The sequence below is a fragment of the Nicotiana tabacum genome, chromosome 4 (genome assembly GCF_000715075.1).
Source record: "Nicotiana tabacum cultivar K326 chromosome 4, ASM71507v2, whole genome shotgun sequence".
Classification (NCBI taxonomy): Eukaryota; Viridiplantae; Streptophyta; class Magnoliopsida; order Solanales; family Solanaceae; genus Nicotiana; species Nicotiana tabacum.
In genome coordinates, this window is record NC_134083.1 from 141,459,159 (window position 1) to 141,531,247 (window position 72,089).

Consider the following 72,089-nt stretch of genomic DNA (forward strand, 5'->3'; position numbering starts at 1 on the left):
GCTCTGCACGAAAATGTGCAGAAGTGTAGTATGAGTACACCACAGTCGGTACCCAGTAAGTATCAAGATTAACTTCAGTGAAGTAGTGACGATGTACATTCAAGACACTCACTAGTCTAATAACCTGTGTAATATAGTATACAAAAATAATAGAAAAACAAATAAAAATAATGGCAACACTAATCAACCAATAATATACACAGCAGGGCAACAAGAACACCATTAATATTGCTCAACAAATAATAAGTACAAGTATACCCAATTAATCAAGTCCTTCAAATATAAATCTTTCGCCTATATGCTTCTCAAATAATAATCTTCGGGATATAATGCTTTCCAATAAATATATTTCGGATATACCCCCTTCAAATAAATATCTTTCAAATATAATCCTTTCAAATAAATCTCTTTCAAATATAATTCCTTCAAATAAATATCTTTCAAATATAATTCTTTCAAATATAATTCCTTCAAATAAATATTTTTCGAATAAAAGTCACCATGTGACACCTTATTTCAAAATCATAAAATATGGGCCTCAGCCCACTTTCATATTTCCACGTCACCTCATGCCAATTTCTCTATCACAACCGCACGGACAACTCACGTGTCAATATCATCATCATTTAACCATGACACTTCGTACCCACATTTCATATCACAACCGCACGGACAATTCACGTGCCAATATCATCATTATTTACTCACGGCACCTCGTGAACATATTTTATTTCATAATCCGCCTGGCAATAATCATATGCACCCAATTTCAACATAGATCAGACTATTATCAAGTTTACCGAAATAACAAGACAAATTGCACAAGATATAAAAATAAACATAAGAAAAATCACAACATCACTTAAAAATTACTAACGCAATAACTACACATCATCACATATCATCCCCTGATAATAACCACCCTTATCTCTCCTATAGCCACCCTTATCACTCCTATAATAGCCTCCCTTATCCCTCCGCCCTGACAATATCAATAGCCACTCTTATCGCTGATATAGCCACCCGTATCACTCCGTATAATAGCCACCCTTATCACTCCGCCCAAAAAATATTCCAACACACATAACCACAGTGAAATGCCACCCTTATACCCACATAATATCAACATTGAAATGCCACCCTTATATCCTCATAATAATAACTCAAATCACACAATAATTTACACGAAATGTTATCACGACAACACAACACAATCAATTCCTATCACAATTTGCCCAACAACCACAACCAATGATGTAGTAAAATCAATAAATTTCTCAAAAATAACCCCAAGGCTCCAACAGAGATAGAAAATACTCAATACAGGGCAACGCCTTCATTCATCCAAATTCTTGATAATTATATTAACGCCTCAGTTTAAGTTTAGTTCATTAATTATTTGCATGTGGAAAATCCATAACATAATTATTTTAGAAAATATCAAATTAACAAACTCACGGAATTTACATAAATATTCAAGTAATAATTACATCAAATTGTCATATAAAAATAAATTCAACAAACGATGATTTAGGCATGGCAAATAGACGATTTAATAAATGCCAATAATTATCCAATTTACTACACAATAATGCGTAAGACTTTAACCCAGTAAAATTTGCACATATAAGCTCGAGTACGTACTCGTCACCTTGCGTACACGGTGTTTCACATTTCACAAATGGCACATAAGACTCGATGCCTAAGGGGTAATTTTTTTCACTGAAGGTTAAGCAAGATACTTACTTTTTTGAAGTTAGGCCAATATTTTAAAATTGCCTTCTTGCTTGAATTGACCTCCGAACAGCTCAAATCTATCCAAATTAATTTAATTCAGTCAATACTAATTATAGGAAGTAATTAAATATGAAAATACTAATTTTCCAACAAAATCCAAAATTTAACTCAAAAATCACTCGCGGGGCCCATAACTTGAAATCCGACGAAACTCACAGAATCCGACAACCCATTCAATTACGAGTTCACCCATACCAATTTTATCAAATTCCGATAACAACTTGACCTCCAAATCTAAAATTTCCGTTCTTGAAAAGTTTTGCAAAAATCTTGATTTCTTCCATTTAAATCCAAAATAAATGATACATATAACCATAGATTTAGGAAATATAATTACTTTTGGATATTGGACACTTACCCAAGTCAAAGTCGTGAAGAAATCGTCAAAATCGCCCAAGAACCGTACTCCAAAAATTCAAAACGAAATAAAGGAAATTGTCACGACCCAAAATCTGACTAGTCGTGATGGAACCTAACCCAACCAGTTAAGTAAGCCAATTACCAAATATCCCATTCCAATAATTATTATTAAAGTAATTTAAGTAAATAACGGTCTTAATTTTATACAATCCCCAAGAACTGGTAGTACAAATCATGAGTTTCTAAGAATAAAGTATACAAAGCGAAAATAAAATAAATACATAGTCTGTTTGAATAATACATAAACAGAGCTTTTATAAATCTAAGGCTACCCTGAACAAGAGGCAGCTATAACAGGAACGCAGGTACATCTTCAAATCCCGCAACCATCGATCACAGCAAAAACAACAGCTAACATCTACACGCAATGAGCAGAAGTGTAGTATCAGTACAACCGACCACATGTACTGAGTAAGTAACAAACCTAGACGTAGGTTGAAAGTAGTGACGAGCTTCTACCAAGGGCGGGTCCAAAATCAATAGTCAACAACAGTCCATAACAACAAAAAGAAAATAATACCAGAACTAACTCAGAGATAAAATGCTTAGCCAAATAATGATTTCAAAAAAAATAGTTCTTCCTTTCAAATCTATTAGTGAAAACTCTAATCTTTTGCCGGAGTTGCCAAAAATATGAATAGTTTGAAAACAATAAATTCCTACCAAAATCTTGGCAATAATAAATAAGATGTTTTATTTTCCTTCCGGATAACCCGTGTAAAAACAAATGCATCACTATGCCCATCTGTCAAAAATGTGTGAAAAAACATGAATGATGTGATGTTGTACAACATGAAAAAAAATACATCTCTATGCCTGTATGTCATGTGTGCATGCCAATGCGATACAACTCAGTGATAAAATCATAAACAGCCTCTCGGGCAGAACATCACTCATATACAGCCCCTCGGGCAAACCTCATAGTAACTCATGCCACTCAGGCATACCTCACAATCACTCTTGCCACTCGGGCATACCTCACAATCACTCTTGCCACTCGGGCATACCTCACAATAACTCTTGCCTCCCAGTAACTCAACACTCGGCACTCGGCACTCGCACTCAGTAGGTACCTGCGCTCACTGGGGGTGCGTACAGACTCCGGAGGGGCTCCTATAGCCCAAGCGCTATAATCTGCACGGACAACTTAATCTGGACGGACAACTCACGTGCTATAATATCATATCAGAATCCGCACGGACAACTCACATGCCATAATAAGCCAATAAGGCCTACTGCAGGCGGGCAGCCCCGATCCATATAATAGTAATAATATATATAAAGCCAACATGGCCTGTTGTGGCGTGCAGCCCGATCCCAAAATATCCTCACAATCAGGCCCTCGGCCTCCCTCAGTCATCAATCTCTCCAGTCTCTCTCTCATGGGCTCACAATGTCATGAGAATAGCCTAAAAATGATGATATGATGCATCAATAAATAACAACAGAGACTGAGATATGATATGCAATGAAATGAATATGATTGAGTATGAATTTTTAATTTAAACAAATAATTCATAGCAATATGACCTGTGTGGGTCCCAATAATACTTGCAAATAGCCTCAACATAATTTTTAATATACTTTTCAGCTCAATTTCTTTAACTCATAAAATACATGAAAAATGCCAAGATCAGTTAACTACTAAATTCCATAGAAACAATTATGTCATAATTTCTATAGTGCACGCCCGTCATCTAGCATGTGCGTCACCTCCCAACAATTCACGAAATACATATATTCAGGGTTCATACCCTCAACTCCAAGATTAGAAGAGTTACTTACCTCGAACAAGCCAAATCCAATGTCGAAAAAGCTAAGCAATGCTCCAGAAATTCCATTCTGCGCGTATAACTTCCAAACGGGTTGAATCTAGTCACAATAATTTGACTCAGTCCACACAATTTATAAGAATTAATTCCATAAAATCCAAAATTACGCCCCAAAAATTATCCGTGGGGCCCACATCTCGAAATCCGATGAAACTTACAAATTATGACAATCCATCAAATTACAAGTTCAACCACACTAATTTCACTCAAATCCGACTCCAAATCGGTATTCAAACTTGAAAAATTCTCTTTGTGACATTATAGAAATTTTCTTCTATTTCTCTTGAAGATTCAATAATCTTATACAAAAAAATAAAATTAATTTATGGAATATAATCACAAGGGAGTTAAGAACACTTACCCCAAGTTGTGTGGAAAATTTTCTCTCCAAAATCGCCCAACCCGAGCTCCAAAATCTGAAAATGGGTGAAAATGTTGAACCCTCGAATTTTAAGGTTTTGCCCAGTCGATATCTTCATCTGCGGACAAGGGGTCGCACCTGCGACCCTCGCTTCTACGGACAGATGGGCACATTTGCGAGCCAGGCCGTTTCTGCGGAGATCCAAGTGAAGATGCGACTTCGCACCTGCGGATAAAATTCCGCACTTGCGCTGCCCGACTTCCTCACCCTTTTCCGCTTCTGCGCCAACCCTTCGCATATGCGGTCTCGCAGATGCGGCCAAATTCTTCGCACCTGCGAGCACTGCCCAGTTTCACACTTGGCCGCTTCTGCGATTGATTTCGCGCACATGCGGCTTTACACCAGCGATGAAAAGCTTCGCAGGTGCGATCACACTAGTAGGCAGCAGTTCCAGAAATGTTTCAAGCTGAATTTGATCCATTAACCATCCGAAACTCACCCGAGCCACTCGAGACCCCGTTCAAATACACCAACAAGTCCTAAAATACTCCACGGACCTACTCGAGGCCTCAAATCACATCAAACAACCTCAAAGATACGAACTACACACGGATTCAAGCCTAATATATTTTGAAATTTCGAAATTCTACAACGACGCCGAAACCTATCAAATCACATCCAATTGATCTCAAATTTTGCACACAAGTAATATTTCACATTACGAACCTATTCAAATTTTTAGAATCTGATTCCGACCCCGATATCAAAAAGTCAACCCCCCGGTCAAACTTCCCAAAAATTTAACTTTTGGCATTTCAAGCCAAATTCCACTACGTACTTCCAAATAATTTTTCGGACACGCTCCTAAGTTCAAAATCACCATATGGAGCTATTGGAATCATCAAAACTCCATTTCGGGGTCGTTTACACATAAGTTGACATCCGGTCACTATTTTAATTTAAGCTTTAAACCTTGGAACTAAATGTTCCAATTCATTCCAAAACCTCACCGGACCCGAACCAATTACCCCAGCAAGTCACACAATAACTGTAAAGTACAATTTGAGCAGTAAATGGGGAAGCGGGGTTGTAATACTCAAAATGACCGGTCGGGTCGTTATATTCTCCCCCACTTAAACATACGTTCGTCCTCAAACGTGCCAAGAGTTGTTTCCAAGCCATCAAATCACTATTCCATCTTATCACACACGTACCCGGGGGTGAACCCATGTCACCCTATTCCACATAGGCTTGACTACACAATACAACTGAAAATCATTAATTTAACCTTAGCCCATAAACCTTGGAGTTTAATTTTCATCCTTTAGAATTTCTTTCAAGACACAAATCTTACATTTACACACCGTATAAGTTCGAACAAGTTGCATCGAGCTATAACTATAACCACAGATCTAATCAACCAACATATTACACAACTCACATGCTCGTAGCACCATTCCTGCTCGCAGTGACTACTCCAAAACCAACCACATACTAGTATTAAACCCATATCGAACCAAACCTCATCCTAAAACCTTCGTACACAGTTGATAATAAAAGAAACACGCAGAATCTCGTAACCCTTTATCAGACCAACAAGTCATGGAGATCTCTCACCCCAACCGGAACCATAATCACTTCCTGAGCCGACTTTCAATATTATACTCCCGAATATACCGAAATTAAACCTGATAGTACCCATTCCAGGTTCATTGACCTTATATTACTAAACATAACTGTTCCGCAGACATACCACACCAATATAACTCGGAGCCACAACCCGTGCCATCCGTGCACCAATACGCAACATTCAAATGTACCCAGTCATGGAAAATGACTCAAATGAGAGAACTGCCCCGCCAGATTAACAAGTACCGCCACAACGAAACGCTGAAAATTCATCATACATCGTAAAACCATCACCCGATTCAAACACGAGGTTCATATTATATACCTCGAGCCACCCTGCTCCAAATTAATAACTACGGAGAGGCAAATGACAAAAATACCACACAAAACCTGAAAGGACATAACCATTACACTATCGATCATACAATACCCAAATACTCATCACACTCAAATTCCGCTATAAAGCTCAAATAGAACCGCACCATCTGTGCACATAACCAATGAATCACAACTCCTCATAGTATAAAGGAGTAACTCACAGATCATTTGAGAACACGAATAAGTTCAACATCAACCGAATGACACATCCCTCAATAATAGCAGTATGGAGCCAACCATTCCGGCTCGGTATAGAATACACATCTTAATTGGGCCTACTTATGGACTCCCAAATCAACTCGGGTTACCCACAAATATATATAAATCCCTCCGAAAATCCATAATGACTGAATCATAACACATTTTATCATCTGGCTAGCTCCGGCCACAACTTCACAATCTACAACCATGATGCTCCTGGGAACTCCCAATCTCCAAATCCATAGAACACGAGAATCACCATATTTGATTCTATCCCCACCGCCCGAATGCCTAACACCTATCTCATACACGATCATCCCACGAGAAATACTTTAAAAGTTCTTCCGTGCCACTTGACAAAATTTGAATATCAGCAGTCTATCAATACAAATTTATACATCCGTAAGTCAAAATACAATGCGCCTTCTGAAGTCCTCCCCTTTCTCATACAACACCAAGTAATAATAGTATTCATCTAGTTATTTGAAACCGTCCATGTTGTCCAACATTCGTTACCTTCTCTTCAAGACTGTACTGCCAACTTTTACATAAAAATCTAGCTTTCGTATAATACATAACATCTATCTTGCCATCATGTGAAAAGCACAAGAATTTTATTATCAACTTTGAGACACCAATAATTTACATACCATTTTAGTTAGAAACCTTTCTCTTGCTTCTTTCCAGGAGGAAATCACAATACACAACACGTTCTCCACACGGTAGAAACCATCAAGAATACTTGGGAATCCATTTGCACATAATCAAGCCCTTAAAACTAAATTCCTCTAACTCAACCAAGCCACGCAAGTAGCCAAGTCTAGGTGTATTGCCACAAGCACCTGTAGAAAACCCTCATATCATATGCACCCAAGGAACCGATCATATCCATTACCATACTGATCTAACCTACTACCCAGTTGTCCTATTTTCTCTTAGTCCCTTCCGAATTTGTCTTCAGATTGATACTTCTTCTTGGTAAAATACCATGATCTTTAACCACAACTCACCCTACAAACCTTAGCATAGAACCACAATGCCCTACGGCCCATAAGCAACTGTATTCTTCTTAAGCACCTTCAAAAATACCACAACTATAATACTCACTCTGAGAATACCTTATGTGAATTTGAAATTGTTCTTCTTACCTTCTTTATACAAAAAAATGTAGAATCCATAGTCATATAGAATTTTCGCAAGTCCAGGCACCATCAAACGCAAATCTCGGATTTTATCCATACACAAGTCCGGAAACATTCTCAATTGCTATATATAATTCTCAAACCCACTGGAATTTTCTCGGGAGTCACCCACTTTGCTCACATCTAATTGCACCGCCCAAATAGGCCAAAAGACACGTGCCCCATTAGCACCACAACACTCAAAGAAGCAACTCTACTTTAACACCACATATCAAATTCATACTCCATGCGCACTACATCATTCACCAATAACAACTCACTCATCCCACGATTTTTCATATACTCATCCGTGCAATATAATCCGTAACCAGGAAGTTATCCTTATTCGAGTCATTTTCGAACTCCACCTTTGCAAGTCATCACTGATTCCCAAGTATACTTTAGACCCAAACAAAATTTGACACATACCCATAAATTGATTTGTCTATAGCAGGCTCCCCCACTTGGCTCAAAGCCATAGATTAAAATACTCCATAATTCACAATACCCATACCCTATTACTGTCATAATACCGTAGTCAGTGCCACAAAATTCTTCTCAAGCTCATACAACACCAACCACAAAAAAAAACCAAATCATCCACTAAGCCCGCAATCATTCCCTTGACACTTAAGTCGACTTTCTCAACCAGATTCAAATTCAAATCTCCACACATATGCCCCACTGGCAAAAAAGAAACCCTCCACTCATATTACAAGGAACACACCTACGTAGATTACTCTCCAAGAGATAACCCACCTCCCTAGCCTCAAATTGGTATCTTGTTATATCTTTTTGCAGCCACAATTTCTACGCAATCACTAAATCTTTCTGAGTCCAAACTCGTTAAACAGACCTGAGAGTTCAATTTGTCCCACAATTTAAACATGTGAAAGATCTTTCAAATCATTCACACTCGAGACTGTACATCACATCAAATAAAAAAATCAAGCACCCAATGGCCTTCCCTTTACATTTAAAGGAAACACTCCTCGTTATGTTCAAATCGTCCTAACATATCCCGCGGTCACATCATACCCATCATACCGCCATTTCACCACTCATCGAACCACAAATTCCACTGTAGGGTCATCACCGGACATATAAGTCCAATTGTATAAGTTACAACTAAAGCTACCGAGCTTATGCTGCGATCTAAACCTGGCCTCAAGTCCCCCAGACTTGCCCATCACCTAAACATAGAATACTCATCTCGAACTTCGTTCATGGAATCATAAGCCGGCGATGCACAGCTGATACTGAGCGCTCATGTGCGCATACGAATACGTGGAAGGAATTCAAAGAGTTTGTCTCAAGCTGAATCAATCTCACACGATAAGGAAAGAAAGATGGGAAGTATATGTCCTAAATGTCCTGTAGCCTCTCGAAGATAAGTATGGACGTCATCATACCGATCCGCAAGATTCTACTAGACACTTGCTCATGATTTGTAGAACCTATGAACCTAGAGCTCTGACACCACCTTGTCACGACCCAAAATATGACTAGTCGTGATGGCACCTAATCCAACCCGTTAGGTAAGCCAATTACAAAATATCCCATTCCAATAATGATTATTAAAGTAATTTAACTAAATAATGGTCTTAATCTTATACAATCCCCAAGAACTGGTAGTAAAAATCATGAGCTTCTAAGAATAGAGTATACAAAGCGGAAATGAAATACATACATAGTCTGTTTGAATAATACATAAACAGAGCTTTTATAAATCTAAAGCTACCCTGAACAAGAGGAAGCTACAACATGAATGCAGGTACATCTTCAAATCCCGCAACCATCGATCACAGCAAAAACAATAGCTAACATCTATACGCAATGTGCAAAAGTGTAGTATCAGTACAACCGACCCCATGTACTGAGTAAGTAACAAACCTAGCCGTAGGTTGAAAGTAGTGACGAGCTTCTACCAAAGGCGGGTCCAAAACCAATAGTCCACAACAGTCCATAACAACAATAAACAAATAATACCAGAAGTAACTCAGAGATAAAATGCTCATCCAAATCATGATTTCAAAAATAATAGTTCTTCCTTTCAAATCCATTAGTGAAAACTCAAATCTTTTGCCGGAGTTTCCAAAAATATGAATAGTTTGAAAACAATAAATTCCTCCCAAAATCTTGTCAATAATAAATAAGATGTTTCATTTTTCTTCCAGATAACCCGTGTAAAAACAAATACATCACTATGCCCATCTGTCAAAAATGTGTGAAAAATCATGAATGATGTGATGCTGTACAACATGAGGAAAAATACATCTCTATGCTTGTATGTCATATGTGCATGCCAATGCGATGCAACTTAGTGATAAAATGATAAACAGCCCCTTGAGCAAAACATCACTCATATACAGCCCCTCGGGCAAACCTCACAGTCACTCATGCCACTCGGGCATACCTCACAATCACTCTTGCCACTCGGGCATACCTCACAATCACTCTTGCCACTCGGGCGTACCTCACAATCACTCTTGCCAGTCGGGCATACCTCACCATCACTTATGCCTCCCAGTCACTCAGCACTCGGCACTCACACTCAGTAGGTACCTGCACTCACTGGGGGTGTGTACAGACTCCGGAGGGGCTCCTACAACCCAAGCGCTATAATCTGCACGGATAACTCACGTGCTATAATATCATATCAGAATCTGCACGGACAACTCATGTGCCATAATAAGCCAATAAGGCCTGTTGCAGGCGGGCAGCCCCGATCCATATAATAGTAATAATATATATAAAGCCAACATGGCCTGCTGCGGCGTGCAGCCCGATCCCAAAATATCCTCACAATCAGGCCCTCGGCCTCCCTCAGTCATCAATCTCTCCAGTCTCTCTCTCATGGGCTCACAATGTCATGAGAATAGCTCAAAAATGATGATATGATGCATCAATAAATAATAACAAAGACTGATATATGCTATGCAATAAAATGAATATGACTGAGTATGAATTTTCAATTTAAACAAATAGTTCACAGCAATATGACCTCTGTGGGTCCTAATAATACTGGCACATAGCCTCAACATGATTTTTAATATGCTTTTCAGCTCAATTTCTTTAACTCATAAAATGCATGAAAAATGCCAAGATCATTTAACTACTAAATTCCACAGAAACAATTATGTCATAATTTCTATAGTGCACGCCCACACGCCCGTCACCTAGCATGTGCGTCACCTCCCAACAATTCACGAAATACATATATTCAGGGTTCATACCCTCAACTCCAAGATTAGAAGAGTTACTTACCTCGAACATGCCAAATCCAATGTCGAGCAAGCTAAGCAATGCTCCATAAATTCCATTCTGCGCGTATAACTTCCAAACGGCTTGAATCTAGTCATAATAATTTGACTCAGTCCACACAATTTATAAGAATTAATTCCATAAAATCCGAAATTACGCCCCAAAAATTACCTGTGGGGACCATGTCTCGAAATCCGATGAAACTCACAAAATACGATAACCCATCAAATTACAAGTTCAACCATACTAATTTCACTCAAATCCGACTCCAAATCGGTATTCAAACTTGAAAACTTCGTTTTGTGACATTATAGAAATTTCCTTTTATTTCTCTTGAAGATTCAATAATCTTACACCAAAAATGAAGATTAATTCATGGAATATAATCACAAGGGAGTTAAGAACACTTACCTCAAGTTGTGTGGAAAATTTCCTCTCCAAAATCGCCCAACCCGAGCTCCAAAATCTGAAAATGGGTGAAAATAATGAACCCTCGAATTTTAAGGTTCTGCCCAGTCGATTTACGCATCTGCGGAGAAGGGGCCGCACCTGCGACCCTCACTTCTGCGGACAAATGGACGCATTTGCAAGCCAGGCCGCTTCTGTGGAGAGCCAAGCGCGGATGCGACTCCGCACCTGCGGATAAAATTCTGTACCTGCGCTGCCCGACTTCCTCACCCTTTTCCGATTCTGTGCCAACCCTTCCCAGATGCAGCCCCGCAGATGCGGGCAAATTCTTCGCACCTGTGAGCACTGCCCAGTTCCACACTTGGCCGCTTCTGCGACTGATTTTGCGCACATGCGGCTTCACACCTGCGATCAAAAGCTTCGCAGGTGCGATCACACCAGTAGGCAGCAGTTCCAGAAACGTTTCAAGTTGAATTTGATCCGTTAACTATCCGAAACTCACCCGAGCGACTCGGGACCCCGTCCAAATACACCAACAAGTCCTAAAGCACACCACGGACCTACTCGAGGCCTCAAATCACATCAAACAACCTCAAAGATACGAACTACGCACGGATTCAAGCCTAATAACTTTTGAAATTTTTAAATTCTACAACGACGTCGAAACCTATCAAATCACGTCTGATTGACCTCAAATTTTGCACACAAGTCACATTTCACATTACGGACCTATTCAAATTTCCATAATCGATTTCTGACCCCGATATCAAAAAGTCAACCTCCCGATCAAACTTTCCAAAAATTTAACTTTCGGCATTTCAAGTCAAATTCCACTACGTACTTCCAAATAATTTTTCGGGCATGCTCCTAAGTCCAAAATCACCATACGGAGCTATTGGAATCATCAAAACTCCATTCCGGGGTCGTTTACACATAAGTCGATATCCGGTCACTATTTTAACTTAAGCTTTAAACCTTGGAACTATATGTTCCAATTCATTCCAAAACCTCACCGGACCCGAACCAATTACTCCGGCAAGTCACACAACAACTGTAAAGTAAATTTGAGCAGTAAATGGGGAAGCGGGGTTGTAATACTCAAAACGATCAGCCGTGTCATTTCAGAAATGATCATTTTTGGTCCTTAAGTTTCTGCCCATCCGTCACTAAAAGTCTATTTTCCGTCACTAAAAGTCCATTATTCGTTACTAAAAGTCCACACCAGAACTTGCTTACACCAGCAATTATATTTTACACTAAAAAGTCTCTAACTCCATCATACAAACTCGAAATTCGGCAATTCTTGTTCCTATGAGTCACAAATAATAATACAAACCTAGTCGTTAAATCGAAACTCAATTCGGAGCTCATAAAAGTCCACACCAGAACTTGCTTACGCCAGCAATTATATTTTACACTAAAAAGTCTCTAACTCCATCATACAAACTCGAAATTCGGCAATTCTTGTTCCTATGAGTCACAAATAATAATACAAACCTAGTCGTTAAATCGAAACTCAATTCGGATCTCATTTGCTCAATCTGATGCCAATTTCGCTCGTTAAACAATTAACTCATGTTTCGCGCTAAAAACCTAATCGCGACTTGATGAAATTAGACCAAACTTTTTAGATCACTCCTATAATTCATTATCAAAATCCCAGAAGTCTTGAAATCGAATTTCGATCTCTAGAACTAAAAATGGACCTTTGGATCATTACATGCTTATGCTGAAACATCAAACTCTTCCAAAACTCTTCCCCGACAGCCTTTAGTATATTAACCATAACTTCCTGTATTCAACTCCAACTTCCAAACGGTTTAAATTTCTGCAAACTAGATATAAAGGGCTACAACTTTTATGTTTTCTCATTGCCCAACTCCTTATAGATTGCGAGATATAAGCTCCCAAAGTCAGCCCTGTGCAGTAGAAATTTCTGGCGATGCACACTGTTGTAGCCAAAATTTGCATTACCAGCTTCAGTCAATCGATCATAACTTTTTGTAAAAATATCCGAATGATAAATGGTTTATCATTATTGAAACTAGAATCAAAGAGTTACAACTTTTATATTTTGAGAATTTCTAGATTCCTTATAGATTTTGAGATATAAGCTTCCAAAGTCAGCTCTGCGCATCAGAAATTTCGCACATTGCTGTAAAAAATAATTAGCAGTTAAAAATGATCTGAAACCACTCCGAAACTCACCCGAGGCCTTCGGGACCTCAACCCAATACACAAACAAGTCCTAAAATATCATACGAACTTAGTTGAAACCTCAAATCACATAAAATAACGTTAAAACCACAAATCATACCCCAATTAAAGCTTAAGGAACTTAAGAATTTCCAACTTCTACCTTCGATGCCGAAACCTATCAAATCAATTCCGATTGACCTCAAAATTTGCACACAAGTCATAAATGACATAACGGATCTTTAAAAAATTTCAGAACTAGATTCTGACTCCGATATCAAAAAGTCAATTCCCCGGTCAAACTTCCCAAAAAATTCAACTTTCGCCATTTCAAGCAAAATTTCACTACGGACTTCCAAAAATTTTTCGGACACGCTCCTAAATCCAAAGTCACCATACAGAGCTATTGGAATCATCAAAAATGTAATTCAGCTTCTTTTACACATAATTCACCATCCGGTCAATTATTTCAACTTAAGCTTCCAAAACAAGAATTGTTCTTTCAATTAAATCATGAATCACCCGAAAACCAAACTTGACTACCCTCGCAAGTCATAATACATATTTCAAAGCTGCTTAAGACCTTAAGCCACCGAACGGAATGTAAATTCTTAAAACGATAAGTCGGGTCATTACATGGATAGCTTATTTGGGTGGGAAAAAAGTCTCAAACACCAAATACGTTAAATTAGCTTATAGTATAAAGAAAAATAGATTGGAATCTAATTAGGGCATGACGATTTGGCATTGTCTATATATATATATATATATATATATATATGGAACTATGGCCAAATAGGAGATACGAACATGAATATGAAAAAACAGAAGTTTTCCATATATGACTGGGAATTCCATAAGTTGTTACTTTGGGTGGAAGAAATAATTAACCAACGTAAGCCCTACTTAATTGTTGCCTAAGTAATAATTTCCTAAACGGAAGCACTTCATACTGATATCTATAAATACTCTCAAACCTCATTCGCTCTCTTCAACTTATTACATTACGTTCTTTCATATAAAGGTTGTAAGGTAAAATATTCAGAAGAAAGTTGCGTTCTTGTTGATATTCATGGAGCAGTTACAACAACTTGGTCAAGAGGGTTTCCGTTTCCGTCCCACCGATTCAGAAGGACTTATGTTCCTGTTGAGATTCGTCGCTGGACAAGAGATGCATGATTCTGGATTTATTACCACAAACGTTGATGTCTATGGCAAACAAGAACCTTGGGAGATTTACGACAGCGGAGTACCCTGTGGTGGTGATGAGGACAACACCAGTTATCGCTATTTCATCACAAAGATGAAGAAGAAAAGCAACGCGAGGTATCATCGTTCTGTCGGAAACAAGAGCACTTGGAAACAGGACAACAAGGGCAAACCAGTTCACTACAAAAATATGGGAAACGCATCTTCAGTGGTTAATATTGGATCCAAGACAAATTTGTCATACAAGAATAAAGTGTTTTACCCTGAAGATCAGAAAGATGGACATTGGCTCATGAAGAAGTACGAGCTTTCTAAGGTTATTCTTCACAAGTTCGACCAAGACTGCATAGATTATGTTCTCTGTGCCATCAAGAAGCTGAAGCACGTTAACAGTTCATCCAAAACTTCCACAATCACGACGTTGAATAATGTTTCCGATGGAACTGATGAGGTAACGAGTTCTGTTGATGGCTTGTTGGCTACTAACAATTGCAAGAATTATTATAATATGTGCAAGAATTTGGAACACTTTGAAACGATGGTTTTTCAAGAATCAATGGTGATGAATAATAGTGTTATTAAACCATTACAAGTAGTGGCCGAACCAGCTGGAGGGACTACTTTTGGGGTGCTCGAATTATATGCGCCTGATGACTTGTATCAATGGGGTGGAAAGGAATTAGACGAATTAAATCAGATATTGGATGGTTTACCCGAGGTTGATGTAGCAATCGATATTGTTGAGCCATTAGCAGCAGCAGCGGAACCTACAGAGGCTGCTTATACTTGTGGGCAACATTTTGTTGAAGCCACGACCATGCTCAATTTTGATCTGTCGGTGCTGCCTGATATGCGCAGCAATTCAGCGCATGTGTTATACTCTAAAGTGGCTGATCACATGACTTATACTCTGAGTGTTGTTCAAATGGATGCTGAAGAAGATCAACAACACACGACGACAATGTTGTGCTGCAAAGGCTGACCAGCAACTTCTGGTTGTCTACGATGGAATTGGAAGATAAGGACAGATGTTGTAACCAAACTAAGCATTTAAGCTTTATTAATGCAACCTATATACATTGATATTTTTCAACAAGCTGTATAAATCTTTTGTAATAGATGATTGAGTATTTATTAATATACTGGTATATTATAGCTTATTCGCACTAGTGGAATGACAATTTTCTTAGTACGCTCCCAATTGTTTGCCATTCCAGTGATCAATCTCTATGAAATGAAAGTGAAGCGTTTCTTTTTGTCCTTATTTTTCTTGTTCAGTCATAACACCGGGTTTTGGGTGTGTTTATATATGTATTTATGAGACTTTTTTTCAGCTGAATTTAAATATTATGTTTTCAAACTTAAAAGATATGGTAGTTTATTGAGATTGTCGGCTTGACTATTATTGAGATAAGCGCCATCACAACAAGTAAGATTTTGGGTCGTGACAACTACATTCATTTTAGTTTTTAAGCGACACTGACAACTGTTAAGGGAGAATAAGAAACAATGTTCTCATTTCTTAGTTGCTAATTTAAAAAATGCTGCAAATTTAGATCACTATCTTTAGATACTCAGAAATCACATAATTCCAGGACACTACATTCTCCTTGGTTGGAAGAAATAATTAACCAACATAAACCCTACTTAATAGTTGCCTAAGTAATAATTTCCTAAACGGAGGCACTTCACACTGATATCTATAAATACTCTCAAACCTCATTCGCTCTCTTCAACTTATTACATTACGTTCTTTTCATATAAAGGTTGCAAGGTATTCAACTTCTTCAGAAGAAAGTTGCGTTCTTATGGAGCAGTTACAACAGCTTGGTCAAGAGGGTTTCCATTTCCGTCCTACAGATTCAGAAGGACTTACGTTCTTGTTGAGATTCGTCTCTAGACAAGAGATACATGATTCTGGATTTATTACCACAAACGTTGATGTCTATGGCAAACAAGAACCTTGGGAGATTTACGACAACAGAGCACCCTGTGGTGATGATGAGGACAACACTAGTTATCACTATTTCATCACAAAGCTGAAGAAGAAAAGCAAGGCGAGGTATCATTGTGTTGTTGGAAACAAGGGAAGTTGGAAACAGGACGCAAAGGGTAAACCAGTTCACTACAAAAATATGGGAAACGCATCTTCAGTGGTTAATATTGGATCCAAGACATGTTTGCCTTACGTGAATAAAAAGTTTTACCCTGAAGATCAGAAAGATGGACGCTGGCTCATGAAGGAGTACGAGCTTTCTAAGGTTATTCTTCACAAGTTCGACTAAGACCGTAGAGATTATGTTCTCTGTGCCATCAAGAAGCTGAAGCATGTTAACAGTTCAGCTGAAACTTCCACAATCAGGACGTTGAATAATGTTTCTGATGGCACTAATGAGGTAACGAGTTGTGTTGATGACTTGTTGGCTACTAATAATTGCAAGGATTATTATAATACGTGCAAGAATTTGGAACACTCTAAAATGATGGCTTTTCAAGAATCAATGGTGATGATTAATAGTGTTGACGAAGCAGCTGAAGGGACTACTTTTGAGATGCCAGAACTAGAAGTGTCAGATGACTTGTATCAATGGAATGGAAAGGAATTGGACGAATTAACTCAGATATTAGATGGTGTACATGAGGTTGATATAGTAATGGATATTTTTGAGCCATTAGCAACAGTAGAACCAGAGGCGACTTATACAACTTGGGGGCAACATTCTGTTGAAGCCACAACCATGCTCAATTTGGATCCTTCAGTGCCATATATGAGCAGCAATTCAACGCATATTGAATATTCTGAAGTGGTTGATATGTCTCAAATGAATTTGATTAGCTTTGATCAATCAGTGCCCAAACATGTGCTTGGCTTGAATCAATGCGATATAATGGATCCTTCGATGCCAGATATGAGCAGCAATTCAGCACATATTGAATATTCTGAAGTGACTAATATGTCTCAAATACATTTGGAACACTACTCTGCAACGATGGCTTTTCAAGAATCACATGAGGTTGTGGAATCAATGGTGATGAATAATAGTGTTGAAGCACCTGAAGGGACTACTTTTGGGGTGCCCGAATTAGACGTGTTTGACTTGTATCAATGGAATGTAAAGGAGTTGGACGAACAAAATCAGATATTAGGTGATGTGCCCGAGGTTGATGTAGAGGTGAATATTGCTGATCCATTAGCAGCAACAATGGAACCTACAGAGGTGACTTATCCTGTTGAAGCCACGGATATGCTCAATGTTGATCAGTCTGAAGTGGCTGCTTTTGAGAAGGAACAAGGACAACAAGGTTATGCTGCAAATAATGAAGACCAGTTATATTGGTTGTCTAGGATGGAATTGGAAGACAAGCATTTCAACTAGCTCCATAAATCTTTATTCTAGTAGATGCATGATTTAGCATTTATTGATGTATATGTAGTAACAACTTATGTTAGCTTGATGTTCAGTCATACCTCATCAAGAATTTTGGCATTGTAGTATTTTTTAATGAGAAGTCCACTGCTACTTAGCTTTCCTTTGTTATTGAACGTGGAATTGTAGATACTTTGTAATAGGATACCATGGGAATTCTCTGCATTTTTAAGTTGCTTCCAAAATCTTTTCAATTGAAATCCAAATTCATAAAGAAGCTTTTGATCCCTTGAGCCTCATCTAATTCTGAATTAAGTTCCATGCCTCTATAGCATTTTCCTCAATAACTCAATAGCAGACTTTACGTCACTTTCTTTAGATGCTCAGAAATACATAATTGAAGGAGAGTTTATAATTGTACTTAACATAAAGACCAGAATCAAAATTAAGCCAAATGAAGAACTCTTTGGAGGAATCAACGATTACAATGTTTGTCAATCATCTGTTAATTATGACAACAGAATGATTAGTGCCAGTAGCCATTGTCACCTGTGTTAATAGAGCAACTAATGATAGAAGAATATTACAAGTTGGATAACTATAACCAAATGTATTTCATGCTTTAAAAGAAATGAATGAAACTAATTAAGTATGAAAATGAACATGGAACATGACAACCTAACTAAATTTCTTCTATACAACCAACAGGCTCATGGAACACATTGTACAGCCTCCAAAAGAACCAACAAAAGCTATTTTTCCTAAGAATTAAAAGATCTTCTCTGGCTTCTTTTCTTATGTACATTCCTATGGAATCTGAGCAATCTCAACCAAAATTTTATGCAGCGATTGTGGCTTGGAAAAGAATGGACAATGGTCACTGCCTTTGATCTTGAAGACACCTTTAGAAGGGTTTTCCCTCACAAGCTTTTCTTGGACATCTGGTGAAAGAGCATGATCATCCAATGTCTGGACATAAAATCTATGACTTGTTCCATATTTTTCAGGTGTCAACAATATCTTCTCCATTATTGGACAAAGAGGAATTGGTCTCATCGAAATCATCGCCAAAGCAACATCCTACAGAAAATGACAGCACCATTAACATCTGAAGAAACATCAAATACTTCCGGATCTTTCTTCATTATAATTTAGTTTCCAAAATACGTGTTATTTGACTGTGGGAAGATTAAAGTTAGCAATCAGACATGAGACTATGTCCCGCTTCTCTGTAGTTTTATCACAAGGGACCAGAATTGAAAAGTTCAGTTATCTAAGCATAGCTTCAGCAGAGACAAAGCTATTTCCTCTCTCTCTCTTTTTATGCTTTACTATATACTCAGCTAGGTGCTTTTAGTATCACTTCTATGATATTGTGCTTGAAACCAGCGCAAAAATAAAATCTCTCATACTCTCAGATAAGTTGCTTTGGAAGTAGCTATATACTTTTTTGGAAATATTACTTCCTATTGGAATTGCTTAGCTCAACAAGCATAAACAACATTGTCGTACAATTCAGAACAACGAGAACACACTCTAATATAGTTTTTGTGAAATAGGCATGGATAAATATTATGTACCCCCTTGATCCAAAATATTTTCTCCATTTTAACTACTCAAAAGCCAAATTGAAATTCGGCTAAGGGCACCTTCAAATAGATAACACAACTTTAGAAAATTCTAAACCCATTGCCTTTCTGTATTAGTTTATTACTTTTATCTTTCATCCTACAATTTTTTTAGCTTAGTCCTAAAGTCAAATCCTGATTTGATCCTTGGACGTCTGAATCTAGGGCAAACATTCGGGACGGAAGGAGTACTTCACCATCATTGAATGTTGGAAGTGCTTCTATTACTTTTATTTTTATTTTATTTTTTTGACATTGAGTTGCTTTAATGTCTTTGACCCCAGAAATTCTTATCCATCATAAGCATACCTGGAAACTTCATGAGATAAGTATGAATTTTGAACCTGAAGATGTAGATGCAATTTTGTCTATTTTAATATCCATCATAGGTCTTAATGATTGTAGAAAAAGGTATTACATAACAAGGAAGAAGGGGTTAGTTTAGTCATTCCTTAATGTAGTCTTTAGTGTTAATGAGTAAGTTATAAGTTAGTTAGGATGTTAAGTATTAGTTAATTCCTCTCTCAATGCATATAAACTTTATATATAGGACTTGTATTCTCATTTTCTTTTTCAAGATGAATAACAGAAGATCATCTCCTTCCTCCTCTATGTCTTCTTATTTCTTCTATCTCTGTAAAGTCTACTGCATTTATCTGTAATTGCATAAACAATTTCATGGCATCAGAGCAGTCGAGCAAGAAATCTTAGCTCGGTGTTTGATTTTTGTTCTTCCACAAAAATTAGTTCTTCTCTACTGTTTTCTGCGAGTGTGTTCTTGAAATTCTTTGTCATCAATGGTGACTGATGATTTGACACCCCTAGATGTGAGTCAAATTTCACATGCAGCGGGTACAACAAAAGGATTCAATTTTAACCAAGCCCCATGAATTGACTACAACCATCCATTGTTTCTTTCACTAGCAGATGTGAGTGGAATTCAAATTACTCATTTCAATTGACAAGTATCGAAAATTACTCTATCTGATATCGTTCTATGAGGGTAACACTGCTGGATAGGAACAAATTGGGGTTAGTTGATGGGTCGTGGTCTAAAGAAAAATTCCCAGAATGTACTTGGAATCACTGAAAAAGAGTGAATACTATTGTGTTATCTTGGATTATGAATTCTGTTGCAAGTGGCCTTCTTGGTGGCATTATGTATTCTCTAGTGCCCAGGCAGTTTGGAATGACTTGCATGAACTATTTAACAAAGTAGATGGATCTAGATCATTCAATTTGCATAAGGAAATTGCTATTCTAAGCCAAGGGACAACTTCTGTTTCTGTGTACTTTTCAAAACTCAAAAATTTGTGGGAAGAATTCGAAGCCTTAGTCCCTGCTCCTGGGTATGATTGTGCAAAGTCCAAGGACTTTGTAGTGCATATACAGAAACTAAAATTATTTTAATTCTTGATGGGGTTGAATGACTCGTACAACTAAGCTAGGAGTCAGATCTTGATGATGAGTCCTACACCAACTGTTAATCAAACCTATGCGTTAATCATCAATGATGAAGGCCAAAAATCTATTGTTGCTGCCTCTGGACTATTGGGTGCAAATCCAGCCATGTATGCAAATCATTATGATGTGGCTATGTATACCAAAACTGGACATGGAGGAAATCATAAGTTCAAGAAGAACTATAATATCCAATGTGATTTCTGCAAAATGAAAGGACATAACAAAGAAAATTACTATAAAATTGTGGGGTATCCCTCTGAATTCAAGAATAGGAAAAGCGGGAGTTAGAAATGCAGCCTACAATGTGATGACCGGAAACAATGCACATATCAGGAATACAAGTTACAATGGTTCAAGTGATGTCAACTCCTAGACAAATCAATTTCAAGCATCAGGATATTCATTTAATCGGATGCCAATGTATACAAATTCAGACACAGGATAGCTCAATTACAATATGGGACAAGGACCTACTACTCAGCTGAATGTACAAGGGTTGCCTCCAATAACAAGTTGCACTTTTTCAAAAGAACAGTATGAACAAATCCTACATATATTGAATAAAACCTCAGGTGTTAATAGTTCAGAGACTTCTTCTACAGCTAATGAAGCAGGTATTAACATTATTTGTTTAGCTTCTACTGGTCTACAAGAGTGGATAATCGACACTGGTACTACCAATCATATGGTAGCTGACATAGGTCTGTTAAACAAAGCCTCAATTATGCAACCAGACTATCCAAAGAAAGTGTTCCTACCTAATGGAGATATCACACATCTAGCTCACACTAGTTCCAGCAATATCACAAATAGAATCACAATAACAAATATGTTTCATATTCCACAGTTCAGGTACAATTTATTATCAGTCTCTAAGGTCACAAAAAAACTAAAGTGCTCAGTAGTCGTTTTTCCTGATTTTTGTATTTTTCAAGATCTCTTCAATGGGCAGGTGAGAGTGATTGGTAGAGAAGACAGTGGATTATACATTCTAAGTGGAAATAGTCAACCAGTTAGAACTAGTGATGAAGTCATGTTAGCAGGAAAAAAGCTTTCAGTTATTATTGAGCTCAAGACAAATGAAGACATAGATCTATGGCATAAAAGATTTGGACATGTATCAGCATCAGTACTCAAGAAATTACTATCTGTAACGACTGAAATAATAGCTGAAAGATCAATGTACTGTGTATCCATGTGCAAAACAAACAAGACTTCCTTTTCTAATCAGTAATACAAAAACTTGTGTTTGTTTTGAATTAGTACATATTGATTTATGGGATCCTTACAAATTACCTACAACTGATGAAAGCAAATACTTCTTAACAGTGGTTGATGACTACACTAGATTTACTTGGATATATTTGTTGAAATTGAAGTCTGATGTGAGCAATATGCTATAGAAGTTCATTGCATTTGTCAGAACCCAGTTTGATAAGCTAATCAAGGTAATCAAAACAGATAATGGTACTGAATCTGTAAATTCAATATGTGAAACCATGTTCAACAATCTAGTAATTATTCATCAAAAAATCTGTGCTTATACACCTCAGCAAAATAGAGTTGTTGAGAGGAAGCACATGCATATTCTAGAAGTCAGAAGGGCAGTAAGAGTTCAAGCAAACATACCAATCAAATTCTGGGGGTATTATGTTTTAACTGCAGTTTACTTGATCAATAGACTACCAAGCATAGTCATAAACAATCAAACACCTTATGAGAGGTTGTTTGACATAAAGCCTTCTGTAACTCATCTGAGAGTACTGGATGTCTAGCTTATGCAAAGATAGTCCAGGAACATGACAAAATGATGCCCATATAAAAAAAATGACAGTACATATGAGATATGCAGATGAACAGAAGGGATACTTACTATATGATCTAGAAAACATATTTTTTTTTTTTGTAAGTAGAGATGTTAGTTTCAAGGAAGATATATTCCCACTCAAATAAAATCAAAGAACATCTACCACTATATTCACTCAAGACAAAAACTTCCACAAATTGTTCTATGAAACAAGTGGTCAACCATCTACAACTCTAAATCAGAGAATCACTAAAACAACTGAGAATCATGATACTGCTACTCCTGAATTCTTTGATCAACCTGCTGCATTTAATTCAGAAGCAAAACTCATGGATCAACAAGATGAGTTAAGTCAGTTGGATCAAACCACTGAGCTTCAACCACCAAATATATCATCTTCTATTCAACCACCTCCAACCACTATTGTCTCATTAGATCAGGTTGAGCTCAGAAAGTCACAAAGGGTAAAAAGGCCACCTCTTTGGCTTGGAGACTTTGTCTCTCTAAATATTCATCAAGAGACACCCTATGCATTGTCTAAATATATTACATATGACAATATATCACCTAAATATAAAGATTATACAATAACTATCTCTTCAACCATAGAGCCTACAAGCTATTCAGGCTATCAAGGATCCTAGATTGATAAAAGCAATGAAAGCTGAAATTAAAGCATTACAAGACAACCATACATGGGACATAGTCAACCTACCAGAAGGCAAACATCCAATAGGATGCAAATGGATCTATAAAATTAAATATAAAACTTCAGGGGAAATTGAAAGATCCAAAGCCAGGTTAGTAGCAAAAGGATTTAGCCAACACGATGTCATTGATTATCAAGAAACTTTCAGCCCAGTAGTTAAAATGAAGACAGCCAGAACAATACTTGCTATTGCTGCCCAAAAAATAGTGGCCTATACATCAAATAGATGTATACAATGCCTTTCTACAAGGGGATCTCTATGATAAAATTTACGTGTGAATGCCACAAGGATTTACTAGTCAGGGGGAGAAAACATTAGCATGCCGACTTGGTAAATCCTTATATGGTTTGAAACAGGCTCCGAGACAATGGAATGCTAAGTTAACAGAGACTTATTGGGGTATGCATTTTAGCAAAGTCAGTTTGATCATTCTCTTTTCTTCAAGAAGACTTCAGAAGGCATCACTATAGTGTTAGTGTATGTTGATGATATGCTTATCATAGGAGACAATCTCAATTTGATACAAAATACCAAAACTGCTCTACATAAGGCTTTCAAAATGAAAGACTTAGGTGAGCTAAAGTATTCTTAGGCATTGAATTTACGAGGTCTAAGCAAGGAATCCTAATGCACCAAAGGAAATATGCACTAGAGCTTATTTCTGAAACTGGACTAGGATCTGCTAAACCTGCTATCACACCTCTAGATTACAATATAAAGCTCACATTAAAGGAATATGATGATTGTATAAAGATGTCTGAATCAGACACATTTACTAATGATAAAGAACTGGAGGATCACACTCCTTATCAAAGATTGATAGGTAAGTTGTTGTACATTATCATGACTCGACCTGATAAATTTTTTAGTGTTCAGACTCTCAGTCAGTTCCTTCAAAATCCTAAAAGGTCTCACATGGAAGTTGCACTTAGAATTGTAAGATATTTGAAAAAATAGCCTGGCCAAGGAATTCAACTATCTAATAACATCAGCAATACAGTCATGGGATTTTGTGATGCTGATTGGGCTTCCTGACCACATACAAGAAAATTTGTTATAGGTTATATGATTAAACTTGGAGATTCTTTAGTTTCCTGGAAATCTAAGAAGCAAACAACTGTGTCAAAAAGCTCAGCAAAAGCAGAATATAGAAGCATTGCTTCCACAGTTGCAGAACTAATCTGGATGATTGGCTTACTAAAAGAAGTTGATTTTCAGATCAAACTACCTGTTGATATTTACAGTGATAGTAAAGTTGCTATGCAGATTGCAGCCAATACGGTATATCATGAGAGAACCAAACACATCGAAATTGATTGGCACTTCATTAGAGAGAAAATACTACAATGACTGATCACAACTAAGTACATTCCAACCAAAGAACAACCAGCAGACCTTTTAACTAAAGGGCTCAACAAAGTCCAACATGAATACCTTAGCTCCAAGCTAGGAGTGTACAATATTTTTGCACTACCTAGCTTGAGGGGAGTGTAGAAAAAGGTATTACATAACAAGGAAGAATGGGTTAGTTTAGTCATTTCTTATTGTATCCGTTAGTGTTAATGAGTTAATTATAAGTTATTTAGGGTGTTAAGTAGTAGTTAATTCCTCTCTCGGTACATATAGACTTTATATATAGAACTTGTACTCTCATTTTCTTTTTTCAAGATGAATAACAGAAGATCAACTCCTTCGTCCTCTATGTCTTCTTCTTTCTTCTATCTTTGTAAAGTCTACTGCATTTCTCTGTAATTGCATAAACAATTTCATAGATTAATATGGCATCATTCAAAATCTCGGAACTATGAAGTCAAGTTAAGTTACTATTTAGCAAAGGATTTGGCGGGTAAGGCTATTGGGAATTCGGAAGCCCATGCGAGTTATCATTCTTTTCCTAAAAGCTTCTGGGATTCTTTGTGGAACTTAGAAATTAAAAATATATTTAAACATTTTCTAAGGAAGTGTGTGATTAACTCTTTACCCGTTAATGCTACCTTAGCTAAAACATTGCAGAACGTGGATAGCATGTGTAAGATTTGTGGTTTTGAAAGTGAATATATCGAACATATGCTATTTAGATGTCCTCTGTCTCAGCTTGTATGGAAACAAAGTCCTATTAATTGGCATGATATTGAAAAAATAACTCACTTTTCTGTTTGGTGTACAACTTATTTTTAACCGCTAAGCATTTTCATGAATATGTAGAATTGTTACATTTGAGTGTTAATATTATGTGACAAATTTGGAAAGGTAGGAATGCTTGGTGCTTTAATCAGGAAATGTTAGAACCAACTGATATTATTTCTAAAGATCTTTTTGAGTATGAAGAATATAAAGATATATTAACTAATTGCCTCGTAGTCCGGTCTTCAACTGGAAATCAACATCCGGCTAAACTAACAAATTTTCAAGATGGTACTTTACTATTTACCGATGCAGGATTACGGTGTGATGATAGATTTGTGAGTATTGGTTTTGCGTCTTTCAATAGCCTTGAAAAACTACATCATGCCCATAGATCCCCAATTCATTATGTTGGAAAAATCATGACTGCTGAAGCGATTGCTATAAGAAAGGCTCTTGAATGTGCTATTACTCATGGATGGGAAAATGTGAACAAATTAAAGTAGCTCATAGTTTAGCTAGATTTTCTATTTCTTTGTTGAAGGACATCTCTTGAGAAATATTTTTCCCAAGTTGGATTGTCCTGAACTTTGTTGTTCGTTGATGCAGTAATATGAAGTCATTTGTTTTAGGACAAAAAAAATCACCAGAAATATTTTGTCCTACTAGCACCCTAGCTCCCAGTCCCTCGCAAAGAAAGGGAAAGGTGGGTGCGTGGGGGGATGAATTAGTTAGTTGATGCATCTGCATTTTTTTGCAATTTTTTTATTTTAAGTACTAATAGCATAGCTTAATACACTAGAAAGCACATGCATTCGCTTATTCAGGGATTGAATAACTTTAACCTTTTCAATTATAGAGGGTAAAAAGCTATCATGTTTATTTCCGTCACATTTGTTTTTGAATTCTTTTAAAGTCAAAAACATGTTCAATCCTTGTTAATTCCAATTACAAAAGAAAATGAATTAATTGGATGGAACTCTCTTATTCTATAACTCATCTACACGGGGGTGGGGGTAGGGGCAGATCCACCCCTTTACAATGGAGTGGCATGGCACCCGCTAAGATGATAAATTTTTTATATATTTATGTTAGAAATTTTCTTAAATTAGGTTAAATATCTGATCCTACCACCCGCAGCCGTAAATTAGACAAATATGCCATGGCTGGTAGATCTTTTTGAAAGCTTTTCTCAAGTGTAAAATTCAAGTTGGAAATTATCTTGAAACTTGCCTGACTTTTCCTTTTCGTGTGCTTTTTATTTCTTTTTGTCCCAGTCATTTTCCTTTTTGGCTACCTCCCAATTTTTTATTTATCGTTTCATTATTTTTTTTATGTTTCTTTTCTTTGTTCTATTATTTGTATGTGGTCTCTAACCAGAATACTCAAAAAAGAGACTCTGAAATTATAAAATTCTATAAAATAAATATTCCTCTTAATCTCAAATTTATGAGTTTTCTTCTTTCATATCCAAAAAATATTAGTCTTAATGGGAATTTCGATTGAGATCAAATTTTTTCATCCTTTTTTATTATATCATAAAAATTTGTGTTATTCTATGGTTATTAAATATAATTTAAATCACTTTACTATTAAATTATGACAAAAATTTCGTAAGCATTGCTTAAAAAATATGAGATTTATGATTTTGATTTTTGAGAACTTGTAGTTTATTAAATTCTATACTTGTGGGGTATAATTTAATCTATTGAAGATATTTTTAAAAAAATTCTTATTCTGATTGATGATTCCCTTATTGAAGATGTTATCTTACTTGTATAAATTTATTTTAGCATACAAAAAAAAAAGATGTAATTTCTTAGTGAAAATATTGATTTTACTTGTGTTGTTATAATAAAGGTATGATTCCTTATTTAAAATGCTAATTACGTCTATTTTTTAATATCTGAGAAATAATTTTTGTATTTGCAATTAAAAATACATATTAAGTTGACACGAATAAACTCAAAAAAATTGAATAAACATTCATAACAAATTTTATATTAGTCATTACAAGGTATACATTAAAAAATATTATGGCACCCGCCACCTTCAAATTCTAGATCCACCTCTCGGTGGGGGAGTAAAAAAAAAAACTCATCTACACATGCGATTACGTACTACTAGAACTATACTTGCGTATTTTGAAAGGATTACATCGAACATAATGTTAATGAGATAATAGTGCAAAAATCAAAGTAACCTCTTACTAATTTTTAAGGGGCCAAGCAAATACTCTAAATGATAACTAACATGTATTAAAAAAGTAATTTAACACATACTATTTGTATACAGTCGAAGTCGAGCTCGACTTCAACTTGGTAGATTAGGTTTGGAACATGGCGACCACGGACTGAAGATCAACCTCGAGTTTCATCGAGCTAGAACCCGAGGTCGGAAAACCAACCTTCGAGGAAAATTGAGTCTGGTGTCGACCTTAGCCTCGAATGAGCTCGATGATAACTAACAGAAGACCGAAATATCCGCGACCGGATGAATATTACGGCGAGAATCTCGGCACATATCAGTAAGGAACTGATAATCAGCAAATTAAGAGATTTTTACCTTTTATAAAAATATACCTAGAATAAGACTCCTCTACTATATAAAGGGAGTTAGATAATTCATTAAAAATACTGTAACATGCATCCCTAAGCAATATATTGTTATTCCTAGTTCTTATTATCTCATCATTCTGTTCCGGCATCGATTCAAGCATTTTTGACTCAAAGGTGATCAACCTTCAAGGCTAAGATTGTTCAACTTGTGTGGTTTGCATTTACCTTTTCATCGTTGATTTCAATATTAATCTGATTTCTCATTTTTGTATCAAGTTAGAACACGTATCCTTAAAACTACGTATAAATTTAATTGTTATCCGATTTTGAGGTAAATAGTTTGGCGCCCACCGTGGGGCTAAGGATAATAATGGCTATTTGATACGAATTTCCATAAGACACACTACTTTACACTTGCGCTTTGAAGTGTCTTTGATTCCAAGCTAAAATACAAAATGTCGAACTCTCAATTAGCACTCCTGCATGTTGACAACGAGTCCGGTCATCAAGGTGAAAATAACAACATAGCGTCCGGAAACAAGGTACCACCTGCTGATCCCATTAGAGTTCCGATCGCAGACCCGATTGAAGCTAATTCATATGTGGCTATCGATGCAAACTTGCCTACCGACCCCGAAAATAACGTTCGTGAGGGAGCTCGATCGGCAACTAGAAACACAGAAAACGTTGAAGGAGACGGGATTGGTCTACAGTTGATCTTCAAAATGCTGCAGGCTGAACAAGCGGCATTAGCTCAATTACACAACCAGAGCCATGCAACGAGCAGGATCGAGCCCGATCCGCCCCGGGAAGTCACCCGTAAGGATGAACCGGTCATAGAAAGGTCAAATGAACATGAATCAGGGGCTAACCCCGAGATTATAAAGATGCTCGAGGAGCTGAAAAAATGGATAGAATCAGGGTAGAAGAAAATCGAAGCTAACAACAAGAGGGTGGAGACCTATAACTCCAAGGTAGACCAAATACCAGGAGCACCTCCTATATTGAAAGGACTGGATTCCAGGAAGTTCGTGCAAAAACCTTTTTCTTCGAGTGCGGCTCCGAAGCCGATCCCCAAAAAATTTTGTATGCCCGAAATACGTAAGTATAATAGAACGGCTGACCCAAACGAGCATGTGACCTGTTATACATATTTCATCAAAGGGAACGACTTGGAGGACGACGAAATCAAGTCTGTTCTATTGAAAATATTTGGGGAGACCCTGTCAAAGGGAGCTATAATATAGTATCACAATTTACCTCCTAATTCTAGTGACTCATTTGCTATGCTTGCAGACTCTTTCGTAAAAGCACATGTTGGTGCCATCAAGGTCGATACTAGGAAATCAGACCTTTTCAAAGTTAAACAGAGGGATAACGAGATGCTCAAGGAATTTGTGTCCCGTTTTCAAATGGAACGAATGGATCTGCCACCGGTCGCTGATGACTGAGCTGTTCAAGCTTTCACTTAGGGACTCAATATATAAAGCTCGGTGGCTTCACAGCAGCTGAAGAAGAACCTGATAGAATACCCAGACATTACATGGGACAATGTGCATAACCAGTATCAATCGAAAATTAGAGTCGAAGATGATCAACCCGAGGCCACTTCGGGATCTATTTATCCCGCCAGAACCCTCGACAGCGTCAAGAGAGACATCGATCGTGAACCAAGGCTAAATAGGGATCGGTACCAGCCATATAATGTAGATCGGAGACGTAGTGGGTATGGGCGGAACTCCATAAGAAATGACCGAGGTCAATGAAACCGAGGACTCATGACCAAAAATGGCTTCGACAGGTCCGTCGGGCATAAGGAAGCACCAAGGCTATCAGAATATAACTTTAATGTCGATGATGCCGCCATTGTATTAGCTATCGGGCGCATCAAAGATACCAAATGGCCTCGACCTCTATAGTCCGATCCAACCCAAAGGGATCCTAACCAGATGTGTAAATATCATAGCACTCACGGTCATAGAACGGAAGATTGTCGACAGCTGAGAGTTAAAGTATCCAGTCTATTCAACAATAGGCACCTTCGAGAATTCTTGAGCGACCAAGCTAGGAATCATTTCAGGAACATGGATTCTAACAAATAGGAAGAACAAGAAGAACCTCAACACGTCATTAATATGATCATCGGTGGGGTTGATACCCCACAAGGGCCGACGTTGAAACGCACCAAAGTATCCATCACTAGGGAGAAACGAACTCGAGACTAAATACCGGAAGGAACTTTATCCTTCAATGACGAGGATGTGGAAGGGATCGTGCAACCCCACAATGATGCACTGGTACTATCTGTACTCGTAAATAAAATTCAGCTTAAACGTGTGTTAATTGATCGAGGTAGCTCAACCAACATCATTCTATCAAGGGTCGTGGAGCAGCTCGGTCTACAAGACCAAATCGTACATGCAGTCCGAGTTCTAAATGGGTTTAACATGGCATGTGAGACAACTAAGGGCGAAATAACGTTTCCAGTAAACACCGATGGGACCATCCAGGAGACTAAATTTTATGCTATCAAAGGAGACATGAGGTACACTGCTTTATTTGGAAGGCCATGGATCCAGAACATGAGGGCAGTTCCCTCGACACTGCACCAGGCATTGAAATTCCCAACACCTGACGGAGTCAAAATAGTCTATGGTGAATAACCGACTGCAAAGGAAATGTTCGCGGTCGAGGAGGTGATACCGGCATCTACAATTTCAACACCGAAGGATCCAAATCAGATGGTAAAAAAATGGGGCCAAATAGCAATCATCGATACCATCCTCGACAGATTCGGACAAACAAAGGGAAACCGAGGATGATGATTATGGGGTTCCCAGATCTTTTATAGCCCCCGATGATTTCGACGCCATTAAATCGACGGTCGAAGACCTGGAATAAGTCATACTGTGAAAATGCTTGCCCGATCGAAAGGTATACCTGGGCACAGGGTTAAGCTCCAAGCTTAGGGAAACACTCATTCAATTTCTTATAACTAACAAAGATTATTTTGCTTGGTCCCACCTTGACATGATAGGGATCCCACCGGATATAACCACTTACAAGCTAAGCTTGGACCCGAAGTTTTACCCGGTCAAATAGAAGAGGAGACCCCAGTCCGAGATCAAGCATGCTTTCATCAAGGACGAGGTATCTAAACTTCTTAAAATAGGGTATATTAGAGGTTAAATACCTGGATTGGTTATCAAACGTAGTGGTAGTCCCTAAAAAGGGAATAAACTAAGAATGTATGTAGGCTACAAATATTTGAATAAGGCATGTCCCAAAGACACCTTTCCTTTACTATATGGTCAATGCTATGGCCGGACACAAGATCCTCAGTTTTCTCGATGCCTATTCCGTGTACAACCAAAAACGGATGGACCCGAGTGATCAGGAAAAAACTATCTTCATCACTAAATATGGCACATATTGTTATAACGTAATCCCGTTTGGATTAAAAAATGTCGGTGCCACATACCAATGTGTAGTAAATCGGATGTTCGAGGAACAAATAGGAAAATCAATGGAAGTTTACATTGACGACATGTTAGTTAAGTCCCTGCGAGCAGAGGACCATTTAAAACATTTGCAGAAAACCTTCAGCATACTGAAGCAATACAATATGAAGCTGAACCCGAAAAAATATGCGTTTGGAGTTAGGTCGGGTAAGTTCCTCGGATTCATGGTATCCAATCGGGAAATTGAGATCAATCCCGATAATATCAAAGCCATCAAAGAAATCACGGTTGTGGACAATGTGAAGGTCGTGCAAAGGTTAACCGGACACATAGTCGCCCTGGGGCGATTTATTTCAAGGTCATCCGACAAGAGTCACTGATTCTTCGCACTATTGAAGAAGAGAATAACTTCTCATGGACCCCGGAATGCCAACGAGCTTTGGAGGAACTCAAGAGGTACTTATCGAGCCCACCACTACTTCACACACTAAAATCAGATGAACAATTGTACTTGTACTTGGCGGTCTCGAAGATAGCGGTAAGTGGAGTCCTAGTTCGAGAAGAGCAAGATACGCAATTTCCAATTTACTATGTTAGTAGAACCTTAGGTGAGGCCGAAACTAGGCACCCTCACCTAGAAAAACTGGCGCTCGCTTTACTAAGCGCCTCTAGGAAGCTAAAACTGTACTTCCGGTGTCACCTCATATGTGTCGTAACTACTTACCCGTTGAGAAACATTGTGCATAAGCCCGAACTCTCTGACCGGTTGGCCAAATAGGCCGTAGAAATAAGTGGGTACGATATTGAATACCGACCTCGGACCGCCATCAAGTCTCAAATTTTGGCAGACTTTGTGGTCGACTTTACGCTGGCCCTAATACCCGAGGTCGAAAGAGAACTATTGGTTAACTCAGGAACTTCCTCGAGAATGTGGACCCTCTTTACGGATGGAACCTCAAATGAAAAAGGGTACGAACATGGCATCGTACTAAATCCACCAACAGATAATATAATTAGAAAATCTATTAAGACTGTGAAATTGACTAACAACGAGGCCGAATATGAGGGCATGATTGCAGGCCTTGAACTAGCCAAACGCTTGGGGGCAGAGGTGATAGAAGCCAAGTGGGACTCCCTCCTCGTGGTAAACCAAGTTAATGGGACATTCGAGGTCAGAGAAGAATGAGTGCAAAAATACTTGGATAAGTTACAAGTGACATTATATCGGTTCAAGGAATGGACTCTACAACATGTACCTCGGGATCAAAACAGCGAGGCCGATGCCCTCGCTAGCTTGGGGTCGTCGATCGAAGATGACGAGTTCAACTCAGGAGAAGTCATACAACTCATGAGATTGGTTGTGGAAGAAGGCCATGCCAAGATCAACTCAACGAGCCTAACTTGCGACTGGAGGAATAAGTACGTGGAATATCTAAGAACTAGTAAACTGCCCTGGGATCTAAAAGAATTGAGGGCCCTGCGTACAAAGGCAGCCCGATTTAGCATGTCAGAAGAAGGAACTCTGTTCAGAAGAACGTTCGATGACCCACTTGTAATTTGTCTAAGGTCGGGTGATACTCAGTACGTTTTGAGGGAAATCCACGAAGGCACATGTGGAAATCACTCGGGAGCCGAATAGTCGGTCCGAAAAATAGTCAGATACTACTGGATCGACATGGAAAAAGATGCGAAGGAGTTCGTTCGAAAATGTGATAAATGCCAAAGACACGCTTCGATGATTCATCAACCCGGGGAGATGCTGCATTCGGTTTTGTCGCCATGACCGTTCATGAAGCGGGGAATAGACATCGTTGACCCCCTCCCATAGGCACACGGTAAGGCTAAATTTATATTGTTTATGACTGATTATTTTTCTAAATGGGTGGAAGCCTAGGCGTACGAGAAGGTCAGGGAGAAGGAAGCCATTGATTTCATTTGGGACCACATCATATGACGATTCGGAATGCTGGTCGAGATTGTATGCGATAATGGGAAATAATTCGTCGGCAACAAAGTAACCAAATTCCTTGAAGACCACAATATCAAAAAGATCCTATCAACACCTTATATCCCTAATGGGAATGTACAAGCTGAATCTACTAACAAAACCATACTCTAAAACCTCAAAAAGAGGTTAACGAATGCCAAAGGAAGATGGAAGGAAGTGCTACCCGAAGTCCAATGGGCATACCATACGAGCTCGAAGTCCAGTACCGGGGCTACCCCGTTCTCTTTGGTTTATGGCGCCGAAGCTTTGATACCGATAGAGGTCGGAGAACCAAGTATCATATTCCGATATGCAGCAAAGGAATCAAATAACGAGGCTATGAGTACGAGCCTGGAACTATTAGATGAAAGGCGTGAAGTCGCCCTTGTCCGGTTGGCCGCAAAAGAATAGCGGATCGAAAGGTATTACAATAGAAGGGCCAACCTTCGACACTTCAATACCGGGGACTTGGTACTAAGAAAGGTCACACTAAACACCCAGCATCCGAACGAAGGGAAATTGGGACCGAACTGGGAAGGACAATTCCAAATTATCGAGATCACTAGAAAAGGATCCTACAAACTCGGAACAATGAACGATGAGCAACTACCGAACAACTGGAATATAACTCACTTAAAGTGATATTAATACTAAGGTGTGGCCCCGTTCTTTCTTTTATTTACATTTTAAACTAACGCTTGCAGGTAGCCAACAAGGGACAATACGAGATTTTAGGTCTAAAAGTACGCGTTGCACTTTTTTCCCTTGAACCGATTTTGTCCCAAATGAGTTTTACGACAAGGTTTTTAATGAGGCAACAAGTAAATCATGCTAACTTAGAATTGAAGGCTAGTAGCAAATCGGTACGATGATAATAACATCATTCGAGGCCTCTCTTCGATCAACCCCGAACACTGGGGGGCATTACCCTTTGATATTAACTTTAGCATGGAAAGAGACTTCAGGATTGAAGGGTCTCGATCGATAGTATTTAATGGATGGGCCAAACGGTAAAATGAACCATGCCCACATATACTGCTCGAACCCTGACACAAAGCATGTACACATGTATTACTATTATGCACAAGAATAAAGAGAAGTATCTTCCTTGAAAAACATCTTGTCCTTTAAAATTTTTCCTTTGCATTTCTTAAGGAATTACCTACTTCCGATCCCCTAAAGGTTTCGAGCCCAAGGGCCGCCTTGACCTGAGTTCGAACAATCACTCGGGGACTACCATCCGAAAACAAACTCGGATGGTCCAAGCTATTAGACCTCGGGAGTATAAGACCTATATGGCAACCCCCGAATTTCAAAGGCCACGACTGCCCCCATTCGGGGACTGTTATCTTAGGCAATCTCGGATAACTCAGGAAAGCAAGCCCATTGGGTGACACCCGAACTAAAAAGGCTACGTCCATATTAACACGGCTCGGAGACGTCCGAGATCCGTAACAAAAATAAGGCCTTCAAAATCTTTTTCATAACCAATTCTAAAGGCTACCCTCAACAGATTATAATCTAAATTGCTTACTTTGGGAGAAAGTCTTCGGTAACACCGAACTCCCAGGATGCGTTAAAATAGAATAATGTAGAGGCGAGATTAGTTCGAACCTTCAAACATAACCTAATTATTTCATACTAAGGCATTTCGATCTTTGTGAATACAAATAATAAAGCAAAGGGAAAAATCCAAAAGTTGTGAAAGGGAAAGAAAGCCTTATATATTCATATCGAAAATTCTTTTTACAAGGGCCAAATAGCCCCGATACAAAATGTTACAACGGCCAAACAACCTCAAAAAGCAAAAGACAAAAACATCCTAAGTGGCCTAGTCTTTGCCGGGGGCCGCATCATCGCCTTCGAGGTCTCCGTCACCTTCGGACTCACCTGAATCTTCAGACCCCACGAAATCTTCCTCCTCTGGGAAAACCAGCTTCCTGGCCTTGGCTTCGAATACCTTAGCATTCTCGATTTTAGCCAACAGGTCAAACCCCCGAGCATGAACTCCCTCGAGGGCCTCCCTTTGGGATTTCCACTTCATATGCTCCACCATATTTCTCACTTGGTCCTGAGCCACCTCGGCATCAGCCTTGTGCCGGGCCACCCTCTCATCAGCCTCGGCCGTGACCACGGCAACCTCAAACTTTGCCGCCTCAAGTTCCTTAGCCAAATTTTCTTGACCGTAGACCGCCGAGCTCAACTGAGTCTGGAGCTCCTCGATCGTTTTGGCCTGTACCAAGGCCTTTTCCTTTGCATCCCGGAGCTGGACCTCAGTCGAAGCCAATTATGCCCGGGCAGTGTCCTTTTTCGAGGCCAAGCGGTCCATGTTTCTTTTTCATTCTTCGTCCTCAGCTTTCACCGTGTCCACCTCCGCCTGGAATTGCTCGATCTGGTCAAGGTTTTTTTGAACCTACGGGTTCATACCGTTATTCATTGTGTCTGACTGATCGTTACTAACTTCGAATACTCTTCTTACCTTCTCGACCAGGTTGACATGCTCCTTCCGAACATCTTCAGAAGAGGTTCCAGTGTCGGTTCCTCAGTAGCAACAGATGAAATATTTTCCTCTACAGACGGTCGCGAAGCAGAGGGAGTTTCTTTTTAGGGAACAAATTTTGAGGTCTTCGCCATTTCTTTAATAGGTGAAGGAAAGAGAGGAAATTTAAAGATTAAGTTTGATGGTAAAAACAAATTCGAAGTTCACGTGAAAAGATTTCAGAATAGCCAAAGATTTAGTACTGGAAACTGTTGAAATTTCTAAGAAACAAGGGTAGAGAAGATTTGGATGTAAAAAGTTTGAATGAATGAAGAAGGGGATATTTATAGTTTCCAAATGACGGTTCAAAGCCGTAAGTGGCCGACCAGCGACTGACGAGCATTTAATGCCATGAAGATGTGACTAACGAGACCTTTCGTTCAATTTGTCGTTTCTGACGAGGAACACCGAAGAGAGATATCGGAGGTTCATATCGTTTCTCGTCGATTATTCTCCGAAAAATAAGGGGACTATCTGTATACGGTCGAAGTCAAGCTAGACTTCAACTTAGTAGATTAAGTTTGGAACATGGCGACCACAGACTGAAAATTGACCTCGAGTTTAACCAAGCTAGGACCCGATGTCGGAAAATCTGCCTTCGAAGAATATTGAGTCTGGTGTCGACCTTAGCCTCGAACGAGCTCGAGGATAACTAACAGAAGACCAAAATATCCACGAGCGGACGGATATTACGACGAGAATCTCGGCACGTATCAGTAAGGAACTGGTAATTAGTAAATCAAGAGATTTTTACCTTTTATAAAAATGTACTTAGAATAGGACTCCTCTACTATATAAAGGGGGTCTGATAATTTATTAAAAATACTGTAACACGCATCCCTAAGCAATATATCGTTATTCCTAGTTCTTATTATCTCATCATTCTGTTCCGACATCGATTAAAGTATTTTTGACTCAAAGGTGATCAACCTTCAAGGCTAAGATTGTTCAAATTGTGTGGTTTGCATTTACCTTTTCATCGTTTATTTCAATATTAATCTGATTTCTCATTTTTGTATCAAGTTAGATCACGTATCCTTAAAACCATGTATAAATTCAATTGTTATCCGATTTTGAGGGTAAACACTATTACTTAAGTTATACTCTCTTAGTGCCAAACTTAAATTAGGGGGTTCGTGATTTAATTTGACTTATTTTTTATCGCAAAAATAAAAATAATATATATATATATATATATATATATATATATATATATATATATATATATATATATATATATATAACAACAAATCAATTGTATGTGTTTACTGAATAATAAAGCAAATGAAACCATCATACCATATTTTTTTGTTTATACGAAGCTTTCATTTAGAGGTATGACTCAACTATAAATTTTATAGGATTAAAATGAGGCAGAACAACAATAAATTTAGTCATAGTTTGTTTCAGTTATCGGATTCATTATTAAATATTTGTATATATTTAATAAAATGTTTTTAATATAAATATAGAATCAAGCAAAACTAGATTTGTGTATTTTTGGCCCTTTTCCTGCAACAGAAAAAAACGTTATTAGTCACAGCTGTTTTTGGCGTGTCATACGACTCCAAAAGTGTCTATATATTAGTAGTTCAAAGGGATATTCATAAACCCATCTTGGCCTCGTGAATGCGCTCTTTCTTTTTTGTGTCATTCACGATTCAAGAAAGTGTTTTCTGTCGTTGTTCTTCAAATGCTTCAAGAAAGAACCAAACCCATGGAAAAGATTGCTCGATTTCGTCCCCCCTCTGACACTGATCTGATAATGCAACTGTTGAAATTTGTGGCTGGAAAATGCTTACCAACTGAAGGATTGATTGGCTTTGCAGATATTTACAGCAATGAGCCATGGCAATTAATTGGAGACCTGAGTTCCAAGAAAACCCATTACTTCCTCACCCAATTGAAGAAGAAGAAGCCCACTGATGCCAGATTCAACAGAACTACTGGTAATGGGACTTGGACACAGCAGAATAAAGGCAAGAAAATTCTTGATGAAGATGATAGTCTGATTATTGGGTATAAAAGAAGCTTGACTTACAAGCACAAGAAAGACTCCTCTTTGAATGGCCGCTGGTTGATGATGGAGTATTTCTTGGCTGAGTCTCTTCTTCAGAAGTTGAAATCTAAAGAAGCAAAAGAGTTTGTAATCTGTGCGATTAAGAAGAACCCCAGATCAGAAATCAGAGGAAACAGTATTGCTACTATTGTAGAGTATAAGATGTTCATTGATCGTGTCTTGCAAGAAGGGGTTCTTCTCCAAACCTCAGGACCCTCAGAACAGAGTACTATGATTTTGTCTGAGAACAGTCCTGTGATGGTGGAGAGTACCTCGTCTGATGGTGGAGAGTTCTCTATGGGACAACTAGTATCAAAAGATGGAATGTTGGTTATTGTAAACCAGACTGATTCTGATGAATTCTTTGGAATGGTGAACGTGGAAAATCAAGAACGCTATTATCAGGAAGGTGATGAGGAGGAAGTTGATTGGGATTCTATATTGGATTTTGGGGATCATGGTTTAGTGCAGAATGACTTGCTTTACTAATTCTGGAAAATTGAAGCTTGGTAGATTTTTGAAAAGGGTATTTTTATTCTTGAGTTTCTTTGAAATCCAAGATAACTTTTTTAAATTAGGGTACTTTTAACTGGGATATCTGTGAAATCTTAAGAGCATGATTCTGACATTGACTTATTGGATATTTAGATTATGTTGGTGTTAGAATAACAACCAACACATTTTTTCATCATCGATTTTGTGCAATGTAGATGATGTTGTCATTTTCTCTGTGACTCTTAGAGTCCATTCTTATTGTTTATAATGAAAAGTTCAATTATGAAAGATGCTCTTTTTTATTTTGCTTTTGCTCATTGTTTCTTTGATATGTTTGACATTTTCTCTTGATGTTCTGTTTTATGTTTTGCTGTTTAAAGAATTTTGTTGCTTCACTATTTTTCGGTTGTTGGTATAGGATCACTCTTCTTATGATCTGTAATATCAAGCTACTAAAATTAAGACAACAACAGCAAATTAGAGGAGTCGAATTAATTTAGTACCTGAACAAAAAGTTCCATTTGTAACAATGAGTGTAGGAGATTTTAAAATTAAGGAGTGAAAACAGAATGCATTGACCATTGATGTTAAGCTATGCATTTTTTGGCATCTGAAAGTAATACTTCCTCAAGTTCCCTCTCCGTTTATAACATGGAAGTCGACGGTTAGTCATTTTTGTATGTCTTGTTGGCTAAATGGCTAACTTATGGAATGTTTTCTCTTGTACACTTCATTTGTGCATTCTATTTTACCTTAAGTTGCTCCGCTGGTAGCTGTATATGCACTTTCAGCTTCTTTGACTCTTCCCTAATACTCTTCTCAGCAACAATTTTATAAGGTCGTATTTTCTCTTGTACACTTCATTTAGCTCTTGATGGTTTATACTTTCTATCCTCCTTTTCATGTTCTCTGCTACCATGATATCCAGAAGCTATGCACAACCTGCTATTTCAACAAATAACAAATTAATGGGGAACTTATAGGCCCAAAACAGTTCAAAAAGTTCTTTTCTTCTCTTCTGATCGATAGTCGCTGATTCAATTCTTCATCCTTAGACCAATCCACCTCATTAATTCCAGCACTCCCTATGGAAACATTACAAAGAAAATCTGACTAACTGGATCAATTTCCTTGTCTTGAGTTTTCTCATTTCGAATCAGTGTATGTATGCATCATACTATTTAAGAACATACATGCCAAAATACTACAGATAATCGAAGGTGCAGGTGATCAACCTGCCCCATCTACAATTTTTATGATAACGACGACAGCAAGTATTACTGCAACCTTCCATAGTTCCATAATAGTCAAATGAATATGTACGTACTTCATGAACTGGAACGTTTGTAACTTTGCCCGTAGGAACAGAATGAGGCCACTAAAAAGACACAATGCGCAGAATAATGTTCCATTTTCTCTTGATCTTCTGTTGCCCTTTTCTTAATTAAAGAATTTTGGCGTTCATTATTTTTGGTCCTTATGTATGGAAAACATTGAATTTAGTCAGTTAATATCTCTAAAGATAACTTCCAAACACCTTATCAAAAAACTATATGTTCTTATCAAAATAGAGATAGCTGCCAAATAGCATGAGGAGTTGGACTGGGCGATCAGCCAATCACATATGCAAGGAGCAATAACGCAGTAGCAAAAATCCATAGGATGTCTCTGGCAAGGTGCATCTATTTTTCCTATTTTGGGAAAATAGGCGACAAAACAAAGCTAGTATTGCTGCAACAGCCACCAGACTGGAGAAATACGATTAGTCAGCTTAAGTTGATGTTTCTGGTTCTGCTTGCATTGTTCTGTGGTGCTGGCCAGTTTTATCTGGGACTTTTTAAGTGCTTGAATGTTTTGAATTGAATATTGGTTAGAACTTATATCTATTGTCATTCTTATTGCATTTCTAAACTACCTGTTTATGTTTACCGTTAACCAAAGAAAGCTGCTTGTTTACATTAGGCTTGGTGAATGTCGGAGAATGTATCTTCCCCCTGCATCTCCGGTTGATTAAAAGATGATAATTATTTAGGGTTTATGTACTTGTATGTACTCTGTGAAACCTTTTGTATGTATTCTGTGAAACCTTTTGATAAGGTTGTCAGTACAAGTAAGCTGTGAATAATTTTGTCCTGAAAAATTTCAAGTTAAATTTGATCTGAATGCAGTTTAAGGGCAAATTTATTGATAGATGAAACCTAGAATCTGAGATGGTTTTTTAGGTCGTAGATTATGCTGTCGCTGCTCAAAGATTATAAACTCCTGACTGGTCTCTGTTGTTTAGTTGAAGACACCTACTTGGATGATGTTTTGGTAATTTTATTTCCTCACTGGAATAGTGAACTTAAAAGGCAATAGTGTGCAGTGTACTACTCTATCATTTCGGCCAGCACGACTTGTTAGAGTTAGATGATGCAGTTTCAGCTGGAGAAAGAACTGTGTAATGCCGGAAGTTTTGAAGAATATAGGATGAAAGAACACCTTCTATACCTTCCGGTATACCAGCTAGTAGAATAAGAGTAGGATCACCTTGCTTTTGATATGTGGTATCAAATAAAAAATATAGGATTTAAAAAGGAAAATTAAAAGTTCATTTAAAATGTAATCTATAGCCTGCACTATTTCATGTTACTATTGTGCTTCTCTCACATAGGATCAACTGAAATTTATTTTGATGATCGGAGTGTTGTCGCAATGATACAATTGCCTTCCCTCCAGGTAATTTTTCTCTTTTTCCTTTTTTAGTAGTAGCTTCACTTCTGTACACTTTATTGTCATGAAAATCTACTTACTCACCTGTTCACAACAAGAAGCAATTGCTGCCTGATGATGGTGTTTCACCCATTAGAATCACTATTTGTCATGTGTTTAACTACGACGGCCAAAAATAGTTAGAGGGGAAGTACCATTGAGATCTGTTAGCTGTCTATCTACGGGTTATTGCATTATTTCATCCACATAGTCCCACAAGAAAGAAAAAATAAGACGTTCTGTTTGACATCTTGCAGAACTCCTTTACAGCTTTTCCAGTGAAGCAAGCAAGCTACAGAACATTGGCAACTGCATGTTTAAAGAAGATTACCAAATCAAAATGCCTACATGCTTTTAAGACATATTCACTTCAAAATGATATGTGATATCTATATTCTTTCTTGTCAAACTATGATCAACATTACAATTGTTGTCATCTCTGCGACATAATTCTTGTAATAACTGAAGGATTTCTCTTGTCCTAGAGTTAATGATTTTGGAGTTCATTTCCCATTATCTGCATTTGGAGAAATTGCCTTTTGTTTCTTCATTGATCCTTTCCATAAATTAGTATGTTTTCTCAATTCCTCATGACTGACCACCCTAGTATGTTTTCCCTCATCCATCAACAAAAATGTAGTATTCCGAAGCACAATAGTAACATGAAATAGTGCAGGCTATAGATTACATTTTAAAAAATGTAGTATTCCTCGCTGGTGGCTTCATTGACTCTTCTTTAGAAAGTTATATTTTCCTACATGACAATCATGAGCTCATATTTCCTCCAAAGTAGCTCACAGTGCGTACATGGACTCTCTCTCTCTCGATCCCACCCCCAACGACAGTCTCCACATACATGCTCACTTAATCATTTTTTCCAAGTTATAGCATTATAATTCAAAAAAAAGTTCATTTTCCTGTGTTTATAGGGACTTGTAGCCTAGGAACCACAAGGATAATACTTCTTCTTAGAACCAGAAAAGTACATATTCAGAAAGGATGTGGAAGGCTTAATATTTGTATAGGGATAAAACAGATTTGTGAATGAAAGAGTTGAAGCAACTAGGTACGTATATTGGACACTGAAGTGTCTTTAATGACACATGTCCTCCATTTTATGGCGCTGGTTATCTATGCATGTATTATCATACCATTCTGGGAATATGATATTTTGCAATCTACTTTGCTTCTATATTTTCTGCATTCAGAGTTTCAAGCTATTGCATTTTCATATTCCTGGCTCCCAAACAAGAAATGAACATTTATACAGATCCACAAAGAAACTTCATTTAGTCTTATAACTGGTTTCTTCTGCACCAAACAACTGAAATCCAAGGTAACATAACAAGGATAAATTATCTCAAGTTAATCACTTTAGCAAGATATAGGTGAACAAATACGTTGAAGCAGAGCAAGTGTCTCATTTGCCATCCTAATGCCTCCAGTGTCAATCGTCCCACTGTAGAAAATTCTGGCTAAATGCAGTGAGCACAAAGTTTTTGTCGCATCAGCTTCTTCTAACGTGAATCAGGTACTGCCCTACAGTTTCTTGATTGTTTATACATTATACACTTAAGCTGCAACCAGCTATTTCAACAAATAACAACTTAATGAGGATTGCCAGTTGAAATATCCCAAATCATGCTCTTGGAGATTGTTTCATACCATACAATACCTTTTTTAACTTGCACACCATATTTGTATCACCTGGAGTATTGTAATCTGGGGCAAACTCATGTAGATTTCTTCGGATAAATCCCCATGTAAAAATGTATTTTTTTTATATCATATTATTGCAATGGCCAGTCAAAGTTTGCAGCAATAGATAAATGGAATCGAACAGTATTTTTAACTTTGGCACAAGTACAAAGGCTCTTGATAATCAACACCATATGTTTGTGTAAAGCCACGAGCAATTAACCTTGCTTTATATCGATCAATTGTACCATCAGGTTTATGTTTTATCGAGAAAATACATTTACAATCAGCAGGTTTCTTCCACTCTGGTAAAGTCACAATATTCCAGGCTTGATTTCTTTCTAATGCTTGAATCTCCTCTGCCATGGATTTCACCCATATAGGATCATTGAGTGCCTCTTGTAGGAATGGTAACATTTGACATATGATTAACAAAACCTTGAATTGTACAAGGTAAGTGCATAGTCGAGACATAATGAGCAATAGGATACTTCTGATTCTTCTATGGGCACTTTGATCATTCACTAACATATATGGTAGTACTACCATCCAATTCTGCTCTTTACCGGTCCTCTCCACCTGAAGAGAAGTATTGGAGATCTTTGGAGAGAACTGCATTTCTTTTTCAGAGAAAGTCTCATCCTTTTTTATGTGACAGAAACCCAGAAAACACACACATTAAAGCACAAGGATTTAGTTTTGTACGTTGGTATTTCTGGAGTTGAACAAATGCAACACAGCCAAAAACTCGAAGAGCCAAATTTAGATGAGAAGGGACATTAAAAAAGGCAGAAAGTTTTTCCAAGAGTGTTTTGAAATGAAGACCACTACTAGGTACACGGTTCATAAGATCAAGAACAGATAAAATAGTATCTTCTCAAGCATAAGATTCTACATTAGCACCAAGAGACAAGCACGTGTAATTTCAAGAATATGACGATCTTTTCTTTTCAGCCACGCCATTTTGTTGAGGAGTAAAAGAGCAGGTTGTCTCATGAATAATACCATGATCTTGAAAATAAGATTGTAATAGCTTCACTATAAATTCTCCACCATTATCTGATCTTACAAATTTTAGATTAGTAGAGAATTGAGTTTGTATCATCTAATGAAATTGACGAAAGCATACATACACATCACTCTTATTTCTCATTAAATATAACCAAGTCATACGACTGCAATTATCGACAAAAATCACAAACTTACAGTATCCAGATACAGTAGGGTACGGGTAGGATCCCATACATCAGAATGAATCGAAGAAAATGGTTAAGATATTTTAGTAGAACTCAACGGGTAAGAAGCATGATGACTATTTGCTAAGACGCAAATGTCACACTTAAAATCTAAAGGATTACAATCGGACAATAATGTTGGAAACAAATGCTTAATGTAACCAAATGAAACATGACCCAATCTTTGATGCCACATCCAAATCTGATGTTTCTTAGGACATGAGAGCCTTGATTAAGTAATGCACTACTAGAGCACACATCATCCTCATAATAAAGCCCTTTTCTCTTAGTACCACGCCCAATAATCTCCTTGTTATTGATATCCTAAAGAAGATAATTAAAATCGTAGATCCACCCCCAAAAAAAAGCAGTCCGGTGCACTAAGCTCCCGCTATGAGTGGCGTTCGGGGAGGACCGGACCACATTAATACTAGACAATTTAGTTGTTTAGTAATTATTTGAGGTACAGACAAAAGATTATTAAAAAGTGAGGGTACAAGTAGTGTGTTTTTCAAACACAAAGACGGTGTCAATAATATCGTGTGCCTGCATAAGTTACAAGAGAAGATGCATCGTTTGCATTAGATACATGTGAACGATAAGGTAAACTTGTAGTTCCCAAATTTAACTGATTTGGGTCATGTGAATCAATTATTTACTCAAGAGTCTTTAGCGGAATCAATATTTACTAAAGCAAATTCGATAGTACCTGAAGAACTAGAACCATTGGAAATGTCATTTGGTGGAGTTGATACCAAGGTTGGTATTACTGCAGTTGATTAATGAGAGGAAGGTGATATCACTACAGCAGCTTTTTCGTCGATCACGAGACTTCTTTTCGTTTAAGCTATCCCACCAATCTGGATATTCATTCAACTTGCAGCAATTTGAAAATTACTAACTTTTAATAATGATTTCTAATATGGCTAGTCCGATTTGGGCTCAAAGAGGTTTTTATTGCCATAGCCATATCTGAAGTAGTATCACTATTGATCATAGTATTGTTCCTTCATAGTAAGTCTGAGATACAGTATCCCAAATACTTTTCGTAGTTGGCAAACGAACAAATAGACTCATTATGTCGGGTTACATGGCACTGACAAGCCACCCTTTGACAATGACATTCTCCATACTCAATTTTTCATATGTAATATCATCCACAATTGGTTCTTGAATTTTTCCAGTTAAGTAACCCAATTTTTCTCTCCCAGCAACAAAGGTCTGAACAACTTGCGACCAATGAGAATATTTCATACCATTGAGTTTTACACCATATGGTATCGCAACAGGTTCTGGTGCAAGATTCGGGTTTTGAGGGTTAGAAGCAATTAATTTGTTTCGTTTTGTTATATTGATGCAAAAAGAAATTTTAGAGAACCCCTCTGATACCAACTTAAATGGAAACAAAATTGTCAATATTATTCCTTTCTCCATGAGCTAATTTATCCTAATTAGAAAAAGAATAAAGCAGTTTAGTTTTTTCTTGTACAGAAAGAATCAATCATATTCTAGGGTAACAAATATCTATATATAATAAGAAGAGAGGCAAAGTTACCACGTTAAACTAAGTGGCATAACCATAAGATGACGAGTGTAAATTTTTAGGACAAAGCTCCAACACAGTTGGAGTTTTATAATATCTTAAAATTACAAAACGAAAAAAACTACCAATTCAAATTGGGGAGTAGTTTCGAGATGGAGTTTTAAAATTATTTTAAAATAAAAAACAAAAATAAAAAGATAAAAAACCGCCAAATCAAATTGGGGGATAGTTTCTTCCTAATATGGTAGTCTCTCTCTCTCTCTCTCTCTCTCTCTCTCATATATATATATATATATATATATATATATATATATATATATATATATGTCACGATCCGAAATTTCCACCTTCGGACCGTGATGGCACCTAACATTTTACCACTCTGTAACTGTGAACTCTGGAGGGGTAACCCTCAACTTAGGCCGATGAGGCCATATTTTGAATCATCTGAAAATAACGTCTCTCTCCTATGAGGGGTAAACATATCTGAGAGGTAAACGTACCCAAAAGCTCATACATATATATATAACTGTGCAGGCTGATGAGGCCGCCATGAACATCTACTAATATACAAAATATAAAGGACTCATCTACATAACTGAACTGTACCATGGTCGGGACAGGGCCTCGACCTACCCATCAAACTTGTATATATAAAATGGACTCCAAGGTCTAGACCTGGTAACTCCGAGGAAGTGGAGCTTACCAACCAAGCTGATGTTTGACTTTGTCTGTTTGGAAGGTCTATCCAGCTGTCTATCAGGACCTGCAGGCATGAAATACAACGTTCCCGACAAAAGGGACATCAGTATGAAATAATGTACCGAGTATGTAAGGCAACGGAATAAGTGAAAGCTATAACTGAACTGATAATATAATAACTGAAAGCAATTCAAAGCTGATATGAAGATATGCTTATCTGCTGATACTGACTCAACTCTCTCAATATTGTAAGTAAAATAGTTGTCCGGCCCTATAAGGCTCGGTACGGATAACTGCCCTGCCGTAGTAGGCTTGCTCATAGGCGCTCGGCCATACTAGGCTCTGTATCTCGGCCATTCTGGGCTCGCGCATAGGCGCTCGGCCACAGTAGGCTCGGCATATAACTTACCATCTGATTAGAGATTGCCCAATAGGGGCCTCCCCACCGATTATAGGTGTGTGTGTGTGTGTGTGTGTGTGTGTATATATATATATATATATATATATATATATATATATATATATATATATATATATATATATATATATATATCATGGGCTCTCTTGAGTGAAAGAAGACAATACTTAGCTAAATATAAGGTCTCAATAAAGGAGAATACTATAACTTATGAGACTAGGATAATGTAAATAAGTAAATATAAGGTCTCAATAAGGGAGAATACTGTAACTTATGAGACTAATTTTATAATAAAACGGGCAGTATCTCCCCTATAATCTTTACTTCTTCACAATTAAACATAACACCAATAACAACAAGAATACAAAAATAACAATATGTATACATTATTTTCCAACTTTATATCCATCACAAAATACCACAAAACAGCCCACACACCGCAATCAGTTCATACACAAAATGACAACTCTAGTAGTGTCAAACAACCCGAAAATATAACGACGAATGACCAACCAACCACCCTTCCATTAGGTGGTGTTTCTCCACACCCTTTATCCTCCCAAACTACATAAAAACAGTAGCAACAGAGACAACCCAATAGCAACACAAAACAACCCACAAAACACTCCCACAAGTTCAACAATTCAAAACTGATTTTTCAGTTTACTAAAACACGTTTCGACTTGTGTTTTCTTTTATATTGAGTAACACAAATAACAGTACATAATTAAGCCTCTTATCCTATAAACTATCTATGAATTAAACTTAAAAATAAGTTCACAACCAGCAAATAGTGACACAACAACAAACAACATACCACTCTTTCGAAACTCGCTAGGTCTAGTCTTTACGATCGAGTTACAACTCGTACAAGCATAGATAATGGAAGGATAAGCATAACCTTACCTTGGACAGAGTAGAACCCACGAAACCTAGTCCTTCTTCATCAAAAATCAGTCCCCCAACGTAGCTACATGAAGGAGAAAGATAAACTAGCAAGTTGTCCGGGGTTTTCGACACTAGAATCACATCATAACACCCGAAATTACCTAGGGTTTGTGTGGAATTTTTTGGGAGGAGTTGCAGGGGTCAATATTGTTTTAATGGTCTGAATGATGAGTGAAATAAATGAGTTAATTATCCCTTAAAAGTCCCCTCTTGGCCGACTTAATTGAGGCCTCTCCTTTTGGCAAGAAGGTGATGCACCTACTTGTGACCTACCAGTCTGCGCAGTCTTGCGAACACGCAAATATCTCTCTACTCCAATGTTATATCAACGAACAGTTTAATCAATTGGAAACTAAACTCGTAGATATTTAATTTTGTAGGTATATCATCCCGTAATTCCAAGTACATTGGGAGAAATGCTCAGCTATATTTGACCTAATTTTAAGTATATTTATGAGTGTAACCTGTGATGATCTTAGCCAACTTTTGTTCCACAACTCGCTTGGCTTCAAATATAATACACGACTATCACAAGACTAAAATGACTCATAACATAACCTCCTTATCATGAGCACCCTAGTCTCACCCCAAAAGTACATGTTATAACATTCCTAACTTGTCGACTTTCGATGAAACTTATTTTTTTCAATTCGTTTAGTTTTTAAGCCTTCCAACTCTCTTGGTACTTGCAGTTCATGATCTTAAATATTTGTAACCTCCAAGTTAACATGATTAACTTACTTTATGTAATTTCAAAGATGATCTCATTTCTGAGCTTACATCAATTGACTTACGACGTACTCTTACGTACGAAAACATGGGGTGTAACATGATTCCCCCCTTTGGAACATTCGTCCTCGAATGTTGGCTGATGCGCTTATGAGTCTCATAACCCATAGTTGTTACGAATATTTTAATACTGTCCTTGCCATCTAGGCAACTGTTCTGTGAATAAATTCAAAGGACATGGCATTCCCCCATTTAGGCCTCTTTCTCACACCATGACTTGTTGTCAGAATTCTTCCAATCTCGTACCTGTTGCGATCTTCTGTCATGCAGCCTGCATGACTTTGTCCTTGTATATTTATCCTTATAGCTTTACTACATCTAGGTAGGTTATACTATACCATAACACTTACTTTGGTTTATTATTACCGAGGTGTGCTGCGCAACTCTAGGTTACTCTTTCGTTGCTTATCCTATATGTATAAATCTAAGCCCTTTAATGCTTTTTCATTACTGTTCATCTTTAGAATGACAGCCTAATCTCATCTCATACTTTGTAACTTTTATCCATCTATTATTGATTCACCTTAATATTGATCTATAGTCTACCACTGATAACTTGAAACCTCTTACTTAATACATTTTCACTAGGGCTCATGTCTTATCGGGAATATCTGCAGCTATTTGCCTGATCCACGTAGGGATGATACTAAACTTCAATAACCATATTTCATAGCATCCCAACTTGATTCATCTTATGGGGGTATTCTAATCCCATGCAATTCATGAAATGACTTCTCTTTGAATCATTACTCAATCGAAGGCCTAAATGTCATCCTCTTATCATTTATCACAATTACACCCTTATTCTACTAACAATGTAGCATTCCCTCTTTTCCAAATGCTCCTAGTCTTAAATCCCTCGAGTTTATTCAGGTTGTACTGAGCTTTTTATAACTTACGGAAACTATCAGCTCTGTTGTTTTTATGGGTTTAATCGCGAGGATTTACCTATTCTCGTTACCTTCTCACTTATCTTTTCCTATCCTTACTCCCGTCTACCTAAAACCTTGTCTCTCTGCCATACTTTAGCTTGCAACCTATATATATCTATTTATACTACTCTTAACCTTCCTTTAACTTGATAGCACCACATATTTCCTTATATTATTCAGGAACCTCAAGCGAGATATCACATCGTCTCTAACTCTTCTTTACTCTCTTAACTAGACCTCTCGATACCTGGACACCATAGGCTAGAAGATATGCCACTGACGACACAAGATACTGAATCACAACGCTTCTAATCCTCTATTTGAAGTCTGGACTATTCACAACCTTCTGCACTTGAGTATCTCGTACCTTCTTCACCTTTACCTTACTTACCTTTAAATCTAGCATCGTATTTTCTATCTCTTTCATAACCACCCTTCCACATAGGTGGAATTCACATCCACAACTTAATACACTACCATAATACTTGCACCTCTAGTGCATACATGTAATGACATGACCGGTTATTTTGGGCATTTACGCCCCTTTCTACTATTTGAAGTTTTGAATAGATTCATACGATGTATTATGACTTGTGTGAATTGTTGGTTTTAGTTTTTAGGTATTTCAGAGTTAGTTTGGAAGAATAAAATTCAAGGTTTAAAGCTTAAGTTGAAAAGGTTGACCGGATATTGACTTACATGTAAACAACCCCGAAATAGAGTTCTGATGATTCCAATAGCTCCATATGGTATTTTGGACTTAGGACCGTGTCCAAAAAATTATTTAGAAGTTTGACCGAGGAGTTGGCAACTTACTCATATTTTTGGCAACTTCGGTAAACGACTTGGGATTTTCACTGATACACTTGAAAGATAGATCTATTTTCAGAAATTATGATTTAGTTGAGTATTTATTATTTGAGTTACTTCTTTTATTACTTGCTTTATATTGTTATGAACTGTTGTTAGTTATTGGAGTTGGACTCTGACCTTGGTACAAGCTCGTCATTACTTTCAACCTAAGGTTAGGTTTGTTACTTATTAATTACATATAGTCGGTTGTACTCATACTACACTTATGCACCTTGCGTGCAGATGTTAGCTGCTGAGGTTGCTATGTTCGATGGGAGCTGGATTTGAAAATGTACCTGCATTCCGATTGTAGCTTCCTCTTATTCATGGTAGACTTAGATTCGTAAAACTCTGTTTATATATATTTCAAATAGATAATGTATTTTTATTTCACATCAGCTTTGTAAATTCTAATCTTAGAAGCTCATGATTTGTACTACCAGTCCTTGAGGAATGTATCAGATTAAGATATTTCTTTACTTAATTTCTTTATTAATTGTTATTGGAATTGGTTAGTGGTTAATTGGCTTACCTAGCGGGTTGGGTTAGGTGCCATCACGACTAGTCGGATTTTGGGTCGTGACGAGATGGTATCAGAGCTCCAGGTTCCTAGGTTCTACAAGTCATGAGCAAATGTCTAATCGAGTCTTGCGGATCGGTATGATGACGTCCATACTTATCTTCGAGAGGCTACAAGGCATTTAGGATAATTTCCCATCTTTCTTTTCTTATTGTGCGAAATTGATTCAGCTTGAGACAAAAATCTTTGAATTCCTTCCACGCATTCGTGCGTGCATGTGAGCGCTCGGTATCAGTTGTGCATCGTCGGTTTGTGATTCCATGAACGAGGTTCAAAATGTGTATTCTGTGTTTTGGTGATGGGCCAGTCTGGAAAACTTGAGGCCAGGTTTGGACTGTAGCTTAGGCTTGGTAGCTTTAGTTGTAACTTGTACATTTGGAATCATATGTCCGGTAATGTCCCTATAAGTGGAGTTTGTGGCTCGATGAGCGATCGAATGGATATGAGATAGGTATGATGTGACTATAGGATGTGTTAAAATGGTTTAAATGTGACGAGAAATGTTTCCTTGGAATGTAAGGAGAGCCTTTGGGTGCTTGATGTTCGTTTGATGTGACGTACGGTCTTGAGTTATGAGTGCATTGAGGGATCTGTCATGCTGTTTAATTGTAGAGTGAAGTAGATTTTCATGTCGTGTTGATGAGTTCAAACTCAGAAATATTAAGTTAATCTGTAGTAATTGTGGCTGCGAAAGAGTTTAACAAGATGCCAATTTGAGGCTAAGCAGGTGGGTTATCTCCTGCGGAATAATCTACGTATGTGTGTTCCTTATAATGTTGAGTGAAGAGTTCCTTTTCTCCCAGCGGGGTATAGGTATTGAGATTTGAGTTTGGATTAATTGAGTAAGTTGACTTGACCGTCACGGGGATGAAGGCGAGCTTAGTAGATGATTTGAGGTATTTTATGGTTTGTGTTACCTGAGTTTGTGAAGAATATTCGTGGAATTGACTGCGGGATTATGACAATAGTAGATTATGGGTATGTTGAGTTATCATATGTTTTGTTATATGGCTTTGAACCAAGTGAGAGAGTCTGCTATCTACGAATTGATTGCACTATTATGTGCGGTATTGGTTTTGGTCCGAAGCATACTTGTTGATTAGTTATGACTTGCAGAGGTCGAGATCGAGGATGACTCGAGTAAGGAAATTTCATGAATACGGGATATAATGCACTTATGAAAATATGAAAAAAAAAAATCATGGAAGGATTAAGTTGTTAATTGCGAAGAATGTATCCTGCATGGAATATGAATTCGACCGGTGGTGTTAAGGCAGGATTACTTCTTTGAGTGTTGTTGTGCTAATGGGGCATGTGTCTTTTGGCTCGTCTAGGCTATGCAATTCAGGTTTGAGCAGAGTGGGTGACTCTCGAGAAGGTTCTAATGGGTCCGAAATTTATATATGACAATTGAAAATTTTTTTGGACTTGTGTATGGATAGAATCTGATATTTTCATTTGATGGTGCCGGGACTTACGATAATTCTATATGACTATGGATTCTATATTCCAGTATAAGAAAGGTAAAAGGACAATTTTAAGTTCCCATAAGGTCTTTTCAGAGTGAGTGTCTCGGTTTAGGTATTTATGAGGGTAACTATGATGTGGTGAGGCTCTACAGATGTTTGGTGGCAATAGTCTTAGGTTTGGTAACCTACGTGGCTTGGTCGAGTTAGAGGAATTCAATCTTGATAGTTTGGTTATGTGTAAACAAATTTCAAAGTGTTCTTGATGGTTTTTACCATGGGTTTAGCCGGATTTTTTCTATCGGTGTGAGAAAGGTATTGTGTATTGTGATTTCCTCCTGGAAGGGAGCAAATGGAAGATTTCTAACTAATCGAGTATGTATTCTACTGGTGACTCATAGTTGATATGAAATTCTCGTACTTTTCGTATGGTGATCTAATAGAGGCGGTGTGTCCTGTGGGATTGAGAATTGCATGTACAAGGTGGCAGTTAAGTTTTGAAGGGAAGGTTATGAATTATGGACAACATGATTAGTTTCGGACATTTAGATGAATGTTATAACTGTTCGGTAATTCCTGAGAATGGTGCGCATTTCAGAAGGCACTTTGTGTTTTGACTTACGAATGTTCATTGTTATTGCAGTACCTACCTGGTTGATAGACTATTGATATTCAAACTATTGTTATGTGGCACTGAAGAATCATAGAAGTATTCCTCGTGGAATGATCGTGTATGAGAGATATGTTAGACATTCAGGTGGTGGAGTTGGGGATCAAATATGGTGATTCGTGTGTTCTATGGATTTGGAGACTGGGAGTTCTCAGAAGCAGGTTGTTTTGTGGTTGTGGACTATGAAGATGTGGCCAAAGCTAGTCAGATGATAGTATGTGTTATGGTTAGGTCGTTGTATACTTTTAGAGGGCTATTTGTCCATTCGGGGATGGCCGGAGTTGATTTGGGGTCCTATTGATATGCCCAATGAGGATGTGTATTCTACACCGGGTCGGATTTGTTGATTTTGAACTGCTATTGTTGAGGGATGTGCCATTCGGTTAGAATTGATTTTTATTCGTATCGGATATGTTCTATGTGTTACTATTCCATGCTACGAAAGGTTGTGATTCGTTGGTTATATGTACACATGGTGCGATTCTGTTTGGGCCTTATAGTGGAATTCGAGTGAGATGGTGATTGGGGTGTGGAATGGTTGATTGCGCCTTAGTTATAGTCTTTTCGGATTGTGGTATATTGTGTTATTTGCTTCTCCATGGTTATGGTTTTGCACTTCATGTACTTGATGTCAAATTGCTTGTGGTTGTTGATTTTGAGCATTGTGGCTTGAGGTATTTCATATGGACCAGTACTTGGATGGGGTCACGCATTGCAGCTGGGTTATGTTGGGAGATGATCATTTGTGTTAGATTCGTGTGTCTTGGTTTTACTAGGTATGATGGGTTCGTAGCATTTCGGTTGTGGTGGTACTTGTTGAACTTGCGGGATTGTTCTCTCGTTTGAGTCATTTTCCATGATTGAGTATATTTGGAATGTTGCTTATTGGTGCACGGATTGCACGGGTTGTGGCTTTAGATTGTATTGATGTGGCATGTCACTAGAGTGGTTGTGTTGGATGAGATGAGGTCATTGGACCTAGAATGGATACTATAAGATTTGATTACAACGTGTTGGAAGAATAATTTAGAATTCGGCTTAAATAATTGGCTATGGTACTTGTTGAACGAGGGAAAGCTCTATGACTTGTTGATCTGGTAAGTGGTCATGAAATTTCGCGTGTTTCTTTCATTATCGGCAGTGTACGAAGGTTTTGGAACGAGGTGTTGTTTGATATGGGGTTTAATACCGGTATCGGGTTTGTTTTTAAGCAGCTACAGTGATTAGAAACTATTACGAGTATGTGGTATATCATGTGATTACATCTAGAGTTATGGCCAAGGCTTAATACAGCTTGTTAAGACTCATACAGTGTGTAAATGTGAGATTCAGGTATTCAAAAGAAATTTTTGGATGTTTGAAATTGGATTCCAAGGTTTATGGGCTAATACTAAATTAGTAATTTTCAGTTATGTGATGTCATCAGGCCTATATGGAATAGGGTGACGTGGGATCATCGCCGGGTATGTGCGTGATAAGGTGAAATAGTAATTTGATGGTTTGGAAATGACTCTTGGCACGTTCGACAACGAACGTATGTTAAAGTGAGAGAGAATGTAACGACCCGACCGGTCGTTTTAGGCATTTATGCCTCTTTCTACTATTTGAAGTCTTGAATAGGTTCATACGATGTATTATGACTTGTGTAAATTGTCGGTTTTAGTTTTTAGGTATTTCAGAGTTAGTTTGGAAGAATGAAATTCAAGGTTTAAAGCTTAAGTTGAAAAGGTTGAGTGGATGTTGACTTACATGTAAACGACCCCGGAATAGAGTTCTGATGATTCCAATAGCTTCGTATAGTGATTTTGGACTTAGGAGTGTGTTTGGAAAATTATTTGAAAGTTTGATCGGGGAGTTGACTTTTTGATATCGGGATCAGAATCCAATTCTGAAAATTGGACTAGCTTCGTTATGTCATTTATGACTTTTGTGCAAAATTTGAGGTCAATCGAACTTGATTTGATAGGTTTCGGCATTGAATGTAGAAGTTCAAAATTGTTAATTTTCATTAGGCTTGAATTGGAGTGCAATTTGTGTTTTTGATGTTGTTTGATGTGATTTGAGGGCTCGACTAAGTTCGTATCGTATTTTAGGACTTGTTGGTACATTCAGACGGAGTTCCGAGTGGCTCGGGTGTATTTCGAGGTGAGTTTTGAGCGAGTCTGGGCATTTCAGCACTATGATGTTGTTCTGGAACTTTTGGAAGTACGGGGGCACATTTTGGAGTGCTGAGGCAAAGCCTCATGTATGGACCACATGGAAAATTACGGACCGCAGAAGCAAAGTGCGGACCGAAGAATTCTTCTCGTGGCCGTAGAAAAGGGATTCTGCAGGTTCAATAGTACGACTTTGGAAGCTTATATCTTTTAATCTACAAGGAATTTGGAAATGATTTTAATCGCAAGTTGTAGTCGTTTGAATCTAGTTTCCAGAAAGATATACCATTCATCATTTGGACATTTGTAGAGAAAGTTATGGTCAATTTACTGAAGCCTGGTAGTGCAGAGGCTGTTGAAGTGCGGCCGCACAATTTGGATTGCGGCCGCAGAACCTGGAATGTGCGAACCGCACAAAAATTGTGCGGTCAGCATAATGAGGGATCAGAGTTTTGTTCTTTATAAACGAGGGTTAGAATATTATTTCATATTTGTACTTTAGGAGCTCGGTTTGTGACGATATTTTGTGGGGTCCGGGTAAGTGATTCTAACTCGAATTTGGTTAACATACATGAATATATCATTGTTTTCATCATTTAATCAGTATTTTGAGATGGAAATTTGGGAGAAATTGTAGAAATTTCATAAAACGAATTTTTGGGATTTGAATACCGATTCAGAGTCGGATTTGAGTGAAATTAGTATGGTTGAACTCATAATTGAATGGGTTGTCAGGTTTTATAACTTTTGTCGGGTTCCGATACGTGGGCCCCACGGGCGATTTTCAAGTTAAATTTCAGATTTGGTTGGAAAATTGGTATCTTCATATGGAATAAATTCTTATGATTTTTATTGACTGAAACGAATTAATTGTGATTAGATGCGAGGCATTCAGAGGCCGATTTGCGAGGCAAAGGCATAGCAGAGTAAAGAATTTCACGGTTTGAGATAAGTAACACTTCTAAACTTGGTTCTGAGGGTATAAATCCCTGTACGTGTTATATATTTGGTGTTAAGGACTAGGTGACGGGCGTGTGGGCATGCACCGTGTGAACTGTGATTCCGTTATTTCTGTGGTACTATGTAGTTACATGCACTTATTTGTAATCATGAAATCTCCACGTACTAGAGTTATCGAGTTATGATTCGTATTAGAAACCATGTCTAGTCTACATGCTTATTTTATTGGGACCCACTGAGGTCATTACTACTGTTGAGTTATTTGCTTACATTGCAATGTCATACTTAGTCATATTCATTCATTACATATCATATCTCAGTCTCTGTTATTATTTATTGATACACCATATCATCATTTTCAGGCTAGTTTTATGATATTTTGAGCCCGTCTCTATGAGAGAGAGACTGGAGAGATTGATGACTGAGTGAGGCCGAGGGTCTGATTGTGAAGATATTAATGCTACAGCACATGAGTTGTCTGTGCAGCACGTGAGTTGTCCGTGCAGCACGTGAGTTGTCCGTGTAGATTCTGATATTGATACTATGTCACGTGAGTTGTCCGTGCGGATTATAGCGCTTGGGCTGAAGGAGCCCATCCGGAGTCTGCACACACCCCTAGTGAGCACGGTTGATTTATATTGAGGGATGGATCTTCCCTGGACATGGATCTTGTCCGAAGCATTTATATTGATGGATGGATCTTCCCTGGACATGAATCTGGTCCGAAGAATTTATACCTGGGGATGGATCTTCCCCATGGGCTGGATTGGCCCTACTCAGTACTGAGTGACTGATGGTCAGTTGATGTATATATTCCGGGATGGATCTTCCCTGGGCCGGATTAGCCGTATACAGTACTGAGTAATTGAGCATGGTGAGTGGAAAGTGTGAGATAGTGAGATTGAGTACTCTGAGAGTGTGAGTACATGAGTTCATCTCTGAGATACATTGCATTGGCATGCACACATGACATACAGGAATAGAGATGTGTTTTCCTCATGCTGTACGGTAACACGTCATTCATGACTTCTCACACATATTAGCTCATGGGCATAGTGATGCATTTTTCCACTAGCTATCTGGAAAGAAAATGAAACATCTTATTTATTATTGAAAGAATTTTTGGGAGAATTACTGTTTTCAAACTTACTCATATTTTTGGAAACTTCGGTAAACGACTTGGGATTTTCACTGATACACTTTAAAGGCAGAACTACTTTCATAAATCATGATCTAGCTAAGCATTTATTCATTGAGTTACTTCTTTTATTACTTGCTTTATATTGTTATGAACTGTTATTGGTTATTGGAGTTGGACTCTGACCTTGGTACAAGCTCGTCACTACTTTCAACCTAAGGTTAGGTTTGTTACTTATTAAGTACATGTGGTCGGTTATACTCATACTACACTTATGCACTTTGCATGCAGATGTTAGCTGCTGAGGTTGCTGTGTTCGATGGGAGCTGGATTTGAAGATGTACCTGCGTTCCGGTTGTAGCTGCCTCTTGTTCATGGTAGACTTAGATTCATAAAACTCTGTTTATATATATTTCAAACAGATAATGTATTTTTATTTCACACCAGCTTTGTAAATTCTAATCTTAGAAGATCATGATTTGTACTACCAGTCCTTGGGGAGTGTATTAAAGTCAGTTAAATATTAATTGAATGGGATTGTTTTTCTTTGACTTACCTAATGGGTTAGTGGTTAATTGGCTTACCTAGCGGGTTGGGTTAGATGCCATCACGACTAGTTGGATTTTGGGTCGTGACAATACATAATCCGGTGGGAGCTTCATACTTACTCCTTATGAGGCTGGTACTTTTCTAACTGGCTTTATCGTAGAGTCGTTATAGAATATGGTTGTTGTACTATCTCTCTTGTACTTCTGATATTAAGAGTGATTCTGTAGTGTTTTTAATCACGATTTCTATAATTATTTGGGTCTAATAATATGACTCCTGATTCACTTAGCTGATGTAACTCTTTAGTTTCCTCTTCTCTCTTATCCTTTAAGTAGGATTAAGCTATCTTCCGATCTGCGGTTCGGTGTATTAGTTATTACTTCCGCCTTTGATGGATGCTATAGAACATCCATAATATAATCTTCTAACAATTCACGCCTTTGTCTGTGAGGTGGACTCAATTCTTTCTTTTAACTTATACCGGAGTCTCCTATAGTTGTAGGAATATCAATATATATGTTGCATGAATAATACCTCAAAATCTTAAATGCGTTCATAATGTAACTAACTATGGGTCATTGATCGAATAATTCCTTTCGTGCCTTCTCATCTTTCTTTAAAAGTAAGCAATTACTTTTCCTGGTTGTTCTGCCACTTGTTGCACGAATACTTGGCTTATCTTAGTGCCCACACCTATTTGAATTTTTTGCAACTCATATGATCTCGAATATTACTCTTTTATTTTTGTGATTTTTATTACTTCCCGTTCATTAGCCACGATAGGTGCCACTTTCTTATGAAGTGTATACAATGTTGTAGTGATTGTTGTTATAAGATCATTTCCTCTTTAGGTCTATATGCTTAGCTTAAAACCTTCTTCCTTATTTTCTCAGCTAGTCGTTCGTTGCAGTACTTTAGGAAGACCCTCTGACTCTTGTAAAGCTGCAAGCTTATTACATTGTATACCCCACGGAATTTCTGATGTTCTTACTCGCCTATCATTATCCTTAGTTACTTACCTTCACGCCTTTGTGCTTGTAAGGTTGCTTCTGATTTGAAATTTTGATTGTCTTCCCAGTGGTACTCTCTTTTATTTTCATAACACTTATACGGTACCATTAACTACCCCAACTCTTATCTTAATATTTCTTAATGATTACGATGTCGTATCTACGAGACTGAATTCCCTATGCTGGGGTTCACTAGGTTTATCTTGCATGATCTGCTGATTTATCTGTATCCTCTTGTCTAACCATAACTAGGCTCTTTCTGAATCAACTACTAACTACTCGTCGGTCCATTCTCACATCTATATCCTGTGTACTGTCTCTTAAGTTATGTCCTTTATCTAACTTACCATTCGCACTAACGCGTTATATATCAAGTGTTCATTTGCACTTATTTATCAATAATATCCTATGAGGGAACCCTTACTGCATCCCCCCGCCATCGTGCTTGCATAATATTCTGGAGTCATAACATATATGTCGGATCTGAATAAATGCAATCTCATCCCTTTTGCTTTTTTACCGCATTCTTTCTTTACTATTCCATAGTTACCACTTCATCTTTGGCATTTTTTTACATCTTCACTGACTCTTACTCGCCTTGCGGTAAACCTTCTATACCAAGGATATCTGAATTTCTTACGCACGAGAGTGACACCTAGTGTAACTGGGACACTTAGTCCCTTAAGTTTAACTCTGCTCACAGTGCTTGCTTTAGGGAAGCATATTCTTGAATGACCTTTAAAGGTTATTCTTTTGTTATCCATTCTATTTTTTCTAGAACGCGGTCTCTAAAATTCTCACGATGTCGACTATTATCAAATCCTTTGGTCCCTAATTCATGTTTGATTTATTTTGTTTACTAGCCCATGCTGATTTCTATTACTCCGGGGGGTCTAACTTAGCCTTCTGGTAATTACGTTGGAGTAGCCAACTCATTCTCTCGAAATAAGAATATGACTTCATGGATTATACTCTTTTATTGTCTTAAGGCATGTCATCTCTTGTCTTTTCCTTCACTTGACCATAGACTTTGTCCTCCTACCATATTTTGATTTACTGTTATCACCCATTTATCATACCTTAATCATAATGTTTCATTTAATATTTCTGTCTATCACATTATTCTGAAAATATCAACAAAGCATTGTTTCACTTTTAGCTCCCTTGTCTCAATCCACCTTTTTGGGTTACTCTAACCCAAGCTGGATCATGATATCCCATCCTTCTCTTAAACTATATATGTTAGCTTCTATAGGGAATAACTGAGATGGGTGTGGCCAATTGTACATACCTCTATTTCTGTTGAAGGTAACTTAGAATCCTTTTATTTCTCTGCTTGGCGTGGAAATTTGGATAATCTTCATTAACTAGGTACCTCGTACCCTTCTTCACCTTGCTTCTGTTACCTGTTGAAACTTATACTTTTACCTTATGATACTCCCATGGCCTGCTATTCGCGGAGTATGTTAGATATTCCTATCTTAGGGTCTTAAGTAGGAAATTTGCACATCTAGTACGCACGATCTGATAGGGCATCAAACTTGGCCACATTTTCATGAATTCTCTCTCTACTAGTGCCCTTACCTGCTGCTGTATTAGCCCTCTGGCTAGCTGTAATTTATCTAATTGCAAGTATCTCTATATCATTAGCAAATATAAGTCATGGCTCGAACTCTTATGACTCAGCTCTATAGCACGATTTAGATTTGAAAGAAGGGTAACAAACTCTTAAATGCCTTGTAGCTTCCTGTTTATATAATGTGTTGCACAACACATCTATAAACAAGGCTCTACTAGACACGACTTGTAAACTCCCTAGGATAGAATGACTCTGATACCAAATTTGTCACGCCCCAAACCTAAAGAGGCGTGGCCGGCACCCGGTGCCATACTCGGCCCGAGCGTACAACTCTGTAACTATGCACTCTAGAGGGGTAACCCTCAACTTAGGCCGATAAGGCCATATTTTGAATCATCTGAAAATATCATCTCTCTTATCTGAGGGGTAAACATACCTCAAAAGCTCATATATATATATATATATATATATATATATATATATATATATATATATATATATATATAGAGCCGTTGCAGGACAACGAAGCTGCCATGAACATCTACTGATATACAAAATATACAGGACTCGTCTACAAGCCTCTAGAGATAACTGAACTGTACTATGGTCGGGACAGGGCCTCGACCTACCCATCAAACTTGTATATATAAAATGGACTCCAAGGTCTAGACCTGGTAACTCCGAGGAAGTGGAGCTTACCAACCAAGCTGATGTTTGACTCTGTCTGTTGGGAAGGTCTATCCAACTGTCTATCAGGACATGCAGGCATGAAATGCAGCGTTCTCGGCAAAAGGGACGTCAGTACAAAATAATGTATTGAGTATGTAAGGCAACATAATAAGTGAAAACTATAACTGAACTAATAATATAATAACTGAAAGCAACTAGGAGTCAAAGATGATCTGAAGATATGCTTACCTGCTGATACTGACTCAACTCTCTCAATATAGTAAGTAAAATAATTGTCCGACCCTATAAGGCTCGGTACGTATAACTGCTCTGCCATAGTAGGCTCTCTCATAGGCGCTCGGCCATACTAGGCTCTGTATCTCGTTCATTCTGGGCATGCTCATAAACGTTTGGCCACAGTAGGCTTGGTATATAACTTACTGACTGATCAGAGGTTACCCAATCGAGGCCTGCCCACCGATTATAGCTTGGTGGTGGTTAAAATACTGTAATACTGTATATATATAGACTCTCTGCTCTCTTGGCTGAAAGAAGACAATACTTAACTGAATAGAAAGTCCCAATAAGGGAGAATACTGTAACTTATGAGACTAGGATAATGTTAATAAATTCAGAAATACGAACTTCTCTTTATGTCTCGTTATCAAACACATGTAGTTACGAGATCATGCCAAAATGAAGAAAAGATTTAGCCTTAATATACCTTATCACAATCTGTCCAATAACCCCGTTAAACTCGTCTTATTACACCTTAATCTACAATAATGATAACAATACTATCATCAAGTTATAGAAGGTACAACTATCACACAACGACAAGCTTATTTTATAATAAAACGGGCAACATCTCCCCTATAATCTTTAATTCCTCCCAATTTGACATAACACCAACAACAACAAGATCACAAAAATAACAACATGTATACATCATTTTTTAACCTTATATCCATCACAAAATATCACAAAACAACCCACACACCCCAATCAGTTCATACACAAAACGACAATCCTAGTAGTGTCAAACAATCCGAAAATATAACGACGAACGACCAGCCAACCACCCTGAAATTAGGTGGTGTTTCTCCACACCCTTTCTCCTCCCAAACTTCATAAAATATAGTAGCAATAGAGACAACCCAACAGTAATACAAAACAGCCCACAAAACAGTCCCACAAGTTTAGTAACTCAAAAAATTTTAGTTTACTAAAACATGTTTCGACTTGTCTTTTCTTTCAAATTGAGCAACACAAATAACAGTACATAATTAAGACTCTTATCCTATAAACCAGCCATGAATTCAACTTAAAAATAAGTTCGCAGCCAGCTAATAGTGACACAATAACAATAGCATACCACTCTTTAGAAACTCGCTAGGTCTAGTCTTTATGATCGAGTTACAACTCGTACAAGCATAGATAATGGAAGGAGAAGCATAACCTTACCTTGGATAGAGTAGAACCCACGAAACCTTGTCCTTTTTCATAAAAAAATCAGTCCCCCAACGCAGCTACAAGAAGGAGAGAGAGAAACTAGCAAGCTGTCCGTGGTTTTCGGTACTAGAATCACATCGTAACACCCGAAATAACTTAGGGTTTGTGTGGGATTTTTTGGGAGGCGTTTCAGGGGTTCAATCTTGTTTTCATGGTCTGAATGATGAGTGAAATAAATGAGTTAATTATCCCTTAAAAGTACCCTCTTGGCCGACCTAATTGAGGCCTCTCCTTTTGGCAAGTAGGTGATGCACCTACTTGTCACCTACCAGTCTGCGCAGTCTCGCAAAAATACAATTATCTCTGTACTCCAATGTTGTATCAATGAACAGTTTAATCCGTTGGAAACTAGACTCGTAGATATTTAATTTGGTAGGTAGATCATCCCGAAATTCCAAGTATATTAGGAGAAATGCTCAGCTATATTTGACCTAATTTTATGCATATTTATGAATGTAACTTGTGATAATCTTTGCCAACTTTTGTTCCACAACTCGCTTGACTTCAAATATAACATACGACTATCATAAGACTAAAATAACTCATAACATAACCTCCTTATCATTTTGAGCTCCCTAGTCTCACCCCAAAAGTACATGTTATAACATTCCAACTGGTCGACTTTCGACGAAACTTATTTTCTTCAATTCGTTTAGCTTCTAAGCCTTCCAACCCTCTTAGTACTTGCAGTTCATGATCTAAAAAATTTTTAACCTCCAAGTTAACATGATTAACTTACTCTATGTACAATGAGAATATTTCATACCATTGAGTTTTACACCATATGGTATCGCAACAGGTTCTGGTGCAAGATTCGGGTTTTGAGGGTTAGAAGCAATTAATTTGTTTCGTTTTGTTATATTGATGCAAAAAGAAATTTTAGAGAACCCCTCTGATACCAACTTAAATGGAAACAAAATTGTCAATATTATTCCTTTCTCCATGAGCTAATTTATCCTAATTAGAAAAAGAATAAAGCAGTTTAATTCTTTCTTGTACAAAAAGAATCAATCATATTCTAAGGTAACAAATATCTATATATAATAAAAGGAGAGGCAAAGTTACCATATTAAGCTAAGTGGAATAACCATAAGATGACGAGTGTAAAGTTTTAGGACAAAGCTCCAACACAGTTGTAGTTTTATAATATCTTAAAATAACAAAACGAAAAAGAAAACTATCAATTCAAATTGGGGAGTAGTTTCGAGTTGGAGTTTTAAAATTGTTTTAAAATAAAAGACGAAAATGAAAAATAAAAAATTGCCAAATCAAATTTGGGGGTAGTTGAGAAATTCTCAACATTAATTTCAAGAGTTATACAAAATTATATTTATTGCATTATACTAAACTAGTAATTTACTAATAATTCATATGAAAGTTTAATAATATTAAATAATTGATAATACAATTAGATAAGTAAGGAACAAAAAAAGATATAAAATATAAATTTATGAAAAAAATTAAAAATATAAGACTTATAATTAGAATTATGATGAGAAAAGTCATACATAAACACATAACTAAACCATAACCAAGTAGTTAGAGAAAAAAAAATAGTTTTTTTTTCGATCACTTTTTTCATAACTTTAAAGGTAGAAAAAATGATTGTTAAAGTTAAAAAAAAAAAAACATGTCTCATTCTTGCTTAATTCATCTTTAAAAAAGAAAAGGGATTAATAGGACTCTCTTGTTCTATAATTCAGTTACACAAGCCCTACTATTACATCTACACTTTACCATATATTTGACCAAAATAACGTTAATGAGATCATGATAATGCAAATTCCGCTAAAAGATAGTATTCAACCAAAATATTCTCTTACTAATCTTTAAATGGACCAAGAAGATACTTGTTATGATCTAGAAGTTCTAATTTTTATTCCCCAAATAAAGTGTAGTTAGTGAGGTTCGAAGCTGAATTTCGGAAGGTAGTCAGTTCACTCAAACGAAGGGCCGAGATTATAAGTTCGCTAATGAGCAGGAAGGGTCATGATCGTGCCACATCAGCAAGTTGTTATAAAACCCCAACTACATGAGAGAGACGATAATAAATTTCCAGTAATTCATTCTCCCCCAATTTTTTTCGACCTCCTCTCTTTCTATTCTCTCTCTCATCTCACTATAATTCTCTTCTCATCTAATTCTGCAGATTCTCAACGGCAATGACGTCCTTCTTAACTATGTTCTCTTAGTTTAATTCTGTTATTTTTTCTCTTGTAATTGAGCTCCAGTTTTATAGTTTATAAAATACAGAAAATTATCCCACAAAAAGTGTTTATTTCGATTCTAGCTTGCAATTGAATTTAGATCCATAGTTGGCTCCTAACAATTGGTAACAGAGTAGCGATTTTGCGACCTGTGTGGTAGGAATGGCAGAAGGTACTCATTTGAAGCTGATGGATGACAAGCTTGCTAGGCATGATGAACTATTGTGTGATGTGTTGAACAACCAGGAGGAATTTCGAAATACTCAGACATGGATTCAAGGTACTTTGGAGCTGATCCTCGAGAGGTTGACAGCACTAGAAAGAGCTCAAGCAGGCCAAAATAATGGAGGAGGATTACTACCTATTCCAATTCTGGAAAACAAGCAAAACAGACCTCAGAATGTGCCCATACCACCGCTCGGCACAGAATTTAAGAACTAGAGTGCAACAAATAACTGTAAAATGATATAATGCCGCTCGGTATGTACAAGTAACCTAGAACTAGAGTATACACAGAGTTCCTAACAACAACAATAATAACAACAACAACAACAACCCAGTAAAATCCCACTAATGGGGTCTGAGGAGGGTAGTGTGTACACAGACCTTACCCCTACCCCGAAGGAGTAGAGAGGCTGTTTTCGAAGGACCCTCGGCTCAAGAAAACAAAAAGACAAAAGGACTAAAAGGAGATAATATTAGTATCACCACAACAATCATAGAAAAAATAAGAACACCATGAAATCCTGAAGAAAGATGCAAAGCAAAAGCGATAGCTAGTAAATAGGTCCTTCACTGAAAAGCGAAATAGTAAGACACAATATTGCCACTAGTTATCTTAGACAAAAACCCTACCTGGCTAGTCCCACAATGGTACAAAGTAAGGCAAGACTCAACTATCTCCTAACCTACAACCCTAATACTCGACCTCCATGTCTTCATATCAAGTGTCATGTCCTCGAAAATCTGGAGCCTCACCATATCCTGCCTGATCACCTCTCCCTAATATTTCTTAGGCCATCCTTTACCTCTTCTTGTGCCCTCCACAACCAGCTTGTCACACCTCCGTGCCGGAGCATCTGGGCTTCTCCTCTGAACATGTCCGAACCATCTAAGCCTCGCTTCCCGCATCTTGTCATCAATGGGAGCCACGTGCACCTTCTCCTGAATATCATCGTTCCTTATCTTATCTATCATAGTGTGCTCGCACATCCACCTCAACATCCTCATTTCTGCTACTTTCATCTTCTGTATATGTGAGTTCTTAACGGGTCAACACTCAGCCCCATACATCATGGCCAGTCTAACCACCTCTTTATAAAACTTACTTTTGAGTATCAATGGTACTCTCTTGTCACATAGGACTCCAGATGCTAACCTCCACTTCATCCATCCTACCCCAATACGGAGTGTGACATCTTCGTCGATCTCCTCTCCCCCCTAGATAACCGAACCAAGGTACTTGAAGATGCCTCTACTCGGGATGACCTGTGATTCAAGCCTCACATCCACGCCCACTTCCACCGGCTCAACGCTGAACTTACACTCCAGGTATTCCGTCTTCGTCCTACTCAGCTTGAAACCCTTAGACTCAAGAGCCTGTCTCCAAACCTCCAGCCTCTCGTTAATACCGGCTCGTGACTCATTAATCAGAACTATGTCATCGGCGAATAGCATGCACCATGGCACCTCCCCATGAATATGGTGTATCAACGCGTCCACTACTAGGGCGAATAAGAACGGACTGAGCGCAGAACCTTGGTGTAACCCCATTATAACCGGAAAATGCTCAGAGTCGCCTCCTACTGTTCTAACTCGAGTCTTAGCCCCACCAAACATGTCCTTAATCTCCATAAGTCACAGAGTTCCCAAAACCCGAAAAATAATAACTCACAAGCTACAGAAGAAAACTAGTATCTCTATACACCAGAATCTAAGAAAAAGAAGTACGGAAGGTAAATGACAAAGGGGAGAATAGAGAGGAACTCCGAGGTCTACGGACGCGGCAGATAGACCTTTAAGTCTATAAAGTCTCACTGGTCACTGATAACGGGGCTGATACGAAGTATCTGGATCTGCACACAAAACATGTGAAGAAGAGTAGCATGAGTACACCACAACGGTACCCAGTAAGTGCCAAGCCTAACCTCGGTCGAGTAGTGATGAGGTCAGGTCAGGGCCCTATTGTATATAATAAATAAGGCAGAAGAATGTAACAATGTAATAAGAGACTGGAAATCTAACAAGAGGAATCTATAGAAAAATAATAGCACAACATAAAGGAATAACAGCAAGGAATCTCACGAGATACCGTCTTGTAGTCCCAAAAGTAAATATGCAAGGAGAACTCCCGAGGTACCGCCTCGTAGTCTCAAAAGTAAATGTGCAGGAAGATCTCCCGAGATACTGCCTCGTAGTTTCGAAAGTAAATTTGCAGGAAAATCTCCCGAGGTACTGCCTCGTAGTTTCGAAAGTAAATATGCAGGGGGATCTCTCGAGGTATCGCCTCGTAGTACCAGAAGTAAATATGCAACTCGAAACCGACGAATACAACAATTTACAACAAGAAAACTACAGTTAAGGCTGATACCGATAAAGGAAAAATAGGAAATCAAATAAACATGCTGCACATAGTTCAAATAAGAATTTAAGACATGTAGACATGCGAAATTAGGCTAAACAGGATAACTACACATGCTGGTATAACTCAATTAAGATGAAATAGGTTATTTCTCAGTAAAAATCGGATGTTATAACAAATAGCTCGTGTATGCACATGTCACCTCTCGTACACGATGCTCATATATTACAGAAGTATCACAACAGTACCAAATCCTAAGGGGATTTTTCCCACACAAGGTTAGGCAAGCCACTTACCTCGAGCCAAGCTCAATCAATCAGTAAGAATGCCTTTTTCACGATTTTCCAACTTCGAATGGCCCAAATCTAACCAAAAGCAATTACATACCATAAATATAACTATAAGAAACTAATATAATTAATGAAATCAAGACTTTAGCAAGAAATTAGAAATTCTTCCCAAAAGTTGACCCGGGCCCACGTCTCGGAATCGGGTAAAAGTCACAAAATACGAACACCCATTCACTCAAGAGTTCACTCGTACCAAAATTACTCAAATCTGATATCCAAAACCCAATCAAAACTCCAAAACTTGGTTGATGAACTTTCCAACAATTTCCCCCATTTTCTCAACCCAATTCCTCAATTAATGATGAAATCAACTATAGATTAGTGGAATATAACCATAAAGGAGTTAAGAATCATTACCCAAAACTTTCTCTGAAAATCCTTCAAATAATCGCCGAAATCTGACCTCTCAAAGTCCCAAAATGAAAATGGGATAAAACCCTTGAGCTTAGCCTTTTCTGCCCAGCGATCTCGCACCTATGAGCTCTTAATCGCACTTGCGACGCCGCACCTGCGGAAAAACATCCTAGGTGCGGATTCCACTTATGATCAGGGTTTCCGCTTCTATGGACCAGGGATCGCACCTGAGATCTCGCTTCTGTGGAGACCCTTCCGCTTCTGCAATCCCAAAGCCTCCCAGGCCTCTCCGCTTCTGCGTTCAAGCTTCCGCATAAGCGACTCCGCTCCTGCGGCCTTCATGTCGCACCTGTGTGCCCGCACCTGCGGTCAACCACCAGAAGCTGCAATGCTTCAGCCATTCCTCCAACTTCCAATTCTATCTGTTAACCATCCGCAATCAACCCGAGGCCCCCGGTACCTCAACCAAAGGTATCAACAAGTCCTAAAATATCATACAAACTTAGTCGAGCCTTCAAATCACATTAAACAATGCTAAAAACACGAATCACCCTCCAAATCAAACTTAATGAACTTTGAAACTTCAAACTTCTATAACCGATGTCGAAACCTATCAAATCATGTCCGATTGACCTCAAATTTTGCACCCAAGTCATAATTGACATTACGGACCTACTCCAAATTCTGGAATCAGAATCCGACCCCAATATTAAAAAGTTCACTTCCGGTCAAACTTCCTAAAAATTCAACTTTCGCCATTTCTAGCCTAATTCAGCTACAGACATCCAAAACACAATCCGGACACGCTCCTAAGTCCAAAATCACCACCCAACAGAGCTAACAAAGCCGACGAAACTCCATTTCAAAGTCGTCTTCACACGGTTCCAACCACGGTCAAAATCCTATAACTTAAGCTTCCGTTTTAGGGACTAAGTGTCCCAACACACTCCGAAATCAAAAATAGAACCTCCCGGTAAGTCACATAAGTAGAAAAGGATACGGGAAAGCCAGTAAATAGGGGATTTGGGCTACTACTCTCAAAATGATCGACCGGGTTGTTACATCCTCCACCTCTTAAAATAATCGTTCGTCCTCAAATGAGTATAGAGACATACCTGAAGTGGTAAAAAAATGAGGATAGTGGTTGCACATATCATGCTCCGTCTCCCAAGTCGCCTCCTCGACCGACTGACCCCTCCACTGAACCTTCACGGAAGCAATATTCTTTGACCTCAGATTTCGAACCTGCCTGTCCAAAATAGCCATCGGCTCCTCAACATAAGAAAAATCCTTGTCCAACTGGACTGAGCTAAACTCCAACACATGAGACAGATCGCCGTGATACTTTCGGAGCATAGAAACATGAAATACCGGATGGACTCCTGCCAGGTTAGGAGGTAAGGCAAGCTTATAAGCAACCTCCCCAACACGCCGCAACACCTCGAGCGGACCAATAAACCTTGGGCTCAGCTTGCCCTTCTTCCCGAACCTCATAACACCCTTTATAGGTGACACTCGGAGCAGGACCCGCTCTCCAACCATGAATGCAACATCACGAACCTTCCAATCCTCATAACTCTTCTATCTGGACAGGGTTGTGCGAAGTCGATCCTGAATCACCTTAACCTTCTCCAAAGCATCATGAATCAAGTCTGTACCCAATAGCCTAGCCTCGCCCGGCTCAAACCAACCCACTGGAGACCGACACCGCCTACCATACAAAGCCTCATATGGTGCCATCTGAATGCTCGACTGATTACTGTTGTTGTAGGCAAACTCCGCAAGTCGTAAGAACTGATCCCAAGAACCCCCAAACTCCATCACACACGCACATAGCATATCCTCCAGTATCTGAATAGTGCACTCGGATTGTCCGTCCGTCTAAGGGTGAAATATTATGCTTAACTCAACCCGAATACCTAACTCATGATGTACGACCCTCCAGAACCATGATGTAAATTGTGTATCCCGATCAGAGATGATAGATACCGGCACGCCATGAAGTCTGACAATCTCGCGGATATAAAATCGAGCCAACTGCTTGGAAGAATAAGTAGTCATCACAGGAATGAAATGAGCTGACTTGGTCAGCCTGTCCACAATCACCCAAACTGCATCAAACTTCCGCTGAGTCCGTGGAAGCCCAACAACAAAATCCATAGTGATCCGCTCCCATTTTCACTCTGGAATCTCTAACTTCTGAAGCAACCCACCTGTCCGCTGATGCTCATACTTCACTTGTTGGCAATTTAGACATCGAGCTACATATTCCATTATATCCTTCTTCATTTTCCTCCACCAATAATGCTGCCTCAGGTTCGGATACATCTTCGCAGCATCTGGATGAATGGAGTACCGCGATCTGTGAGCCTCATGGAGAATCAACTCATGCAAACCATCTACATTGGGCAGACATAGCCTGCCCTACATCCTCAAAGCACCATCATCTCAATAGTGACTTCCTTAGCATCACCGTGCTGAACCATGTCCTTAAGGACAAGTAGATGGGTGTCATCATACTGACGCTTCCTGATACGATCATAAAGAGAAGACTGAGGGACCATACAAGCCAACACTCGACTCAGCTCAGAAATATCCAATCTAACAAACTGGTTGGCCAAGGCCTGAAAATCTAAATCCAATGGCCTCTTTGCTGCTGCTAAATATGCTAAGCTCCCCAAACTCTCCGCCCGACGATTCAAGGCATCGGCTACTACAATGGCCTTCCCGGGATGGTATAGAATAGTGATATCATAATCCTTAAGAAGCTCCAACCACCTCCATTGACGCAAGTTAAGATCCTTCTGTCTGAACAAATGCTGTAAACTCCGGTGATCGGTGTAGATCTCACAAGGGACATCGTACAAATAGTGCCGCCAAATCTTCAAGGCATGAACAATAGCTGCTAACTCAAGGTCGGGGACATGATAGTTATTTTCATGCACCTTCAGTTGTCTGGACACGTAGGTAATCACCCTACAGTCCTGCATTAACACCGTACCGAGACCAACCCGCGATGCATCACAATATACAGTATAAGACCCCGAACCTGAAGACAATATCGATACTGGGGCTGTAGTCAAAGCTGTCTTGAGTTTTTGAAAGCTCTCTTCACACTCCTATGTCCACCTGAATGGAGCACCCTTCTGGGTCAGCCTGGTCATAGGTGCTGCAATAGACGTGAAACCCTCTACAAATCGACGGTAATACCTTGCCAACCCAAGAAAACTACAGATCTCCGTAGCTGAGGACGGTCTGGGCCAACTCTGAACTGTTTTAACCATTTTCGGATCCACTTTGATCCCGTCACTTGATACTACATGACCCAATAATGCCACGGAGTCTAGCCAAAACTCACACTTCA

General features: G+C 38.1%; 2 protein-coding genes across 2 annotated transcripts; both read left to right on the forward strand.

Moving 5' to 3' along the window:
• The first annotated feature begins 20,943 nt into the window (after positions 1–20,943).
• Positions 20,944–21,624, forward strand: LOC142180149 (uncharacterized). The gene is made up of 2 exons (XM_075251084.1): positions 20,944–21,221; positions 21,321–21,624. Exons 1-2 carry the CDS (start codon positions 20,944–20,946, stop codon positions 21,622–21,624), a joined length of 582 nt encoding a protein of 193 aa, XP_075107185.1.
• Positions 21,625–38,147: 16,523 nt separating this feature from the next.
• LOC107803511 (NAC domain containing protein 52-like) lies at positions 38,148–39,363 on the forward strand. The gene has a single exon (XM_016627252.2). The coding sequence runs from the start codon at positions 38,216–38,218 to the stop codon at positions 39,068–39,070; it is 855 nt and encodes a 284-aa protein (XP_016482738.2). The 5' UTR covers positions 38,148–38,215; the 3' UTR covers positions 39,071–39,363.
• The last annotated feature ends 32,726 nt before the right edge of the window (positions 39,364–72,089 follow it).

Coding starts and splice junctions, on each gene's coding strand:
- LOC142180149 (XM_075251084.1), top strand. CDS start 20,944: ATGTACTTGGAATCACTGAAAAAGAGTGAATACTATTGTGTTATCTTG. Junction 21,222..21,320: donor GCCTTAGTCCCTGCTCCTGG/GTATGATTGTGC, acceptor CAACTAAGCTAG/GAGTCAGATCTTGATGATGA.
- LOC107803511 (XM_016627252.2), top strand. CDS start 38,216: ATGCTTCAAGAAAGAACCAAACCCATGGAAAAGATTGCTCGATTTCGT.